Source organism: Nicotiana sylvestris, chromosome 4 (genome assembly GCF_000393655.2).
Source record: "Nicotiana sylvestris chromosome 4, ASM39365v2, whole genome shotgun sequence".
Taxonomy (NCBI): domain Eukaryota; kingdom Viridiplantae; phylum Streptophyta; class Magnoliopsida; order Solanales; family Solanaceae; genus Nicotiana; species Nicotiana sylvestris.
This window is the reverse complement of record NC_091060.1, coordinates 108,109,472-108,181,560: the sequence shown is the minus strand read 5'-3', so window position 1 is coordinate 108,181,560 and position 72,089 is coordinate 108,109,472. Positions and strand designations below refer to the sequence as shown.

The window sequence follows — 72,089 nt, the reverse complement described above, 5'->3', positions numbered from 1 at the left end:
TGATAATTGAGTTATGTTGTCCTTTACGTTTACTTACTGATTTTCTGTTCTTACTTGATTTTATTTCGATATTATAGATTCACTTACCCTATTTGCCTTGTGATTTGTTGCTTGGGTGAGAAAGAGTGTAAAATACGAAGGGTGATGCCATGTATTGTTTTGGTGAGGGAGTGTTAAAGCACGAAGGGTGACGTGGTGCACTTGTCTTTGATTCCTGATTTTTATTGATAACTGAATTACGGTTTCTCTACATTTAATTGCTGGTTTCCTGTTGATACTTGTTGTATCTCGCAACATGATTTCCCCTTCCTATTTTCAATTGAACTGTGGTGATCCTTATATTTATTTGTTATTCTTATGTTATTATTCGATATTTCCCCGCAACATGTTTCCTCCTCCCATACTTGACTGTATATTAATGTTCTTCTTATCCACTGTATATAGTTGAATTGCACAGGTTATGCGGTAGTCTAGTTCTAGCCTCGTCACTACTTCACCGAGGTTAGGCTATGCACTTACCAACACATGGGGTCGGCTGTGTTGATACTACACTCTGCACTATGTGCAGATCCCGGAGCAGCTTTTGGATCGTAGATTGGGTGGCTACCTTTAGTCCACGCGGAGATCCAAGGTAGACCTGCAGGCATCCGCAGGCCCTGGTGTCTCCCTCTATGCCTGTTTCATTTCCTTCATTCAGAAACAGTATATCGTTTATTTTTCAGACTTTGTATGTAGTAAATCATAGATCTTCTGTGACACTATGACACCAGTTCTGGGTGGTTAAGGCTTAAACAGTTGTATTAGTTACATGATCAGATATTTTATTGCTTTTCTTCCATTTATTTTAAATTTTCGCTGTTTACACGTTATTACTTTATAACTATTAAAGAGTATAAAAAAGGTTTAAAAGGTTACTTGTTCAATAATTTGCTTGCCTAGCTCACACTAGTAGGTGACATCACGACTCCCGAGGGTGGAAAATCCGGGTCGTGACAAGTTGGTATCAGAGCTCTAGGTTACATGGGTCTCACAGTTCATAGACAAACTTAGTAGGGTCTGGGGGATCGGTACAGAGACGTCTGTATTTATCCCCCATAGGCTACAGAGTTAGGAAAAATCTTCACATCTATTCTTTCCTATCGTGCGATTTTGTTCTCTCAATGCTAAATTGAAACCTCTACTCTTGTCCTTTCGCGAATGGCGAGGTCACGTATCACTTCTTCAGCCGAACATCAACACAGACCAGTGTTAGATCAGCTACATCTTCGGAGGCTTTGTGGAGGTTGGATAGGTTTTACCAAGCTCCTCGTTACCATTTTCAGCGGTGCATCTTCTGACGATCCCCAGGATTATCTAGACAGTTGTCATGAGGTTCTCAGGAAAATGGGGATAGTGGAGACCAATGGGGTCGACTTTGCTACTTTTCACTTGTCTGGATCTGCAAAGACTTGTTGGAGAGGTTATTATTTGGCTAGACCAGTTGCGTCACCAGCTTCGACTTAGGAGCAGTTTACTTAGCTATTTCTGGAGAAGTTTCTCCCTATCACTCAGAGAGAGATCTATCGGAGGCAGTTTAAGCATCTCTAGCAGGGTTCTATGACTGTTACTCAGTATGAGACCAGATTCGTCGACTTGGACCGTCATGCTCTTATCATACTTCCCACTTAGAGAGAGTGAGGAGGTTCATTGAGGGACTCGTTTAGCCTACTCAACTAGCTAGAGGTGGAGGCAGAGGTATTAGAGGCAGAGGTAGATGTGCTAGAGGTGGAGGTAGAGGTATTAGAGGTGGAGGTACAAGTATTGTTCTGGTTTGTAGCAGAGATGCTTCAGTTTTATTTGATCTAGGATCTACATACTCCTATGTGTCATGTTATTTTGCACTGTATCTGGTCATGCCTAGTGATTCTTTGAGTACTCATATTCATGTGTCTACACCGATGGGTGATTCTATTGTGGTAGATCGAGTCCATCGTTCTTGTGTAGTTGTGATTGGGGGTCTTAAGACTCGTGTAGATTTGCTGCTTCTAGACATGGTTGATTTCGATGTCATATTAGGGATGGATTGGTTATTACCTTATCACGCTATCTTGGACTTCCATGCCAAGACTGTGACCTTAGCCTTACCAGGTTTACCTTGTTTAGAGTGAAAAGGGACTCCTGGTCATTCTACCTGCAGTGTTATCTCTTATATGAAGGCTCGGAGTATGGTCGAGAAGGGGTGTTTGGCCTATTTGGCCTATGTTCATGATTCTAGTGTTAAGGTTCCTTCTATTGATTTTGTGCCTGTTGTTCGCGAGTTTCCTGAGGTATTTCCTTCGGACCTGCCGGGTATGCCGCCTGACAGGGATATTGACTTTTGCATTGATTTGGCTCTAGGTACTCAGCCCATTTCTATCCCGTCGTATCGTATGGCCCCGCTTGAGTTGAAAGAGTTGAAGGAGCAGTTGCAAGACTTGCTTGAGAAAGGTTTCATTAGACGTAGTGTTTCGCCTTGGAGTGTACCGGAGTTGTTTGTTAAGAAGAAGGACAGATCGATGAGAATGTGTATTGATTACCGGTAGTTGAACAAGGTTACAATCAAGAATAAGTATCCATTGCCGAGGATTGATGATTTGTTTGATCAGCTTCAGGGTGCCAAGGTCTTCTCGAAGATCAATTTGAGATCTGGCTACCATCAGTTGAGGATTAGGGCATCCGATGTTCCTAAGACGCTTTCCGCACTCGGTACGAGCATTATGAGTTCTTGGTGATGTCATTCGGGTTAATAAATGCCCCAACAACTTTTATGGAGTTGATGAAACAAGTATCAGGCCTTACTTGGATTTGTTCGTGATAGTCTTCATTGATGATATTTTGATATATTCTCGTAGCCGGGAGAAGCACGAGAAGCATCTTAGAGTGGTTCTTCAGACTTTGAGGGATAGTCAGTTATATGCTAAGTTTTTGAAGTGTGAGTTCTGGCTGAGTTCAGTTGCATTCCTGGGTCATGTTGTATCAGCAAAGGGTATTCAGATTGATCCGAAGAAGATTGAGGCAGTCAAGAACTGGCCTAGACCAGCATCAGCTACAGAGATTCGGAGTTTCTTAGGATTGGTAGGCTACTATCATCGGTTCGTGGAGGGGTTTTCATCTATTGCAGCCCCGATGACCAGGTTGACCCAGAAGGGTGCCCAGTTTAGATGGTCTGACGAGTGTGAGGCGAGCTTTCAGAAGCTCAAGACAGCTCTGACTACAACACGGATGTTGGTTTTGCCCACAAGTTCAGGGTCGTATACGGTTTATTGTGATGCATCTCGTATTGTACTTGGTGCGATTTTGATGCAGGATGGAAAGGTCATTGCCTATGCTTCACAGCAGTTGAAGATCCATGAGAAGAACTATCTAGTCCATGATTTGGAGTTAGCAGCCATTGTTCACGCATTGAAGATTTGGAGGCATTATCTGTATGGCGTGGCATGTAAGGTGTTCACGGATCACAAGAGTCTGCAATATTTGTTCAAGCAAAAGGAGCTAAATTTGTGGCAGAGAAGGTGGTTGGAGCTATTAAAGGACTATGATATCACCATCTTATATCATTCGGGAAATGCCAATGTGGTGGCCGATGCTTTAAGTAGGAAGTCAGCTAGTATGGGCAGTCTTGCTTATATTTCGGTCGGTGAGAGATCGCTTGCTTTTGATGTTCAGGCTTTGGCCAATCAGTTCGTGAGGCTGTATGTTTCGGAGCCCAGCCGTATGTTAGCTTGCACAGTCGTTCGTTCTTCTTTATTGGAGTGTATCCGAGATCGACAATATAATGATCCTCATTTATGTGTCCTTAGAGACACGGTGCAACATGGAGGTGCCAAGCAGGTTACCTTAGGAGATGATGGAGTTTTGAGATTGCAGACTCGAGTTTGTGTGTCTAATGTGGATGGGCTTCGAGAGTTAGTTTTAGAGGAGGTCCATAGTTCCCCGTACTCTATTTATCCGAGCGCCGCGAAAATATATCAGGATTTGTGGCAGCATTATTGGTGGAGAAGAATGAAGAAGGACATTGTTGCATATGCAGCTCAGTGTTTGAATTGTCATCAGGTTAAGTACGAGCATCAGAGACCTAGTGGTTTGTTCCAGAAGATTGAGATTCCTGAGTGGAAGTGGGAGCGTATCACTATGGATTTCGTTGTAGGACTCTCACGGACTCAGAGGAAGTTCGATGCAGTGTGGATTATTGTTGATAGGCTGACCAAATCAACACATTTCATTCCTATGGCAGTCTCCTACTCTTCCGAGAGGTTAGCTAAGATCTATATCCGGGAGATAGTTCACCTTCATAGTGTACCCGAGTCTATCATTTCGGACCGAGGTACGCAATTTACCTCCCATTTCTGGAGAGCAGTTCAGCGAGAGTTGGTCACACGGGTTGAGTTGAGCACAGCCTTTCATCCTCAGATGGACGGGCAGTCCGAGCGGACTATTTAGATTTTGGAGGATATGCTCCAAGCTTGTGTCATTGACTTTGGAAGCTCGTGGGATCAGTTTTTGCCTTTAGCGTAGTTTGCCTACAACAATAGCTACCAGTCGAGTATCCAGATGGCTCGGTATGAGGCTTTGTATGGTAGGCGGTGTTGGTCTCCGGTTGGATGGTTTCAGCCGGGGGAGGCTCGGTTGTTGGGTACAGATCTGGTTCAGGATGTCTTGGACAAGGTTAGGATTATTCTATAGGCTTCGTACAGCTCAGTCTAGGCAAAAGAGTTATGCCGATCGTAAGGTTCAAGATTTGGCATTCATGGTCGGTGAGCGGGTATTGCTTCGGGTGTCACCTATGAAGGGCGTGATGAGATTTGGGAAGAAGGGCAAGCTTAGCCCTAGGTTCATTGGCCCGTCTGAGATTCTTGATCGAGTGGGAGAGGTGGCTTACAGACTTGTGTTGCCGCCGAGCTTATCAGCCGTGCATCTAGTATTTCATGTGTCCATGCTTCAGAAATATCACGCCGATCCATCCCACATGTTAGATTTCAGCACTGTCCAGTTGGACAAGGACTTGTCTTATGAGGAGGAGCCGGTAGCTATTCTAGACCGGCAGGTTCGTCAGTTGAGATTGAAGAGTTTTCCTTATGTCCGTGTTCAGTGGAGAGGTCAGCCTACTGAGGCATCAACCTGGGAGTCCGAGTCCGATATGCGGAGCCGTTTTCAAAATCACCTCGATTTGTGTGCACAGTCCGGGCGCGTAGTCGAAAAGCTATTATGTGAAAATCTTTGGAAAATGATGAATTTTGACTTTAAAATGGATTTAATTTGACTTCGGCCAATATTTTGGGTAAACGGACCTGGACCCGGAGGTCCGTAGGAAAATATGGGACTTGGATGGATGCCCAGAACCGAATTCCGAGGTCCCAAGCCTGAGAAATAATTTTTTTAAAGAAAAGTATTTTCGGAAATTATTTATGAGATTTGGAAATGAATTGTGATTAGAACTTAATTTTATCGGGCTCGTATTTTGGTTCTGGCGCCTGATACACGTCTTATATGTGATTTAAAATAAGTCTGTGAAATTTGGTAAGAAACGGACTTGAAACGACGTGAATCGGATCATTTTTGATAAAATTAGAAATTTGAAGTTCTTAAGAAAATTTCATGATTTTGATGCTAAATTCATAGTTGTTGATGTTATTTTAGTGATTTGAATGCACGAGCGAGTCCGTATGATGTGTTTAGGTTGGTGGGCATGTTTGGTTTGGAGCCCGAGGGCTCAAGTGAGTTTTGGATAGGCAACGGGGTGAATTTTTGGACTTAAAGAATTGCAGGCTTCAGCCATTTCTGTGCAGGCCTGTGCGAAGCCTGGCTCGCATATGCGATATCGCAAATTTGAGGGCTTGGTCGCAATTGCAAAAGAAGCCCAGGCCAGCCTATCTTCGCAATTGCGAGGATTTTGATCGCAAATGCGATCCCCCAGCTTGAAGTCAGTCGCCGCAAATGCGACATATGGATCGCAATTCCCAGCTCGCAAATGCAAGCCCTTTTTTGCAAATGCGAACCTAGCAGAGGTCGGGGTTCGCAATTCCCATATCTGAAACCTGCAATTTTTATGCTTAGCCAAAAATCAACCATTTTTCACATCTTTTCAAAATATAAACTCCCTAGAGCGATTTTTCAAGAACAACTCTTCTTCCAAATCGATTGTAAGTCAATTTCAACTCGTTTCCTTCAATCAGTAAAATCTTTTAACATGATTTCAACTCAAAATCAATAATTTTCATGGGGGAAATTGGGTATTTTGGGTAGAACCTAGGTTTTTCAAAAATTGGGAATTTGGACCTCGATTTGAGGTCCGATTTCAAAACAAATTATATATTTGGGTTCGTGGGGGAATGGGTAATCGGGTTTTGGTTCGAACCTCGGGTTTTGACCATGTGGGCCCAGGGACAATTTTTGACTTTTTGGGTAAAACTTTGGAAAACTCATTTTCATGCATTGGAGTTGATTCATTTAGCATTTATTGATATAATTAAGTAACTTGTGGCTAGATTCGAGTGAATTGGTGGTGGAATCAAGAGGTAAAGCGATAGTTGAGACGTGAATTGTGTTCGTGGCATCGAGGTAAGTGTTTGGTCTAACCTTAGCTTGAGGGATTAGGAGTTGAGTCCTATTTTCTATGTGGTATTTGTCGAGTACGACGAATAGGCATGGTGTGAGTATCTATACGTTGTTGTCAAGCATGTCCGTGAGTCTTATATTGTGACTATTATGACCTCGTTGTATTATTTATGTTTTGATGATGATTTCTATTGTCGGGTAAAGTTTGTGGAAGTAATTGTGACATTTGAACATTGAGGAGTGTTGGCTCGAGTTGTACAATGAAATGTGAAAGTATATGTGGAAATTGAACCTTTTAGAGCATTGGCTCAAAGTGGTGAAGTGAGTTGTGAAGTAAAAGTGAAAAAGAAAAGAGAATAATTATATTATCTCCCTTGCCGGGATATTGTTGCTTTTAATGTTATCTCCCTTGCCGGGATGTTGATGTTTCTTTTGATGTTATTCCCTTGCCGGGACTTGATTGTTGAACTATTATTCCCTTGCGGGGATTCTTATCGTAATTTCATTTATTCCCTTTCCCTATTATTTGTGATTGTTGTTTGGGTGAGGAAGAGTGTAAAAGCACGAAGGGTGATGTCGTGTATTGTTTTGGTGAGGAAGAGTGATAAAGCACGAAGGGTGATGCCGTGTATGATTTTTGTGAAGAAGAGTGTAAAGCACGAAGGGTGATGGAGTTCCGTACGATGCACTATTCCGTGCCTATTATATTAAGTTTATGGTGAGGATGAGAGTAAAAGCACAAAGGGTGATGCCGTGCAGTTTATGTTGATTCTTATGGTGATGACGAGAGTAAAAACACAAAGGGTGATGCCGTGCACTTGTCTTTGATTTTCTTGATTCTTGCTGATAATTGAGTTATGTTGTCCTTTACGTTTACTTATTGATTTTCTGTTGTTACTTGATTTTATTTCGATGTTATAGATTCCGTTACCCTATTTGCCTTGTGATTTGTTGCTTGGGTGAGGAAGAGTGTAAAGCACGAAGGATGATGCCGTGTATTGTTTTGGTGAGGGAGTGCTAAAGCATGAAGGGTGATGTCATGCACTTGTCTTTGATTTCCTGATTTCTATTGATAACTGAGTTATGGTTTCTCTACATTTAATTGTTGATTTCCTGTTAATACTTGTTGTATCCCGCAGCATGATATCCCTTCCTATTTTCAATTGAACTGTGGTGATCCTTATATTTATTTGTTGTTCTTATGTTAATATTCGATATTTCCCTGCAACATATTTCCCCCTCCCATACTTGACTGTATATTAATGTTCTTCTTTTTCGCTGTATATAGTTGAATTGCACAGGTTATGTGGTAGTCTGGTCCTAGCCTCGTCACTACTTCGCCGAGGTTAGGCTAGCCACTTACCAGCACATGGGGTCGATTGTGCTGATACTACACTCTGCACTATGAGCAGATCCCGGAGCAGCTTTTGGATCGTAGATTGGTGGTTACCTTCAGTCTACGCGGAGATCCAAGGTAGATCTGCAGGCGTCCGCAGGCCCTGTCATCTCCCTCTATCCCTTTATCCCTGTTTCATTTCCTTCATTCAGAAACAGTGTATCGTTTATTTTTCGGACTTTGTATGTAGTAAATCTTAGATCGTCGGTGACACTGTGACACCAGTTCTGGGTGGTTAAGGCTTAAACAGTTGTATTAGTTACATGATCAGATATTTTATTACTTTTCTTCCGCTTATTTTAAATTTTCGTTGTTTACACGTTATTGCTTTATAACTGTTAAAGAGTATAAAAAGGTTAAAAAGGTTACTTGTTCAATAATTGGCTTGCCTAGCTCACACTAGTAAGCGCCATCACGACTACCGAGGGTGGAAAATCCGGGTCGTGACATTTATATTCTCTTAAATTGTAGATAAAATCCCAAAATTTCTCTTTTAAATCCCATAATCTAAGGGTAATAATTCAAGGAAAATAAGATATATAATTAATCCATGTAGAAATTACTTACCATCAAAGTAAATTGAAAATCTTCACAAAAATTGCCTCTTACCAAGTTTCGAAACTTAAAATAATAAAAATGAGTTAACCCTCGAAATATAGCCCTTCTGTCAGGCATTCCGCATATGCGGTCAGTTGGCTGCTTCTGCGACGTCGTATCTATGACATTATTCTCGCATCTACGAGATTCCCTTCCACAGCCAAAACTCGCACCTGCGATAAGTTCACCGCTTCTACGGATTGTAGGAGAACAAAACTTTCCGTAGGAGCGAATGCGCATCTGTTTGACAAAATTCGCATGTGCGACCTTACAAGCCAGGTCCGATACTTCACTCCTGCAATCAATCCTTCAAAGGTGCGACTTTGCACCTGCGCCCAACACTCCGCAGGTGCGATGCACCTGATCTACCAAAAATATCAAAATAATCTAAAATCAATTTGAAATACACCAGAGCCCCCATCTAAACATACAAATAAGTCCTAATACTTTATTCAAACTTATCCAAATGCTCAAAACACTACTTAGTAATTTTAAAATCAATAATTGAAGATCGAAAATCCATCTCTTAACTTTCAAATATTCAAATTTCATCAAACTCGTCCGAATCACACTTAGACATTCTGGATCACAACCAAACTTTGCACACAAGTTTTAATCCACTAAATAAACCAATGCAAAGTCCCAAAATACCAATCAGAACCAGATAATCCTAAAGTCAACTCTCCGTCAAACCTATAAATTCTCCAACCTTCAAATTGTCAACTTTCGGCAAATAGAGCGAAAATCTTTTAGGAAACTCCGAATCTAAATCTGAATATACGCCTTAGTCTGAAATCATCGTACAAACCTATTGGGATTATCACATCACCAATCCGAAACCGTCTACTCAAAAGTCAAACATTGGTCAACACTAGCAACTTAAGCTTCCAATATGAGACTAAGTATCCCAAATCCATCTCAAACATTTCCGAAGCCAAACTAATCAATCCTGCAAGTCACAAAATAAAAAACAAACATACGAGAAATATCTAATAGGGGAAGGGGGCTCAAATACATAAAACGGCCGGCCGGGTCATTACAAACACTCTATTGGGTGGACTATTTCTTCTATTCAATGTTGTTAATTTCTTTAGACTTCTAGGAATATTTTTTGAGTTGCCTAGTTCCGATCGTTCGACTGAGTAATTAATACTCTGATCTTCATATAGAACTTATTTTCCATGACAGTGAAAGAATAATACTGAGAAACTGTAATAGAACCTATTTGATAAAATTAAGTAATGACCACAAACTAGACGTAGAACCATTAGGATTTAGGAGTGGATCCAAAACCTATACATGATCAACATTTATTAGTTTAGGAAGCTAAGTTTTTGTTAATTTTGTTTTATAACTCAATTATGAAATTTTATATTATTTAAATTATCTTTAAGAATTATATTTTCATTGATATGAATACACACAACAAGCATATCCTAAGGCTAATATAAAAAATACAAAATAATTATAGGTCATTAATATTGGCCAGTAATTCATTCTTTAGCAACGCAGAGTGTCGTCCAATCAGGATATCTTTCCTTTGAAAAAAATTCTCATTTTATTAAATGACTTAATGATTATAAGTTGATACAAAAAGCTTCACTTAACCATTATAAGGTGATACACAAAGCCTCCAATTTCACTCACTATGCACATATTTAGTCAACACGAAAATACCCTACAAAAAAATTCCTTGCAGTATGCCAAGCCAATTTGTTTCATATTGTACTGCAAAGTTCGGATGTCACGACCCGGACTTTCCACCCTCGGGAGTCGTGATGGCGCCTACTTGTAAAAGCTAGGCAAGCCAACCATTACAATTATTTATTTATTTTTACCATTTTTAATCCTTTAGCAGTTGTGAATTAACATTTCATAATCAACGGAAATAATAAAGCGGAAGAATAAAACGTAACAATTTAACATTAATACCGATACAAATCCATAAACCAAAAACTACCCAGATCTGGTATCACAATTTCACAGACTGTATAAGAATACTACAAATAGGGGCCTGAAAGATAAATACAAGTTGTTTCAGAAATACATAGAAGAAACAGTATAGGAAGATAGAAGGAGACGCAAGGCCTGCGGACGCCTGCAGGACTACCACGGATCGCCTGATGGACTGAAGCAGCAATCTCACTATGGTCCAAAAGCTTCAGCACCAGGATCTGCACATAGTGCAGAGTGTAGTATCATCACAACCGACCCCATGTGCTGGTAAGTGCCTAGCCTAACCTCGACGAAGTAGTAACGTGGCTGGGACAAGACTACCAAATAAACCTGTGCAGTTAAATCATATACATCGAAAAATAAAGGCAGAAATGTGCAATTAAGGATAGGAAGGGGAAGCATACTGCGGGGAATATTAAGTAACAACAGGAAACAATAGATACATGTAAAGAACGCCATAACTCAATTATCAGCAACAATCAGGAAATCAAAGACAAGTGCACGACATCACCATTCGTGCTTTTACTCTCGTCCTCACCATAAGAATCAATATAATCGGCACGGCATCACCCTTCGTGCTTTTACCTCACATAATCATGGCACGAAATGATCCTTCGTGCATTATCACTCATATCATGGCACGACATTGTACATTGTGCGACACGGCATCACCCTTCGTGCTTTTAACTCACAATATTGGCACGACATCACCCTTCGTGCACTAACACTCTCAAAATCATGCACGGTCTTACCCTTCGTGTTTTACACTCTTTCTCACCCAAGCAACAATTTGGGCAAGGGAATCGATAATATTGCAATAAAATCCTGGCAAGGGAAAAAAGCATAACAACAATATCCCGGCAAGGAAAACAATATCATGAATAATAACATCCCGACAAGAGAGATAATATCAAAGGCAACAACACCCCGGCAAGGGAGACAATATCATAAACCTCTTCTCTTTTTCACATTTATTTCACAACTCAATTCTCAACTTGAGCCAACGCTCTACAATGTCCAATTACAATAATACTTTCACAAGCCTTGTTCAACAATAGAAATCATCATATAAAGCATGAACAATACGAAACAGAGTCACATTAATCAAAGGATAAGACTAACGGGCATGCTTGACACCAACGTATAGATACTCGTCACCATGCCTATACATCGTATTCAACACTTAACACATAGCAAATAAGACACAACTCCTAATCCCTCAAGCTAAGATTAGACCAAACACTTACTTCAATGCCACGAACAAAATTCAAGCCTCCACTATCGCTTTACCTCTTGTTCCCACCACCAATTCGCTTGTATCTAGCCACAATTTTACTTAACGATATTAATAAATGCTAAATGAATCAATTCTAATGCATGAAAATAAATTTTCCAATGATTTTCCCGAAAAGTCAAAAATTGACCCCGGGCCCGCTTGGTCCAAACCCGAAATCGGACCAAAACCCGATTACCCATTCACCCCCGAGCCTGGATATATAATTGGTTTTGGAATCCGACCTCAATTTGAGGTCGAAATCCCCAAATTTCAATATTCTTAGGTTTTACCCAAAATTCCCAATTCCACCATGAAAACCCTAGATTCTAGGATAAAATCTTGTAAAAAGGAAGTCAAGGAGTGAAAGAAATAAGTTAAAAATCACTTACTAGTGTTTAGGGAAGAAGGAGTGTTTAAAAAAATCGCCTTATATGTTTTAGGGTTTTAAAATTTGAAACATAGCTGAAGAGTCCCGTTTATATACTCCTCTCAAACCCTCATCACGGACCGCATAAAAAGGACCGCGGCCGCAGAGTTCCACTGCGGACCGCGAAATATCGAGTGCGGCCGCGAAGACTTAGCCTTCTTCACCGCTGACCGCATAAATCCCACCGCGGTCGTGAAACTCCTACCACGGTCGCGAAGACCCCACCGCGGACTGCAGAGCTTGGTTTCAGAGACCTGCAGTTTTCTCTGAACCTACAACTGTCATGTTCTAAGTCTAAATGCACTCTGTGGCCTATCCAAAACTCACCCGAGCCCTCGGGACTCCAAACCAAACATGCACCCTAACCTAAAAACTTCATACGGACTTGCTTGTACGATCAAATTATCAAAATAATATCAACAACTATGAATTAAGCCTCAAATTCATGAAATCACTTAAGAACATCAAAATTTCCAATTTTCTCAAATAAAGGTTCGATTTATATTAAACGGACTCCAATTATTACCAAACTTCACAGATTCAACGTAATTATTATTTCAAGCTTATACCGGGCTCCGGAACCAAAATATAGGCCTGATACCATCAATTCAAACATCTTTTCATTTACAAAAACTCTTATATTTTCCAAAAAAATGATTTTCTTTAAAAAAATTCATTTCTCGGGCTTGGGACCTCGTAATTCGATTCCAGCATACGCCCAAGTCCCAAATTTTACTACGGACCCTACGAGACCGTCGGATCACGGGTCCTGGTCCGTTTAACAAGAATGTTGACCAAAGTCAACTTTATTCAATTTTTAAAAGCCAATTTCCTTATTTGACTTAGTTTTCACATAAAAGCTTTCCGGAAACTCGCCCGGACTATGCACACAAATCAAGATAAGACAAAAAGAAGTTTTTAAGGTCTCGAAATACTAAATTTACTTTCAAAACGAGTGATGACATTTTGGGTCATCACATAGGAGGAGCAAATGGGTGCACACTATTAAGTTAAAGGTTTTGGCTAATGAGTTGATTTTAGAGTTTTGCTTGGTTCTCGAAATAAATTTGATGGGAATTGACACAATATTGACATTTGTTTTTATCTTGATTATTCGAATGCTATTGAGTGGTGTTGAAGAAAATAGGCAAAAACCATGCTAAGAAAATTTTTGATGGATTTTGAAGAAAAAATAAAATTAACAGGTTCATCCCTTTCGCGCCCTCATGTGAAATCCTTTATGTGACCGGGCTTCTCCATTAGATGGGTGACACAAAACACCACACCATGTTGCCTTCTATTTTCATAATGTTGTTTCATATGAAAAGTGGAGCTTATCATACATACTAGATGGCCGGTGCCCGTGTTGTACATGGGCAAATGCCCGATGTCATGACCCAAATTCCACTAAGAATCGTGACGGGGCTAAATACCACTGTCAGGCAAGCCAACACCAAATAACTAGTAATTTCTCTTCTTCTTCTTTATTATTTTTGAAGTCGTTTCTTTTAAACATTAAATAATAAATGATAAACTTCACTGAATGAATAATAATGTCTTTACAAAAATTTATCTACTAAATAATTCCGTGATCATCCCAGAACCCGGTATCACAAGTGCTTGAGCAATTTCTAGGAAAAACTAGATGTAATACAATAACTGTCCGGAATGCAAATTGGACAGAAGGGAAAATACAATACAATATTGTGAAGGAGACTCTGCTGGCTGCGGGTCGTCTCGAGAGGTGCAACTCATCTAAGTCTCTGTATCAACCATGTCGTCGCGCCCAACTAGGCCACTAGACATACATGTGCCTGTGCAACAAAAATGCACAACAAGTGTAGTATGAGTACGAAAACAACATGTACTCAGTAAGTATCTCGTCTAACCTCGAAGAAGTAGAGACGAGAAGTCGACTTCGACACTTACTAGTGGTCCAATGATAATATATTAATAAGATGAATAATCATGGATTTATTAGAAACTGCAGTAAACTCAAGTAAATCAAGAAACAAGTAAACAATCTTTTTCATATTTAGAAGTTTCCAAATTCGTAATTTGTTTGTCAATTTATCTTGGACCAGGGAGGCAATATTAATTTGTAAGTCTCAAGCAGGTTACAAGCATGCGCAAATCATGCCGAGGTGGTACGGTCCAATCCAACATAAAAATAAAATGTGCACTGCCAGAGGGTCGAATGGTGCGAACCATAGATGCATCTATTACCCCGCTCGAGATCACACATGCGACGCGGGCACACACAGATACACACATTCAAACAACCAATTAAGAATTTATCAGGGAACATTTATCCAAGGAAAAGCAAATTCTCTTTTAATAATTTAAGAAATTGAAGTTTAATTTTTTTGGAAATTTATTTACTAATTCGATATGATTTAAGCAATTCAAACTGTCAATAAGATTACAAATATTCCAAGTACAACATGTTTTTGGGTCCTAGACTACCCGGACTTAAACATAATAGTAGTTACGCACGGACTCGTGTTACCTCGTGCGTACGTATCTCCCACAAATAAAAGCACACAACCAATTATTTTACCTATGAGGACAATTCCCTCTTACAAGGTTAGAAAGGAGACTTACCTCGTTTCGAAGTTCCAAAACCGGCTTCCAAGCCTTTCCGACGACTCAAATCGATGCCCCAATGCTCCAAAACTAACCAAATAACGGGCAAACCAATGAAAATATACCCTAATACTCATAAAATTCAATTTATAATAATTCCTAACCCCGATCGAAAGGTTAACAAAATTGGCCTCAGGCCCACGTGCCCAAGTTTCCGAAATTTTTCAAAGATATACTTTACCCATAACCTTACGAACTCAAATATATAATTTACTCTCAATTCTATACCCAAAATCGTGATCAAAATCCAAAAATACTAACCCTAGGTCTTTCCACCAAAACCTCAAGTTTCTACCAATTTTCATGCTCAAATTCGTAATAATATCATGTATTTAACTCACAAAGGGGTGGAATTAACTTACCTCATGTTTGATGATGACATCCCTCTCTTGAAGCTCTCCAAAAATCGCCCAAACAAGAGTAGAATGGAAGAGAATGGGCCAAACCCCCATTTTAAAGAAACTTTTCTGCCTCCAGCATTTTCGCACCTGCGGTGCATAGACCGCTTCTGCGGTCCCAGGCTCAAGTCCAAAATCCGCTTATGCGGTTCCCTCAGCGCAGATGTGCACCCGCATCTGCGGGTATATCTCCGCACTGCGGTCGCTGCCCTTCTTCGCCCAAACCGCACCTGCGACCATTCCCTCGCTTCTGCGATCATGCACCTGCGGTCAAACTTGCGCAGGTGCGATTACACCAGAACTGGTGCACTTCAGCCATCCCTTATTTTCCATTTTCGATCCGTTGACCATCCGGAATCCACCCGAGGCCCCCATGACCCCGTCCAATCACACCAACCAGTCCCATAACATAACACGGACCTGTTCGAGGCCTCAAATCACGTCAAACAATGCTAAAACCATGAATCACACTCCAATTCAAGCTTAATGAACTTTGGAATTTCAAACTTTAAGATTCGATGCCAAAACCTACCAAATCACGTCCGATTGACCTCAAATTTTGCACACAAGTCATATTTGACATTACGGACCTACTCCAACTTTCGGAATCAGAATCCGACCCCGATATCAAAAATTCCACCTCCAGTCAAACTCATCAAAACCTTCAAATTTCCATCTTTAGCCAAATGACTCCAAAATGACTCACGGACCTCCAAACTCACTTCCGATCGTGCTGGCAATACCAGAATTACCATATGGAGCTATTCCCAGACTCGAAATCCCAAACGGTCATTGATAACACTGAAATTCACTTTAACCCAAACTCATGAAACTATTCTAAAAATGCTACTTCCAAAATAGGTGCTGAAACGTTCCCGGGTCTTCCAAAACACTATCCGGACATACGCCCAAGTCTGAAATCATCATACGAACCTGCTGGAACCTTCGAATCCCGATTCCGAGGCCATTTACTTAAAAATCCAATCTTCGTCACTTCTTTCAACTTAAAGCTTCCGAAATGAGAATTCTCTTTCCAAATCGACTCTAAACTTTTCGAAATTCAATTCCGACCACGCGTACAAGTCATAATACCTGAAATGAAGCTGCTCATGGCCTCAAACGCTGAACGATGCGCTAGAGCTCAAAACAAACGATCGGGATAGCTGTTTACTCTAGTCTAGTTGTTTCTGCAACTTTTTTACAAGGTTATCAATGTCATACAATATCTTTATGGGACAAAAGCACGAATTTGAATCCCAAATGGTACCCAAATAACTCAAACACATGAATAGTCACATCATATACATTACCATTATTTTTGCAGCAATAGATGACAAAAAGCAAGCACCTCAAAGCGCAATATAATAATTTCTCTCATTTAGAAACATTTGCAATTATAGTCGGCGAAAGCGCTTAACGTAGCATCATAAAGCCTTTCCCTCAGCAAACACCTAAAAAAGAAATTCCACCTACAACTACCTCAGTCACCTAGTACAAAATAACAAAAGTGAATTAATTGTTTTAGCATGGAAACAAAGCAAAGGCAGTTTTAACAATCCGTCAACTCTGCGAGTGCAACTTGACAGCTTAGAAGATACGTCCAAGTTTCAGAATATAGGTTTTGCGAAAGCGTTTTAACTCTTATGATGTCGGTTGGTACATTAGAATATTATGTTGTCAGGAGTAAAAAAATTTGTATAAGATCTTGGTTGCTACATCTGAATATTATGTTAGGAGTAAAAAACTTGTATAAGATGTTTGGTTACTTTGACATGATGTGGTTGCTAAGTGAGTTTTGGCAATTGGTTATTGATGGAGTACTATACATGGGTTTTGTTATTCTATTCTGAAAATAATGGTACTTTTCTTGAATAATTATGAATTTCTTTCAACTTGGCATAGTTAATAATTTATGTTCGTTTCGAATTTTGTGAAAATCTGTGTAAATTATAATTTTATTATTTAATGCTTGATGAATCAGGGGTTTTAGGCGTTGTTAATCATTCTGAAAAACAACAGTACTTCCTTGAATAATTATAAATTTCTTTCAACTTTTCATTTTAGATTTATTAGTTATACTAGCTTGCGTAGAATATTGAATTTACTATTTTAGATACTTGACGAGCTATTTGCTTAGTCGTGGAAATTATAATTTCTTTTACGAATTTCTTCCACGTTGTGTGTATTTGTCTGAAAGTTCCTTGAATTTTCATAACTCACATATATATTCATGAGTGGGGCCAGTGACCCGTTAAAGTTTTATTATTCCTATGGGATCGGGCTGAACGCCTCAATATTACTACTATGGGATCGAGCCGTTTGCCTCGGCAATATTATGAGATGCATCCATGGATTGAGTCGTACGACCTCGACAATGTACACTATTATTATGGGATCGGGTCGTATGCCACGACAGGATATCGTGCCATTACTATTATGGGATCAGGTCGTTCGTCTCGGCAGAATCATGTGTAATATTCGATAAGAAGTCAGCCTATCTATGATTCTATCCGACTTGAGACGTGATACTTATGGGTTAGTGACCTGACATATATTCCATTCAAGGTAGCATTCGATATTCGAGGCTTTGTATTTACTCTTCTATTGAGGATCGTGTATGTACATATATCCGTTTGTCACTGATTTTACTTGCCACGCTTCATACCTGTCTACCTTTATTGTACTTTGATTACTGGATAACTAGTAAGAGTCTATGTCGACTCCTCATTACTACTTCTTCGACGTTAAATTAGATCCTACTGGGTACACGTTGATTTATGTAATACTACACTTCTGCACTAATAGCGCAATCACTGCGACAGGTATATTCGGTGGTCATCTAGACGAGTAGGCGCAACTGCTGAGGAGAATTTTGTCGTGAGCTGCATTCCATATTATGATCTGCAGCACACAGAATCCCCTTCCTATTCATTTATTGCATTCTGTCTATTTTCATTCTAGACAGTTATCGTAGGAATAATGTATATTCTAGTAGAGTTTCATGCATTTATGACACTGGGTTTTGAGAATTTTGACTATTAATCTTGGGTGTATTTCTGTTACTATAATTGGTAATGTCTTTTGATCATATTCTAATCTTGAAAATGCTATTTGTATTTACTACAAATAAAAGAGAATTTTCGCTTAATTATTTCACCATTGTGCTAAAAGGGTTATGAACCGCCGACCTTCGTATTGTTTAATTGTTGGATTGCCTAACGAAAGCGTTGGGCTCCATCACGATCTATGTTTAATTGTTGGATTGCCTAACGAAAGCGTTGGGCTCCATCACGATCTATGGTGGGATTTGGATCGTGACACTTGAATAGCTGAAAAAGAAAAGATAAATTGGAATGAAAAGTATGATCAATTGAAGCGCAATGATAGAATTATAACATTGCCCTTTCCCCTTTGGATTAGAGTTCATGAATTTCTTAATAATATTTCAAGGTATGTAATAATTGGTTTTTAGTAATAGGACCATTAACGAGGAATACGAACAAAATGATCAGGTGAGCTTTTACAATAAGGAATAGAATATGAAAGGTTAGCAAGTCTCCTTGACTATGACTATATGGAAGATCACTATTGTCACGATCCGAATTTTCCACCCTCGGGAGTCGTGATGGCGTCTACTTGAAGAAGCTAGGCAAGCCACGAAATACAGAAATTCTAACTCTTTCATATTAATCCTTTTAACAACTTGAATTAATAAGAAATCAACAATTTAAAGATTAATGATAACAGAATAAACGGACGACTTAAACAGCTAAAAAGGATCAAAATCAGTACTACAATACCAATATACTCCTCTACCGGGAACCTGTTGTCACAATATTCACGGACTGTCTATGAATACTACATACAAAAGTCTGAAAAAAAGAAATAAGGTCTGTCTCGGATACAAGTGAAGACAGAACATATAAATAGATAGAAGAGAAAGCCGGGCGTGCAAACGCCTGCAAGACTACCTCAGAATCTCTGGGTGGACTGAAGGCTGACTCCCTAAGTGCTACTGTCCAAATGTTGCTCCGGTATCTGCACATTCTGCAGAGTGTAGCATCATCACAACCGACCTCATGTGCTGGTAAGTGCCTGGCCTAACCCCGGTGAGGTAGTGACGAGGCTAGGACCAGACTCCAGATAAACCTGTGCAATTATATAATGTACGGTAGAAAATAAACAGGAATAAGCAGTTTAAATGGGAGGGGGTACATGCTTTGGGGAACACATCAAATCCAGCAGGAATAAAGAGAAATATGAGAGAAACAATTCAAAATCTACGACAAAGCAATAATAACACTGTTGCGACGCGTAACCCGATCCATTTATAACATTATTGCGGCGTGCAACCCGATCCAATAGAATATTGTTGCGGCGTGCAACCCGATCCATTATAACATTGTTGCGGCGTGCAACCCGATCCAATATAATATTGTTGCGGCATGCAACTCGATCCAATATATATATATCATTGTTGTGGCGTGCAACCCGATCCAATATAACATTGTTGTGGCGTGCAATCCGATCCAGTATATTTATATACCTTAAACTCAACCATACCACGAGTCCCGACAAGGGATCAACAATAAACTACACTATCCCGGCAAGAAAATTCAACAATAAAAGTATATACGTCCCGGCAAGGGAGAATCGGCTATAATCAATCTTAACTCAACTCCTACTCGTCTCAGCTAACACCAATACTCAATCATAAGTAACTTCCACGAAAATAAACTAAATCCTTGCTCAATATCTAGAATCACCAATTAAAGAATTTGTAGTATCATTTAAGAACACAACAATTATCAATTTAAGACTCACGGTCATGCTCGACACCACGTATAGATACTCGTCACCATACTTATACATCGTACTCAACAAGAAACAAATAGCAAATAGGACACAACTCCTAATCCCTCAAGCTAAGGTTAGACCGAACACTTACCTCGAACTTCCACGACCAACTCAATCCTCAAACACCGCCTTTCCTTTCGAATTTGGCTCCAAATCAATTGTATCTAGACATAATCGACTTAATAACATCAATAAATGCTAAACAACCTAATTCCAATATTTAATTATAGCTTTCTAATCATTCTTCCCAAAAAGTCAAAAATCGACCCCGGGCCCGCTTGGTCAAAACACGAGGTTCGGACCAAAAGCCGATCACTCATTCACCCATGAGCCCGAATATATAATTTGTTTCGAAATCCGACCCCAAAATAAGGTCTAAATTCCAATTATTCAAAAAGCCCCAACTCTACCCAAATTCCTAATTTCCTCCATGAAAATCATTGATTTTGAGTTGAAATCATGTTAAAAGATGTTAAGGAGTGAAGAAAATGAGTTAGAAATCACTTACCAACGTTTTGGAGAAGAAAGGTTGTTTGAAAAATCGCCTCTTATGTTTTTGGGATTTTGAAAATAAAAAATAACTGAAAATCCCGTTTAAATATACTACTCTCAGATGTCCTGTGCGGACCGCACAAAATCAACTGCGGCCGAACAACAATCTATGTGGATTGCAGTGATATGCTTTAGTATTTTGGACATAACTTTCTCTAAAAATATCTAAATTGTGATTTCTTTACCTTTCTGGAAACTAGACACAAAGGGCTACAACTTTCATTTTTGAATCATCTCAAAATTCCTTGTAAATTAAAGGATATAGGCTTCTGACGTCGGACAGTGAAATATTTCTTCACCGCGGACCACACAAAAACCCAGTGCGGCCGCAGAGCCCTCACCGCGGTCCGCACAGAATCCAGTACGGCCGCACATGCCCCTCCGCGGTAGCACTCTATTTTGTGCGGACCGCACTGGTTTGTTCAGAGGCCTCCCACTTTCTAAACCTGCAACAACTATGTTTTTAAGTCTAAGACATCCCAGAACCTACCCGAAACTTACCCGAGCCCTCGGAACTCCAAACCAAGTAAGCATACTAACTCAAAGATATCATATGGAACTACTCGTGTACTGAAATCACCAAAATAACATCAAGAACATCGAATTAGACCTCAAGATCAATGAAATTTCTTAAAACTCCTTTAAACATCAAATTTGCATTTAAGGTCCGAATCAAGTCAAACGAATTCCGTTTCTTACCAAACTTCACAGAATTACCTCAAATCATATATAAGACCTGTACCGGGCACCGAAACTAAAATACGGGCCCGATACCAATATGTTCTAATCAAAATCCATTTCCAAAACCTTTAAACAATTTCAGAAAATAATTTTCTTTAAAAAAATTCATTTCTCGTGCTTGGGACCTCGGAATTCGATTCGGGGCATACGCTCAAGTCCAATATTTTTCTACGGACCCTTCAGAACAGTCAAATTACGGGTCCGTATCCGTTTACCCAAAACGTTGACCGAAGTCAAATTAATTCATTTTATAGTCAAAATTTATTATTTTTCACATATTTTCACATTTAGGCTTTCCGGCTATGCGTCCGAACTGCGCACGTAAATCGAGGTGATGCCAAGAAAGGTTTTTAAGGCTTCAGAACATGAAATTTAATATAAAAGCAAGTGATGACCTTTTGGGTCATCACAACTGTAATCTCAAAGAAGAGTTACTTTGCGATTTTAATCACTAACATCTACTCATAAATAACATATTGTGAATGTGATTTTATTTTATCTAGTATTTTTTAAATAAGATATTTTTACTCCTTTTGATTTAGGGAAAAATAGCCAACTATTATTTTATGGAATTTTTCGTAATATTTTATTCACTTTAGATTTGTGAATATCCTTGTTGTAAGGCACATCAATGGATGAAACTAAGACAAAGTGTAGGATTTGATTAGGTAGCATTTGATTAGGTTATCATCTAGTTTTGATATAAGTCCTCTTTAACATTGTATGTTTTGTGCATCCTCTGAAATTTAGATTATGATCTAGGTTAAACTGGTTTTTAATAATCACTCGTATTTAAAAAAAACAGAAAATATGCTAAGTAAAATGAAACAGACCACGTGTAAGTGTTCTAAATATGTACATATGATTACCAGTTATGCAAAGTTCACAAAACACGTTGAGGAGCACAAGGTAATAGCAAGAGCAGCTTTACAAGCTGAGGCTGATGCTGCTCTTGCTCAAGGTGGTGGAAACTGAATATGGATGGCAATGGATGAGCAGTCTAATTTTTGTAAACCAACAAAAAACTCTTATGATGTTGGTTGGTATATCAGAATATTATATTGTCAGGAATAAAAGACTAGTGTAAGATTTTGGTTGCTACATCTGAATATTATATTGTTAGGAGTAAAAAACTTGTATAAGATATTTGATTTCTATGACATGATGTGGTTGCTAAGTGAGTTTAGCAGTTGATTATTGCTAGAGTACTATACAGGGGTTTTAAGTGTTGATATGCAATTGGTCTACTCTCTTCCTATTGCATTCGAAAATTTTATGTTTTTCAGCATGTTGTTTTCAAAATCCAATTAGTTTGATTGAATCGGTTAAAAGGATTGGCTAGGAGATGTTTTAAATCTGAGTTACCATATCAGAAGTTTTTGTCTGATACTGTTTGTCCTTTTAATTTTTCTCTTTCAGCCAAAAGAGTTGTAAAATGTGAGTTTAATAAAAGTATAATTAAGCATATTTAAACATATTAGATTAGGCATTACATTATATTACATAAGCATATTATAGTAGGCATACCTGAGGTAGAAGTACTATTTGGAAGCAGAAAGACTCCCTTCTCCATCATTGCTTTAACAGTCTTAGTTTTGCGAGTGCAACTTGACAGCTTAGAAGATACGCCCAAGTTCAGAATATAGGTTTTGCGAAAGCATTTCAACTGGCAGCAGATCTATTACTTGTGGAAATTCATGAACTGAGCGGGTTATTAGCGAGTATCAGTGATAATTCTTGACTATATTACCTCGCCGAGGTTAGTTATGATAATTACTGAGTATATGGGGGTCGGTTGTACTCATATTGTACTCTGCACTTAATTGTGCAGATCCAAGTATTGGATGGAGTTGTGAGTTGCTGTGATTCTAACTATGAGTTTGTTGAGAGACGTGGTAGAGCTGCATTTCGATCGCAAACTTTGGTGTCTCTTTCCATTTAAGTTGCTATTGATATTACTTTCAAACAATATTTCATTTTTGTATTTTCCGACTTGTACTTTTATTTAGAGTTCATGACTCTGTATTACTAGTTCTGGAGGATTGTTATGTATCGACGCAATTATTTATGTTATTGAATTAAGACTTGTATTATATTTGTTAATTCTGTTATCTTATTTAGCTTTTATTATGTCTGGCTTGTCTAGCAAGTGAGTTGGAGCTATCACGATCGATTGGTGATTTTTGGGTCGTGACATTGGTTCTTCTACTAACACAAGTATGCTATATTATGTGAAACTGCGCTATTCTCATTCTCTTCGTATTATCTGATTTTGCTCTTTTAAGTTGTATATCTGAATGCAACAGAAGAAAAGGTATAATTACTAACACAATTACTGAATACCTCTTCATGAGCCTTGACTCTGAGGATTTCCTTTACTATCAAAATCTTAATTTCACTTTGATGTGCTCTAAGTGCTCGATCTTTCTGTAAAGAAATTCACATCAAGAATTGAAATTCAATCAAAATTTTGCCCTTATATCCATATACAACATATTATACGCTTGTATCCATGCTTCATAAAAGAAAATTACAAAAAAGGAAATGAGGATAGTTCATCAAAAGAGCAACAGAGGCTTCATGGTTACAACGGAGACTTCATGGTTTTGTAACACATTTGGAAGCCATAGAATAAATTAATATAAAAAAAATACTATACTTTTCAATTAATTTCTAAAGTAATTCTCAGCAACATAGAATTTCAGTGCACTTTTAATAACTTTCAATGCATTTCTAATATGTCAAATCACCCAAACCAGTAAAAAGTAAGAGGTATTTTCTCCCATCAGCTCTAAATATTTTCCATTTTATTGTTCTTTAATATGCATGTTTCTTTCTTTATATCACGAAATTGATGGATTGATTACCATCAAGAGGGAACGTAGAAATCTTTTTATAGGAATCAGATGAAGGACCACCAAATCATTTGCAAGTAAAAGCAAGAAAGCATAAAATTAGTCAAGCAACGAAAGAACATGCAGAAACTAATAATATTAGTCACGCTATATCAGAATAAAAGGCATTAAAATGTGTCATGCATCATCCTAGCGAGTAGCTCATGTCTCTTGATAATGAAAGTTCAAGAAAAAAAGCTTCAATAATAGATGCATTATCCTCACTTATGCAATTTTCCAAACCTTTTTTTACAATATTTATGTTGTTGAAATCACTTTCAAACTTCAAATCACAAAAACTTTAAACTCTTATAAGCAAAAATCGTCGGCTTTCTAAAGCTTTACTAAAATGAGACTAAATATTCAGTAGAAACTTCAAAGCATTATCAACTTAAAAGTCAATTGAAGTCTTTCAACCACACTCGCTATGGCTTCTTTCAAGCTAATCAGAGGCGGATCCAGGATTTAAATCCTATGGGTTCAATTTTAAGGTTTTTAGTATTGAACCCATTATATTTTTAAAATTATGGGTTCAAATCTACTTTTTTGTAATTTTATTAAATTTTTATATATAAATTTTTACTCCGGTCGAAATCTACGGGTTCAATTGAACCCGTAGATACAACACTGCATCCGCCCCTGAAGTTAATGTAAAGTAAAATGCAACTATTAAGGCCCGAAGTTGTCGGCTGGATTCACGCTTGATAAGTTTTAAATGTTCTTGCCTTATGTTTTGATGATCTAACAAATTTACTGTTAAGAACCAGATAGGGAACCTGACCTACTCTGACTATACTGCAAGCTTAACGAATTCCAGCTAAAGAGGAACTGCTTCAGCTTCAGGAGCTACGAATCCAAACAAGGACCTGATACCCTTGTGGTTCCCTCATCACAGCACAAGTTAATTGGTCACAGCTGGAAATGAAGTGACTGACTGCACTGTTTCTGCCGCACTGCACTGTCTCTAGTGCCTACTCATTCTCAGACCAACTAAAGTGCTCACGTCATTTCAAGTGATGTGATCAAGGTGTACCTACAATGAGTTTATACAAAACATCACTTGAAGGTTTCAGTTTCTCATTCAAGCTTCTTGCAAAAAATAGATAAATCAATCCTCACAAGCTTGAAGAACAAAGTTGAACACAACTATGGATCAGTTCCTAAAAGATAGCTTGTTGTTGTCCTAGTTGAGTTGTAACTTTGTGATTGTACTTATTGTATCTCCTAAACTGCTTAGCTAGAAGCATTTGATTAGGAATCATCTTGTAAATCTGTAAACTCCTTGAGTTTATGTTGTGACTAGGTATAGTCATAAGCAAAAGTCTTTGTAATAGTAGAGTTACAAAGTGGCTTGTGTGAGAGCATCACAAGTTAGTAAAAGCCTTTGGAACTAGGAAGTCACAAAGTGGCTTGTGGTAAGAGTACCACAAGTTAGTTGAGTAAATTCTTTGTAATGGAGTCATTGCAAAGTGGTTTGTAATATGTTTTTACAAGTTAGTAAAGCTTAAAGCCTATAGGTGCGTGATTTTTTTATCCCCTTGTGTGAGATTTTTTCACGTAAAAATCATCTGCCTTATTTACGTACTACTTTATTCGCATTCTCAGCAGAATCTCGTAGAGGACCAGGTATTCTACTGTTTGGTGGACTCACACAAACTAACAATTGGTATCAGAGCAGGTTCCTCCTATCAGGCTAACACCTAGGAAGGATCCTCATGGATGCTCCACCAAATTTTGAAGAAGGTCAATCTGCATACCGACTACCCAAGTTCAATGGAAAATACTATGGGTGGTGGCAAACAAGAATGCACGATTTTATCATGGCTGAGGATTGTGAGTTATAGGATATCATATGCGATGGTCCTTATGTTCCAGCCAAGGTACTGGAGGAACTTCCATTTTCAATGGTAAAAACCAACAAAGAGTACACTGAAGCAGACAAGAAAGCTGTGAAGAAGAATTTTCATACCAAGAAAATTCTGGTATGTGGAAGATGTGGAATAGGACCTGAAGAGTACAATAGAATCTCCACCTGCGGGACACTGCCAAGGAGATATGGGAAGCTTTGTAAACAACGCATGAGGGAACTACACAAGTAAAACGTTCTAAGATTGATATGCTCACTACTGAGTATGAACTCTTCAAAATAAGGGATGATGAATCCATTCAAGATATGCACATAAGATTCATTTCCATCATAAATGAGTTACACTTACTTGGTGAAACTATTCCCAGAAGCAGGCTAGTAAGGAAAATCCTTAGTTTTCTGCCTAGTTCTTGGGAAAGCAAAGTGAATGTTATCACTGAATCAAAGGACTTACAGGAGCTGGCCATAGAAGAGTTGATCGGAAACTTGAAGACCTATGAGTTGAAGAGAAAGATAGACAATGAAAGAAGAGAACCAAAGAAGGAAAAGAACCTGGTACTCAAAGCTGATAACAATGATTCAAGTGAGGAAGACAGTGACATGGCTTACTTAACCAAAAGATTTCAGAAGATGGTCAGAAGAAATGGAGAAATGCTAAAAAGGGACAGCTCCAACAGACCAAAAAACTGTGATCTTTGCTACAAGTGTGGAAAGCCTGGACACTTCATGAAAGACTATCCTCTCTTGAAGCAAGAATTCTCCCAGAACTACCATGAGAAAATAGCTAAGACAAACTCGGTTCCTTTCAAGGACTTCAAGAGAAAAAGATCTGTTGACAATATGATGAGACAGGCTCTTGCAACATGGAGGGATTCCTCTAGTGAGTCTGAAGATGAACCTGATACTGGTGATAGTTCCATGATGGCAGTTGAAGGCGAGGAGATTGGTTATGACTCAACTTTTGCTTTGATGGCTCAATCAGATGATAATGAAGACAATGGCAACAAAAAGGTAACTTTCAGGGATGTTCAGAGAAATCTGAAATCTTATTCTCCCAAAAAAACTCATGTCTTTAGTTAATGTATTAATCACTGCTTTTCATAGTCTTGTGGAGGATAGGAATTCCTTGACCTTAGAATTAGGAGAATCTAAACAAACTAAAGACGACTTAGTGGTTGTAGTTACTGACGATAAGAAAACCATTGAAAAATCCTTAGAAAAGAAAAGGATGATCTATTGGCAGAAATTACAAACCTAAGGGAAACAACAGTGAAACCATGAACTAAGACGAAACCTGAAAATTCTGGAAAGGGAAAGGAGATAGCTAGTAAGGAACACATTAGGCTTGAAAATAAGGTGAAAGCTATGAGATCTAAGATGTGTGCTGAAATTGAGAAAAATGAGCAACTCCAAACTGATCTGGAAAGAGTAAAGAATGATCTTGAAAAGTCCCTAAAGTGGACCTGGTCCTCAGAAGCTACCACTGCCTTGCATATTAAGGATTGTGAAAACAGACGGGGAATAGGGTCCCAGAGGGAGAAAACTCCTCACAACCCTCACAGCAAGTACGTCACTGTCTCTGATAACTGGCCTTGTACCCAATGTGGGAGCGCTGGGCACTTCAAGAAAGATGTCCAGGCCAAGAATCAATCGATTCAGAAAAACAAAGTGTTTGCTGAAAAGGTGACTACAAAAGAGGGACCAGGTACCATTCACAAAAAACGTACATTACTTGCATGGACTAAGAGAACTCTTATTCATCCTCTTGCCTACTAGAAGGGACCCAAACTTGTTTGGGTTCCTAAAACTAACTCTTAATCTCTTGTGCAGGGAACAGTGAAAGGAAGTGGTCAACAATGGTTTATGGATAGTAGGTGTTCAAAGCACATGACTGGGAACACTACGAATTTTCTTTCACTAAAAGCCCTGCAGGGAGGGAGTGTATCCTTTGGCAATGGAAAAAGGGGTACATTCTTGGAGTTGGAAAAGCTGGGAAGTCACTCACTCATTCTATTGAAAATGTGTACTATATCAATGGACTTAAGTACAGTCTCTTGAGTGTCTCTCAAATCTATGACAAAGGAAACAAGGTGGAATTCTTGTCCAAAATATGTACAATCACTGATCTTGTGACCGGTGAAATAGTACTTATGGCCAAAATATACAAGAACATCTATTTTACTGATTTCGAGTCCTTACAGAGTGGTGATCTGAGGTGTCTGAAAGTTGTTGATGATTATGTTGAACTATGGCACAGAAGACTGGGCCATGCAAGTTTTTCTTTTCAGAACAAACTAATTCAGAAGGACCTGGTCCATGGTCTTCCTATGTCACAATTCAAGATGCAAAAAGTCTATGATGCCTGTGCTAGAGGAAAACATGTGAAGTCCTATTTTAAGTCTAAAAATGATGTGAGCACCTCAAAGCCCCTAGAGCTTCTGCATATGGATATGTGTAGACCTATGAGAGTGCAAAGTAGAGGAGGAAAAAGATACATTTTTTGTGATAGTAGATGACTACTCTATATTCACATGGACTCTATTTCTCAGAACCAAAGATGAAACTGTTGAGGTATTTGTGGCCTTTGTGAAGAAAATTCAGGTGAAGATGGAGTCTAGAGTTGCATGCATTAGATCAGATCATGGGACAGAATTCGGCAATGTCAAATTTGATGAATTCTGCAATGAAAATGGCATCATTCACAACTTCTCAACTCTCATAACTCCCCAGCAAAATGGAGTAGTAGAAAGGAAGAACAGAACTCTGGAAGAAATGGCAAGAACAATGCTGATCGATACTGGAATTGCAAAGAACTTTTGGGCTGAAGCTGTCAACACTGCCTGCTACTTGGTGAACAGGTACATGATCAGATCACTTCTGAACAAAACCCCATATGAATTGTTAAATGGAAGGAAACCCAAGCTGACTCATTTAAGAACATTTGGGTGCAAATGCTATCTTCTCAACAATGGAAAGGATCAGGTTGGTAATTTCGATGCCAAGAGTGATGAAGGAATATTTCTGGGATACTCTTCTCAAAGCAAGGCTTACGAGATATATAATAAGCGGATTCAATGTATTGAGGAAAGTGTCCATGTTATTTTTGATGAGTATTATCCATCATGTGAAAAGAGTGCTGAGGAAGATCAAGATGGAGAACCCTTACTAGTCCCTGGTGAAGTCATTAACATGACAAACGGACATGCAGATATGATGAGTCAATAAAGGAGCTAAATGAAGACAATGTTGCCTCATCTTTAATAGAACCAAGCACCTCAATTACAACCACGGAAGCTGAAGAAAGGGTGGTTGATGCAGTTTAGGGCACTCCACTAGCACCTGAAAGAAGGACAGAAGAAAATCAGCCAAACATATTGTCACACCTCTTTTTTACTACCACCGGAAGCGGTATAAGGGAGTTTTTTCCAATTTAAGTGACAATCAAAATGAGATTTATTTATTTATGATTCAGAGTCGCCACTTGGGATAATTTATGGTGTCCCAAGTCACCGGTTTAGAATCCCGAATCAAAGAAAATTTAACTCTAATTATGGTCTGCGAACACATAAATTCGGGTAAGGAATTCTGTTAACCTGGGAGAAGGTGTTAGGAATTCCCGGGTTTCATGGTTTTAGCACGGTCGCTCAACTATTATTATTGGTCTAATTATCTGATTTTTTACAAGTTTTAAACCTATTGTGCATTTTTAACTTTTTAGCTGATTTTAATACTTCTAGGACAATTCAAAGTTATTTAAAACATATTGTAAGCCACGCTACAATGCACCTGCGGTTCACGACACGCTTTATTTAACCTTTTTGTAAATTAGAATCAGGTCACATGATTGAGCCCCTTTAATCTAATTTGACGTAGTTCAGTGGATGAATAGCAACCAAATTTCTATACTGTGATAAAATCATGTTTAGCTATAACCAGTTCGAGTAAACACGAGCATATAACTAAGCGAACAAATTCAAAGTTATGAAAAATAACTACACAAACAACGGGATCATATCACCAAACAAACAATTAACATTAAGGTAGAATAAAATGAGTAGATGAAGGAAGAATTGGACCTTAATTGATATTGTTAAACACAAAAACCAATAGAATGGACGATCTTAGACCGGATTCTTGCACGACATTCAAATCGAAACTAACAGAGGGCAACCTCGACTGGGCAACAATTGAACTCCAACATTGAGACCACCAACAGTAACCAATCTCAAATTTCAACTAAACTCTAATTGAGGACCACAAATGAAAACTGAAATGTTTTTGTATTTTTTTTATTTTGAAGTCAAATTGAAATCAAATTGGACAGATTTTCTTATTTCTGTATCAAAGATCTAAATGAAAAGTCAAAGAAAAGAATTATGGTATTGTGGGAAAAGGAGCATACGAGCTGGAAACAATGGATGGCAAGATATTACCTTCACATTGGAATGTCGTTCACCTGAAGAGATACTATTTCTAAGAAATACCCACGGTTAGGTATCCCCATTTTAAAATTCTATTTTTGAATTGTTAAAATTTTACTAACGATTTTAGATGACAGGCATAAAGCTATCCCATACTAAATGATGAATCACGACCTGCAAGGCTCATGGAATAGATTAAAATTCTCGGTCTAGGGTTACACCTATTCTGATAGAAATTTATACGGGTTAAGCAGTCTTCATTTAAAATTGTACTTCTGAGTCCCGTGTGTTTTATTCCTTTACAGGAAAAGGACCAAATAAGAGGCGATTCTTTGATTCGCATTGGAAATTATGATAGGGAAGTCATGACTCCAATGACAGTCTTTACGAATTAAAGAAATCAGACCTTCAGTGATTTGAGTTGGGTAGATATCAGCACGATCCAAAGAGGATACTTGGTTTCTAAGGGACTCTCTATCATTGTAGAAAGATAGTTCCGCATGAACTATTTCCTCTAATGAAGGTTCACGAAGAGGTTCAGAGGGTTCCTTACCTCTAGAAGAAGACCTTTGAGAAAGAGAACCTCTGGTTCTAGAAGAAGGACTGGAACTAGATTAAGAAAGAGAAGAAGCACGTATGGATGAAGACCCTAAATTATGTAGTCTACCTCCTCTTCTGCTCCGACTAGGGGCAAGAGGAAAGTTATCAACTATGGGGACTCTACTAGGGTTAGGGTTTGATGAAGACATGATAGTACGAGGAAGACAAAGGTTAGGGTTCTCTGAATGGAATATTCAGAGAACTTTATGTGAGAAAGACAAAGGTGAAAATTATATTTATACTAAGAAGCAACCGCCAAAGGAAAAGGTGCAACGATGGAAAGGTCATAATGAGAACTATCGCTTCGTAATTAGTGAAGCCGTAAAAAGCGATGCAAAGTCGCAGAACCAATAAAAAGATGCCACGCAATTAATTGGAAGTGACAATTGAAGCGTCGATTCTATAATAGCGTTAATGGCGGCAAATATTCGCGCTTTAATAAAATCCACTTCCCAAGTGAATATTTTGTTGCTATCATTAAGTGAACATTTGTTTTCTCTAAGAAAAATAACAATAAATTGCTTCATATCGTAATGTGGAGTCCAAAACACTTTTGATATTTTTTTGGACAAAAACCACTTTTATACTGCTTAAAAAAAAGTTACATAAATGAGTAAAATGCAGTACTATACTGCGAACTACGTTAACGAAAATTAGTCTGTTAAAGTAAAACGCAGTACCATACTGTGTTTTACTTTAATTTTTTTTTTTTGTAATTCGCAGTACCATACTGCGTTTTACTTTAAATTTTCTTTTTGTAATTCGCAGTATAATACTGTGTTTTATAAAGTTGTTCGCAGTATTATACTGCATTTTACTTAAAACGCAGTATAATACTGCGAATAGCTTTATAAAAATAAACCCCCTTCTTCTTCCTTGGACCACTGAACCGACGCCCCCCTCCTTTAAAAATTTCGATTCTGCTGGTCCCCCCCCCTCCCCCACCCCGCGACAAACTTAAAAAAAAACCGGCCCCACCCGTCACCTAAAGAGCAAGGAGTGTAGGTCCCACATACAAGACAAGCTTTGGATTCCTTCTTTCGGGTGCAAAAATTCGATTTCAATCAAATTCAAGAAACTTAAATCAAGGTATTTCGATTTTGTTTATGTCGAAACTCGTATAGTACATGCATAGTTGTATTGTTTAATGTGTTTTCATGTTAATTTGTGTTATGTTTGTGTTTAAATTTGTATCTTATTTATACCCGGATTGATTTATTAGCTTTGGTACAAAAAATTGTTAAAATTTGATAAATTATTTGTATTGTTAAAAAATTAATATTATTTATTTTGTTTGTTGTTCATATTTGTATTTTATGTTAGTTGTTTTTATATGTAATATTGACCTTTTTAGCGTAGTAAAATATAGAGCCTTTTAGTGTAGTAAAATATAGAGCCTTTTAGCGTAGTAAAATGTAGAGCCTTTTAGCGTAGAGTCTATGTAGTTTAAGTATGTAGTAGCTGCAAAATCTATCCAATTACACTTTATAAAATTAATTATTTAATTTATAACAATAAACTTACAAAAGTAACAAATTAATATATGTTGTAAAATTAACTCAAATATCGAGTCTGGAACTCATACATAATTAATCAATCCAATTTTAAACATAATTAATTATTTGATTTATTAAGCTAACAGACACAATTCTAAAAATGTTGAAATTAACACGCATAATAATTAAGGATAACTCGGTGCTACCGGGCCTCAAATATCGAGCCTGGAACCCACACATAATTAATCAATCCAATTTTAAACATAATTAATTATTTAATTTATTAAGCTAACAGACACAATTCTAAAAATGTTGAAATTAACACGCATAATAATTAAGAATAATTCGGTGCTACCGGGCCTCAAATATCGAGCCTGGAACCCATACATAACTATTCAGTCCAATTTTAAACATAATTAATTATTTAATTTATTAAGATAACACACACAATTCTAAAAATATTGAAATTAACACGCATAATAATTAAGGATAACTCGGTGCTATCGGGCCTCAAATATCGAGCTTGGAACCCGTACATAATTATTTAGTCCAATTTTAAACATAATTAATTATTTAATTTATTAAGCTAACACACACAATTCTAAAAATGTTGAAATTAACACACATAATAATTAAGGATAACTCGGTGCTACCGGGCCTCAAATATCGAGCCTGGAACCTATACATAATTATTCAGTCCAATTTTAAAAATAATTAATTATTTAATTTATTAAGCTAACACACACAATTAATTTTGTTTAAATTATAGTAGACGACATGGACTTTCCTCCACCTGCGCATCCCGGACCTGCCGAGGATCAGCTACTAGTGTTGCAGGGCGACCATAGGTCCTCATTTGTATGGGAGGGATAACTATCGATGCAGCCTCTCCGCCCCAGGAGACCTGACGATTTGTGGGAGTTCATCGGGGAGCATCCTTTCCATGCTCGCGTAGTCGCGCGCCTACAGGCTACGGGCTTCTATACAATTTTTGAGCTTGAACGGATGCAGCTTGATTGGTCTCTCATCACGGCCTTGGTAGAGCGGTGGCGACCGGAGACGCATACTTTTCACTTGCCCACTGGAGAGGCTACCATCACGCTGGAGGATGTTCAGGTTTTGTACGGGCTGCGCGTAGATGGACGGGTCGTAGCACTGCCCCAGTACATTAGATCCATGACGCGTGCGCAATTTTTGGATATGATGATGCATTTTACTGGTTATAGACCTCAGGGGACGCTGGGGGTAGTCGCGTTGCTTTGTCAGCCATTAGAGATCATATGGCGTTTTTGCACCCAGACATTACCGGCGAGATGGAGGATCTCCATATTGAGAGGTACACGTGGTTGGCGCTGCTCCTGCTTTTCGGGTGTGTCTTGTTCCCGAACACTTCGGGGAGTAAAGTGAGTATGCGCTTTCTCCATCATCTTCAAGAGTTGGATGGTTTACCCTAGTACAGTTGGGGTGTTGTTGTTCTCGCATACCTGTATAGGAGCATGTGTCGGGAGAGCATGGGCGCAGCGGTGGACATATGTGGTTTTCTGCCCCTCCTACAGGTGACAACATTTTTGAATACTCTGTTCATTTCTCCGAATTCTATATGGTCGAAATGACTCATAAATTTTACATCAACCTTTTATCTTAGGTTTGGGCCTGGCAGCGGATCATGCCGTTGCAGCCACCTCTACCAGCACTTGCGCCTGGTGAGGCTTATCCGTTTCTCCCTCTAGCTTCTAGGTGGATTCTCCGGCGTGGGAACTACCAAGGGACCGATGCTCATCATAATCTCCCCCTTATCAGGGATGTGCTAGATATGCTGGTGGACAGACAGGTGGATATGTACCTACACTTACTTGTTTAAATTGAGTTGTGTTGCGCATCCTCGATTTTATGTTATTATTTGGCAGTTCATCTGGACGCCATACAACGACGAGTTGGTAGCTCAGCTGCCCTTTTATGGATCAGTCGCTCGAATGCTTTGGAGCACCTCCGTCCCGATGATCTTCTTCGATATGGTTGAGTATCATGCCACAGAGCGTGTGCTTCGCCAGTTTCACTGTCCCCAGCCTATACCGAGGGATCCTGTATGGGTGGCTATACACTATCAGCGGGATGACTGTGCCAGACTGGACGATATATATATGGGATGGCTAGAGCAGCAGGTCCTTATTTGAGAGGAGCACCGAGCTGACCGTATTCCGCCAGCACCTACATTTACCCAGGAGGCCACTATTCATATGTATGCGTCATGGTACCGCCGTCACACCCGACTGATTATCGGGAACCTCATTCATGTACTTGGCGAGCGCTACAGACCATACGCCGGGAGACACGAGGCACTGATATATTTTTTGGCTTATTAATATCGTATAATTGTGATATAGCGTTATTTAATTAATATTTTAAATATTTCACAGGCTATTGGCCATCATCACCTCTACCAGTTGGGACAGGAAATATAGCAGTATACCGACATCCCTGCAGTCGTTGACTATGGCCGGCGGGTGGCACAGTTGGCTCGTCGGACCCTGTTTCAGGCGAGAGATGCCGCAAGGTTGGACCACGAGGTTCAGTATGCGGCGCCAGAGGACTACCATCGGGGTAGGGGTATCCCACGAGGCAGGGGTAGGGCACGAGGGAGGGGTGCCCCACGGGGTCGCGGGGGTTGCGGGGGATGGCGAGGAGGTGGTCCCTAGCAAGGGGCGTGGAGGCACCTGTCGACCCACCTGTTGAGGGACATGATGAGGACTTTGGAGTTTTGGCGCTTGGAGATAATCAACCGGGCTATATACCTCGGGAAGATGAGCTTTCCAGCAGCATGTCTTCGTACAGCCTTCATCTATCTCTGCCAGCATCGCAGGTCACCCCGTCAGGAGCATTGTCGATCACGGGTACATTCGACGGGGATGTATACCAGTACTTTGCATGCCCATCTACCGCAGCTGAGGATCGGCCCACCCGGGACATGGATGGCGGGCGCAGGTTGAGTTATGCCTCATCCCCGGCGGTTGATGCAGATCTACCACAGGCGCAGGTATGTTTGTATTACTTTAAAATTTCAATTTGTTTTCTTTTCCTTAATGAGCTGCCATTAATTAATTTTTAAGGTTTTTATGAAGGCTTCGTCCCAACCCATCTTTGAGGCCACTACATGCTTTGATGAGGACACCACGGATGCATATATTCAAGAGGACTACGAGACCACGATGGGAATATATTTTTTGACTTAACACGTACAATACAAATATACTTTGTCACCTGCTAAGTTTAGTACTTGTTTTGTAGGTTGCTGACGGCCCGACGGCCTATTCTTCTGATCCTGCCAGTTGTGGTGTCGATGCTGCTGCACATCCTCACATAAAGAGGCGGCTTGATGACGATGATCCAGATAGTGTACCCGGGCGACAGGGGATGCGACTCAGGTCAGCAGCAGCACTGAAGCACACAGGCTGCGGGACTCACTGATTTACTTAGGTTTTTAGTTTGTGTAAATAGTTCATTATGTAATTAATGATAACAATTATCTTTTAACAACATTTTTATTTTAATTGCGTTTGAACAGCAGTTTTACTTAAACAGTACACAAGAAACACAAACATTGCAAACGTAACACAAAAAGAAACAGTAGAACTAAAACCATCACTGCACAAAGGATAACTAAAACCAGTTTTTTTCACATGATTTTCATCTTTTTCAGAACGACAAGACAACTCCAAAAAATGCAGTACTATACCACTCTTTATGTATTAAATTTTTTTGCAATAAACCAGCTTTTTTACATAGTTTTTATCTTTTTCAGAACGACAAGACAACTCCATAAAATGCAGTACTATACCACGCTTTATGTATTAAATTTTTCTGCAATAAACCAGCTTTTTTCACATGGTTTTCATCTTTTTCAGAACGACAAGACAACTCTATAAAACGCAGTACTATACCACGCTTTATGTATTTTGTCTCGCCTATAAATAACGGCATTATTGTAGTTATTTTGTGTGCTCAAAAATTAGTAAAAGCAAATATTTCATTAAAAGTAAGGTTTTTTTACTAAAAGCAAATATTTCATTAAATGGCTCAACCTCTTCGTCCACCAAAGTGCAACTGTGGAAAAGAATGCTCGATGCAAAATTGTTGGGACGGTGGTGAAGTTGGACGCCGCTACTGGTGCTGTATGAACCAGTTATCCAAGGTTCCCCGCGAACCTATTTGTGATTTTGAGGAATGGGTTGATGAACCATGTTATCAGGAATGCTACAGAGAACAACTGCAGTTTCTTCATAATATGTGTTTATGCCAACGGGAAACACAAAGAGAAAGCGATAGAATTATTGTAGAAATGAGGGCGAAACTGAAGGAGGTGGGAGAAGAAAAATGGAAAGCACAATGGAATTGTGAAACACAAAAGGAACGAAAAAAAAAATATAAAGGGGAACTTGCGGAGGTGAAGGCGAAACTGAAAGAGGTAGAAGAAGAAAAAGAACGAATGAAAGAACGATTTAAGTGGTTGGAGCGGAGAATAAATGGCAACCGGGACTAAACATTGGCATGTATGTGTTTAGTGTATTTTTCATATTTCATGTATTTTTATTATGTTGGCCTGTTATGTTTGTGTTTGTGCTGTAGTAATGTTTTATTTACATTTTCCTACAATTAAACAGCTTTTTCTTCACTTATTCCAAATTGTGGAACATAATTTTATTTGATATATATTGCAACATACACAAGTACAAACACGTATTACAAAAAATAATACCAAAATAAAAGACTAGGGGTATCCTTGATAGTTGGGTACATTCGACGAACTTGCACCAGGAGCCGGATTACCACCGCCACGCACACCACCTGAAGGACATTTACGACGGTCGTGTCCTATTTGCGAGAATATACCACATTTACGCGCATAAACGGTGTCACCAACATCCATTTGGTTCCGTATACGCGTTCTCTTTTGCACTTGCAGCTTGCGCAAATAATCCTTGTTACATACCATCTTAAAAGGTTCCGACGGCCAATAATGCTCAGCACCTAATGGTTGCAACTTCCCATTATACGTGTCTACGTATGCAGCAACATTGTATTGCCTATCAATATAGTTTGTTGCCCCATATCCAACTTGTTGAAAGTACTTCAACGCATGTGCGCACGATATGTGGTAGATGGTCCATTTCCCACATGAACATAACCTTCTATTTTCATTCACTGTATGTAGATTATTCCCACGGTGTCCGCGGATAGCGGTCTTAACTTCAAAAACACCCCGTTTATGATCATACTGAATAAATGAATGTCACTGTGCTCGCCTCCTGGACCTTTCAAATCTTCTCATGGGTATTGACATAAATTGAACACTCATGTCCATCAATGCTGATGCAGCTGCATGCCTTTCAACAAACCTCTCTGCACTCTGTTTGAATGTCATGCGGACCATGGCAGTGACAGGTAGTCCACGGGCAGACTTCAACAAGCCGTTGAATGACTCCGACACGTTTGTAGTGAGGGCTCCCCATCGTCTTCCGCCATCAGCATGTAATGTCCACATGTGAAGCTCATGCCCCATCAACCAAGTATAGGCTCGTGGTTCTAATTGCCGGATCGCTTCCATGCGCCTCGTGAATTTGCACTGCTGGTGCTCAGTTGCAGCCATCCACATTAAGTCATGCAATGCCTTGTCAAGATATTTCTTCTGGAAATTGGCCTTCAGGTGACGCACACAGTAACGGTGGTATACATATGGTTCCTATCATTCAGGCAAGTGACGTACAGAACTTAAAATACCACCATGCCGATCTGATATTAGACAAATACCTGAACGCTGTTTGACAACGTGCTACTTCAAGTAGTTCAAAAAAAGCGTCCATGTCTCTTCACTTTCGTTGGCACATATGGAAAAAGCTAGTGGAAATATTTGCCCGTTGGCATCTACTGCAACTGCAATCAAAAGCTTAATATCATACTTTCCATAGACATGAGTACCGTCTATGGAAATAATAGAAAGAAAATGCACAAAACCATCAATTGTTGGTTTAAATGACCAGAACACATAGTTGAAAATATATTACGGTCTGTCCGGACTCCGCTCACGCCTCCATTCAACAACAGTCCCGGGGTTAAAGTGTTGCAGTGCGGCCATGTACCTGGGCAGATTTGAAAAGACTTATCCCAATCGCCATAAATAAGTTCAAAGGCACGTTTGCGACCGAGATATGTCTTTCTTTTGGTTATAGTACAACCATACTCCTGGTGGACTGCTGTAATACACTCTTTAATCTTGAACCTAATGAACACTTTCAAATATGGAATCAAGACAAGAGAAATCAAGTCCACATCCAAGTTGAAGTGATTCTCATTATATGTGTCCATTTCACATTTGTGCTCACTAATAAATTTACCCACTTTCCACAAACCTGATTTCTTCTTGGTGGCACGCAACATCCAGTGACAACCCATAAAGTCTCTACGACATACAACCTTGTATTTCTCCGTAGTTGACTCACTTACCGTCATCTCACGGCACTCTCTTATACTGTAGATTTTTATAGCCCTAATTAAGCGAGCTTTATCAGGGAAATACATGCCCTTTATCAGAACAGCTGGTCTAGACTCATCCCACTTCGCTGACCGAAATTCATCATCATCCCTTGTGAGGGCATCCACGTTCGGCATGCTTGGAAAATTATCAAGGTAGGGAATATTCCGCTCATGAAATGGTACGTGGGACTCGTACACTCTTGGTCTAGCGGGAGGTGGAGAAACATGCTCCTTCGTCAGCTCAGGTTCAACATTCACTTCCTCCTCATCATGGAAGGGTGTGTCATCTCTAGACTCATCCGCATTGTTGCCATAATCACTATCATCTTCCTGACTCTGCACATCTGCCAAATCACGAGTAAATACGCCATCTATGGGCAACTGTGTGAGGTTAGGAGCTTCAAGAATTTCGTTTTCACTGCACAAAAATAACAAAATGATAATATACCCAACTAGATAAATACTTTAGATATAGCTATATCACTTTACTTACAAGTCGTACTGTCTTGACGTTTCATGATGGATATTTGCTTGTTGGTGATGACTCCCGGATGGACCACCGTGGTCCAATACTCCAGAACTACACATATTCCAACTAGGGGCGGGGTCATAACTTGTAAAATTCGTATCCGGACGGTACCCCCTATGAAAAATATGAGTGTTAATACAAATCCAATTAAAACATAAAATAAACATCGCTAAAGCACCCACGGAATTGAAGTTTACCAGTCGTCTTGTTGATTATATAAAGTCGAAAAATTATTTTGCGGCTGCTCATTCGCTGGTGGTGACAAGTTTAAATCAAGGCAAGCTCTTTCATCAGCAATCTGTCCGGCAAAAACTGCTCCAGAATAACCACCCGATGACTGGGGGTTATCCTTACTATGCACACCCTCATTATTGGGAACGTCTTCCACCTTGACGTACATTTCCAATAATTTTATTACAATAAATTCCCTATATTCATCCGGAATCCGCAAAAAATCTCTAAGAGTTTCATCATCCTCGATGTTAAACTCAGAATAATAAGCAAACCCCTGCGGAGTCACTGAATACGGAAATCTACCGGTTATTTTAAGGTTAACCGAACGCCGCCTCTCATTCATTTTTTTACGTAACAACGATACCAATTTATCGTACTCCATAGTAAGCGGCAATTTAACATGACATTGTGGAGGTGAGTTATACCTCACAGAGTTATTCTCCAACACAACCTCACCCCCCCCCCCCCAATATAGTGAAACCCTTATTTTTGCCACTTCAGACATTGTAAAAAAATGATTGATAAGAAGAAGAGAGAAGTATGAACGTAAGTTTGAAGATTGAATGAATTTTCATAAAATTGAAACGCCTTTAAATAAGGCAAGTCCGAATGTAAAACGCAGTACAATACTACGTTTTATGTATTGAATTATTGTTATGTCAGTTCATTATTGGTGGGCCAAAAGCAGAGTAAAACGTAGTATAACCCTGCGAACAACCTTATAAAACGCAGTATTATACTGCGAATTACAAAAAAAATAAAATAAAGTAAAATGCAGTATGGTACTGCGAATTACAAAAAAAAAAAATTAAAGTAAAACGCAGTACCATACTGCGTTTTACTTTAACGGACTAATTTCCGTTAACGTAGTTCGCAGTATAGTACTGCATTTTACTCATTTATGTAACTTTTTTTAAGCAGTATAAAAGTAATTTTTGTCCAAAAAAAAAAAAAAAAAAAAAAAACAGCAAAAGCATTTTGGACTCTCGTAATGTGCTGTCGGGACCGTGCTATGCACGGGCTTGCGTCATCTAGTATATATATATATATATAAACAGCAGCATCTGTGAAAATCTCCCGGCACAGAGCTGTTCTATAATTTGGCAGAGGCGCCTGCCAATAATCATGTACTACAGGTAGTGAAGGTATGAATTCGTTTGGTCATTTCCAGCTTCTTCTGTTTTAGTCAGCCTTTTAACAAATATTTGCTTATAGTGTTTAGGAGATTTCATTGTGTTTATGGTTTTTACAGTACGAATTAGTTCAATACTTTAAACAAAAGTGTTGACTGATCCCCATGTGAATCTTTGGGTGGATAAACTAGGGTTCCTAATTAACAAATTTGATCCTAAACCTTTGGACTGCTTTCTTTTGTCAATCTCTACCAATTTTATCATCCTGTTTATTCATAAAGATTAAGCATTTTATTCTGTATCAAACATTTGAAAACTGTGACATTTCCCCACCTATTCTGGAACAAGTTCTGATTTACTCATTTAAATTTGTTTTTTCTTCTTAATTATGATATAATAGTGGTTTTAAGAGAGAACTTCTAATAAGCTAGGAGTATTAATTAGCAGAAGGTTGAGGTGCAAAATGTATGCTCTCTCAAATTTTCAGCTTCTTTCTCTTAGAAAACTGTAATGATGTAAAGGTTTAGCTTGATTTTTTTTTTCGAAATGTGTTGCCAATAGGGTTCAACCCCTTGCCACCAAGGAGGAAAGTTCCACCTTTTGCCACTGGCACCTTAGCGTCTTTTTAAGTTTAGCTTGATTATTTTTTTGTTGAATATGCTTTCTTTGATCATGTTCTTTTGAAAATCATCCAACAGTTGCCATTGAATATGTTTTTTCTTGAAAAATATTTATCAAAGGAGAATATGTTTTTCTTGAAAAGTGAAAACCATCTAGGAGTTTACTTGTATTTCTGTTCACTTAATCACTTTTATGTTTTTGAGTTTCTTAGCTTATTTCATATGTAAACTAACAAAATTTCTCCACTGATGCAGTGAGCTTGCATGTATGATTTAATTGATTAAGTGGTACAATATTACTTCTCTAAGAATATTAGCTAATTAGATGATTGAAATCTTTCTTTATGTTTGTGTGCTTTCCACCAATTTGGATTACAGGTCCATTTTTTTAATCTTGAAAATGTTTTTACCTTTGCTGATGGGACATGTGGTGTTTACAATGCTTGAAAACTTTAGTATGCAGTAGAAATTATGTACTTAATGTTCTTGGCGGCAACTTTTGTCAAATTCCAGTTTGAAATCAAGAAGCTAGGTGGTCAATGGAATCGTGAGCAGCAGAGGAAGTAACTGAGATCAGCATCAGAGTTGTTCTTCATTTCTTGATTTGTTCTCGAAGTAAGAATGAGGATAGTCGGATTGACTGGAGGAATTGCTTCAGGGAAGAGCACTGTCTCCAATCTTTTCAAAGCTCATGGTATTCCTGTTGTCGATGCTGATATTGTAGCTCGTGTAACTACTTTTTCCTCTTGATTTATCTGTTCTTTTACTGGGTTTATTTAGTACATCAAGTATAAATAGTCTCAAAATATTACGTTTAATTAACTGTTGAATTTGGGCTCTACCTTCACAACTAGGGGTAAGGTCTGCGTACACGTCATCCTCCCCAGGCCCCACTTGAAGGATTACACTGGGTTTGTTATTGTTAACTGTTGAATTTCGGCATACCACTAAAATTTGTGTAAATTTTTGGATAAAGCTCTTTACTGAAAATATTAAATTATGTAGAACCTTTTGAAGAAAGGAACTGGTGGTTGGAAAAAAGTTGTGTCTGCATTTGGTGAGGACATCTTACTGGACAATGGAGAAGTTGATCGTGCAAAGTTAGGTCAAATAGTATTCTCTGATCCAGGAAAGCGTCAGCTTCTTAATAGGTAAAGTTTGTTATGAAAATGATCCACGTATGATTAGTTTTGTATTCAGTATTTCAATTGGATACCATAGTCAATCCAAAAGAAGTGGAAAGTAGTACTTCCCCCTATTTTTCTTATTTTCATTAGAGTAACACAGTGTTGTCAAAGGCGCACTTAAGCCTGAAGCGAGGCTCAAAACATGTTGAGCGCTTCGCCTCGCTTTGTGGGTGCTTTAGTGTCGCATCAAGGCTCTAAGGCATACTTTTCCTTGCCAATGAGTGTAATCCTGAAAATGCAACATTAAACATTTGATATCTCACTTTATCGTAATTTTTTTTCAATTTCATTGTCCATATATTTGTTATTCATGCTTATATTATTAGTCTTGGACTATATATGCATATTTTTACTTTTTTTCCAGTTGCGCCTTTTTTCATTAAAGCCCACGCTTTATTTGCGCTTTGCGCTTAAAGCCCCAAAGGACCTTAGAGCTTTTTTGCGCTTTTCGCCTTTGATAACACCAGTAACATTAATAAAAAAGGATTCAGGGCCATTCCTTTAAAACAATCAAAACTTACAAAGAAAGACTATGCATCTGAAAAACTTCTTCCTATAGCTGATTCTGGTTTGCTATGCTGTGATGAATTTGGAGTTTCCTTGAGAACTTGGTTTCTCTTTCCGCACTAACGAGACATTTTTTTCTGTATCTTGAGATTCCTCATCAACCAATTTTGGGAGTGACATTAAGGATGAACTTGGAGAAATAGAAACTACAAGTAAACACTAAATTATCAAACTTTTGTCTTTCAGAATATTAAACTAAATGTTTCTAACAGCTGTTATCAATGACATTTATTCGACTTTGGTCAGTAAAAAGTAATCCTCTTTTTTGGATTGGCCGATTTAGTAGCTCTTTGAAAAATGAAGGCCAATAAATCCCTCGTGCTTGAAGCTATCTCCATTCATAAAGGCATGTGAAGATAATTGCAAGATTGCTGCTTTCTTGTTAGACGAGATTCACTTTAAGTTGTGCTAACAGAACTACATTTGCTGTAAGAAAGGATAATTTATTATCTGCACTCAATCTTGAAGAGAAAGCGCTCTGCAGAAATGCCATTAAGACCAAATATGACACTACCAAAAAAACCCTCTTCTCACCATGGTCATGGAGTTTGGAAGCACATCAGCTCTATGGAACAAGTTTCACCCTCTTGCTAGCTTTCAAGTTGGGGATGGAGTAAGATAAGCTTCTGGAAATACATAAGGCTAGGTTATTCTCCCAAAAGCAATTCCCTCAACTCTTTAACATCTCCTCCAGTTCCAAGGCAGTGATTGCAGACATTAAATCTTACCAGGGCTGGAAATAACTATTAGGTGTGGACTTGGAGGGTGCTCCCTCTTCTAGAGCTCCTCAACAGTTGTATCGCCTTTCAACCAGGCAGGCAGACACCCTGCTTTGGAAGGGAAAATCCACTTGTCTCTTCTCCGTAAAGTTTAGCTGCAGCACTTTGACCAAACCCCCTTCATCCTTCTAATTGTGACCTTGGAAGAAAATCTGGAGAAATAAAGCTACCTATAAAGTAGAATGCTTTACATGGCTAGTAGCAAAGGAGGCCTACCTTCTCATTGTGCCGTTTTCGGAATTTTACAATGTCAGCACCAATTTTGCCTTTGTTGAGTACACTATAGCTTGCGAGGTCAATCCAATGGCAATGTAGCAATAGTTTTCAATTCTGCTGAAGTTGACACTCAAAAAGATCTTGGCTTCTTGAGATACAAGATAAGGAGCAGCAAAATGTACTTCAATGACAAAATATGTTAAGCTACTAATTTATTTCTTTTTTTTTTTTTGTCTAAATAATATTTTTGCCTAATTTTTCAGATTGCCCAAGAGTTGAATTGGTGCAATATGACATAAAAGATTTTTGTTCCAATATAAGGTTTTGAACTCGGAATTGTGTTTGCACAGGTTGCTAGCACCATTTATCTCACGTGGTATTTTAATGGAAGTTTTGAAGCTATGGATGAAGGGTTGCTCCATTATTGTTCTTGATGTTCCTCTTTTGTTTGAGGCCAAGATGGATAAGTGGACTAAACCCATTGTTGTCGTTTGGGTTGATCCTGAGACGCAGCTGCAGCGGCTCATGACGAGAGATGGTTCGACGGAGGAGGAAGCCAAGAGCAGGATAAATGCACAGATGCCACTGGATCTTAAGAGATCAAAGGCAGATATTGTGATTGATAACACTGGCACACTTGCGGCTTTGCATGAAGAATTCCAGAAAGTGTTAATTCAGATTACAAAGCCCTTGACCTGGACCGAGTTGATGCTCTCAAGAAAGGGAGCTTTTTTGGCGTTGTTCTCTATTTTTGTCGGTGTTGCTATTTGCCAGAAAAGTTCATGAAGGTAATATCTCACATAATTTGATCCAACACTATGCATGCATCTCTGGATGACAGAAGAGTTGGTCCTTAATCGAGTACTACTGTGTATGTACTGTTTATTTTTAAAAAAACTGTATGTACTTCCAACATGAGTGTTTGTGCTTTATTAGATGCTAGTTCAAGATGTTAAAGTGAAGTACGATAATTTGATTTTACAGTTGGACTGTTTCATTAAAAGCAGGGATTATGATACATTTTGGAATTTCTTTGGAGCACCTGGATCTGATGCTTATTGAAATAAACCCCCAGATACGGTTGGCACATGTTCATGTTCTTTTAACAAGATGTTGCATTCTGAGAAGTCAAATTTACTGAATCTGGCAACGTGACACTAGCTTGATCAAATTTTTTTTTTCTGTTGAAAACCAGTTCTCCTTCCATCAGTACGCCCAATAAAAATCATTTTCCCAATAGGATATAGTCATGTGCTGTACAAAATAAAGAAGACCCCAGTTGATGCTTGGTTTATGATAGCATCAAAATTTGCTGTTCCAATGTTGTCTTGCTTCCTGTTTCTCAGTGACTCCTCAATTTTAGCTAGAGGCATGTAATGTCTCCCAGGTTTTGCTTGCTTATTAATGTTATTCTGGTTAATTTGTTAAAGCCTGATGTGTTTTTCAGTAAAAACATCTTGGAGAACTAAAGATTCCCCTAATTGCTCAATCGTGGAATTTTCCTGAATGCCCTAAAGCTAATTTTAGAAATTACTTTGGTTTAGAGTCCAACAGAGTTTATTGGCTTATACCAATGACTGACTTCTATTGAACTAAAAAGGTTGGGAAGAAAAATGCTGCTGGGGGTTAAGGAAATCTTGCTTGCATTATTGCTGGCTGCTATACTAGTTTGTACCATTTCGTATTGCAAAATTCCTGATTCTTTGTGTGAGATCTGTAGTTTGCAAATCTTCAAGAACAAATGAGGGGCGTAGTGTCCATAGTTTTAAGTCTAGGTTTTTACCTAGTTCCTTCATTATGCGAGCTACACCTACGTGGAATAGCTCTTGGATTTGAAGAAGTATAAGGAGTGGGGGTGGGGGGACTTGTCAGTTAGAGGTTCGGCGACTGAATGATGGTAGTAGTAGTAGTAGTAGTAATGTCTCATCAAGAAAATGAAACCATTGACGTGTTATTTGATCTGTATTTTCTGTTCATCTTCTGAGACATTAATTCTTCTAAGAGGTGGCCTAACCTCCATCGTAATTCGTATAGTACTCTTATGTTCCAAATATAATGGAATGTGGTCGTAAATCTGATAATCGCGTGCCCTGCCGGAAAAAAAAAGGCGGAACTTAGAATAACTTCTTGAGTTGTCTACCTTTAAGTTGTGACTAATTTGGGAAGCTAGGAACTAATCTTTCTGTGTTAATGGTAATTTGATTGATCTCAAAATTACTGCAGTAAAAGCACAGTTAGAATGGAATGAGTTTTATTTTGTCAATTCTGCGATATTCATGTCATTCCTGTTGTCCCTGCTTCCTATTCTGGTCTTAATGATACCTATCCTAGAGGTTATTGTTTTTTTTCGTTTTTTTACGATGCCCTGTTTCAACCGCGGCTGAGCTAGTCTGACAAATTTTGGCAGATATCTCTGATTGCTAAAGCATAGCTGTTTGTGATGCTTTTTTTAGGGCTGAACATTCGATTGTAATGCTCTGCATCTCCTATGAATGACATACTGAATATCAAGATGGAGGCCTAATAGCAGCGATCCTGCAATGTATAGTTTCAAATATCCTGCATGATGGTGACAGTTAGATAGCATGATATGATCTAGTTCATTAAGAACCAAATGAGTTTTAGATTTGGTAAATTCTAGAAATGATCATAGCCGATCGATGTACGCAATATATTCATTTCTAGACAAGCTCAGGCCTTTGCACATCAGTTTATTAATTGAACTCTACTACTATACATAAGAACATGGACAAGCCGGGCTACCAACAAAATCATCATTGATTTAATCAACAAGGTCTAGAGGACAGACAGCCCACAAGGTTCACTTTTACCTTGTCATCATTTGGGCATTATATACTAGTAAAATTTTAGGTAGCTTAGACAAAAATTTGGGCATTACCATTAATCTTTCCAAAATTTGGATGAATCAGGAAAAGAGAATTCCGACTCCATCAGATAAGATACCATATCATTTGTCAAGGCTAATGCAACTTTAATTTGGTGCTATTGCCTTTTATGGAAAAGCTTAGGACAGCTAAGACTATGTCTCTGCCTTCACAAATGCAGTTTATCTCTGCCTGAGTGGGAATTAGTACACATTTTATATTTATTTATTTTGACTATGGAAGTCAAGGAAAAAATAAATGTTTTCCTCGTAAACTCATTTTCCTCCAATTAGAGGAAAAGTATTTTCCCTGTCAAGTAGGGATGTACATGGACCGGGTTGGTTCGGTTTTTACCAAAACCAACTATATCGGTTTGGATTGGTTCGATTTTGTCGGGGTTTTCGGGTTTTCGGGTTTTTTTATTACATGAATATTACTTCAATCTTACTTTGTTAAAATTATAGATAAAGCTTTGATAAGTGAATATGTTTAGTAAATATGGAAAAAATTGACAAACATATGATCTATTAAAATATTCTAATAGGAGAATTTTTTTAGTAACACATGATAGTTATTTTCTTAGTCATCTAACAATAATTTTTCGTTAATTTATGCTTTCAGGGTTAATACATGAGAGGATCCCAAATATTTCTACATTTTCTAAAGAAAAATCACTATAAACTCTTAAACATATAAACAAAATTTATATATTTATATGTCGGTTTGGTTCGGGTTTTTTTATTCAATACCAAACCAAGTCAAACCAAATCTAGTCGGGTTTTTTAATCGGCTTGATTTGGTTTTTCGATTTGGTACGGTTTTCCGGTTCGGTTTGAACACCCCTACTGTCAAGAAAAGGAAAACATTTTCCAAAACTCCTTCTCAACCTTCCTCATCCCCACACCCCACCCACCCCATCCCTGCCCTAAATAAAAATATTATTAATAGTACTTTCTTTCATGATATAGATAGTTTTTTTTTCATTTCAACAAATGAATATTTTTTTTTCATGATATAAAAAAGTATTTTTTTTCATTTAAACAAAAAAATACTTTCTTTTCATTTAGAAAAAGTATTTTTTTCATGTAAAAAAAAAATACTTTCTTTTCATGATATAAAAAAAAATTATTTCAACAAAGTGAGTATTTTCTTTTCATGATGTAGAAAAAATATATTTTTTTATTTTAATAAATTGGGTACTTTATTTTCATGTCTTAGAAAGAGTACTTTTTTTTCGACCAAAAAAGGAGTATTTCTTTTTAGTTATGGAATACAAATTTCAATATTATTTTTGCGTAAAAAAAATAAAGCAGCACATTAGTAGTTCCTTTGGATTTTTTATGAATGTTTAGAGACTTGGGAGATGGGAGAAGGGGGAGGGGGCAAGGAGAGTAGCATAAAAAAATATTTTGCGGAAAATGTTTTCCACTCACCAACCAAACAAGGAGAAATAACTAATAAAACCACTCATTTTTTATGAAAACATTTTCTAGAAAAATAATTTCCATGGAAAAGGTACCAAACACAACCAAAGTTTAGGTCTGAGGTTCACGACTCATGAGGTATACTGATCCGATCCATTGGTTGTAGGAGATTTTGATACTACTGAATTATAGTGGGTGCATTATGATTAGGACTATATTCCCTGTAACTTATATTTATTTTAAGTCGGACTACAGGAGGGACTTGGTTTAAGTGACAATAACATCCTAAAATGCATAATACATTTTGTTATAATTAACTGGCGTGTATCACATAGAAGCTGTGGTCCTCACTCCTCAGAACAATATTCTGGACATATTCAATAAGTAATAAAACAAATCAGTAGAGAAAGAGAGATGCAAAAAGGTAAACACAACCCTTTATTTCAAGGGATAAATTTAGAAACTAATTTAGCCAACTTATAATAATAAATAACGCCGAGGGAGAAATTTATATTCAGAGTGGAAGCAGCTGTGACAAGTGTTTCCTTTTGAGTAGACAATTTGAAAGTTCCAAGGGGAACTTTTTTTGGTAATTAAGTTCCAAGGGGATTTATAAGTGCATTTTGAAAGTAAAAAAGGCATGTATCACTAGTGAAATTTGGAAATGGTAAAACGTATTCAAACCTGGAAACGAAATATTGGTTAACGTAGATAGCATGCGAAATTTGTTAAAACTCCATCAAAAAGCATCTACCATCCATAGCAAATTCTAACTTTGCATCTAAAAGGCTAACTGGACATTAGGTTATTTACGTATTAACAGGAACATATAGAATACAATCTCATGTACTGGCATCATTATCAAGCAAACACATATTTACTTGACATCTCTAACATTTTAGACTAAAGCCTGCACTAGTTCTGAATCTCCACGGGAAAGCAAAAATCCACAATGGAACCACTGCTGGAATCCGCTCCTTCCTTGGATACCTGCAAAGAATTACAAGAGATTAAAGAAAGGCTACTGCAAGCACAACGTTATGAAGAATCACCAAGCTGAAATTAAGTCCATAATCAAACTGTAATCGAAAACTTCAACTAAGGGAAGACAGACACGTCCCAACTCCAAAATATCCAATTGTTTGTTAAATCGTTAGTAAGATAGCAATTACAACTACTGAAAGTGTTGCCTAACGTGAAATCACGACAAATTCAAAACCTACTAGTTCATGACACACAGCAGAAAATGAATATAAGTAACTTTTTTGCTGCACCAGGACACAAACCAAGCTACAACACGAGAGAATTTCAAACTCCAAAATCTTAATTTCATGAAGTTACTTACACTCCTCTGAGCACTAACCAGAATATCCCAAACTGCTGATTATGCCAACCCTTCAAGAGCAAAAGATGGAAATTCTCTTTAGTTCTAATCATCAAGACAAGAATGATAGTAAGTGTAGCAAACAGTGATCCGTTTCCACTGGCCTACCAGGTCGTCTCAGTTAAGAGCAATTTAAACATTAAGATTAGTACTTGAAAATCTCACTTCTTCAGATTTAAAATAAAAAGAACCAGAAATTACCATTATAACATAACATTATCTCAATTTCATGAGTTTCTTAAAACCCTCTTAGCAATAACCTTAATATCCCAAACTTCTAATCATGCCCACCATCCAAAAGTGAAAAATGGGAGTTCCCTTAATTTCTTAACACAAGAATAATAGGTAATTGTAGCAACTGGTGATCCATTTCCACCTGCTATCAGGCAGGCTAGAAAAGAAATTTTGAAGGATCACTCTTAATATTAGTACTCGAAAATCTCATATCTTCAGATATAAATAAAATGAACCAGAAATGAATATCTGATATATAGTAGAAAGTGTAAAGATATCAATCTGCAAGTTCTAGTAGCTCTTTCTGTTCTGTCAAGGCATAGTCCAGTCAAGTAGTACTTTACCTGTACAGCTTTCTGATTGATGGTAATTACGGATCATAGCTATCTCATAAGGAACATGCTTCGACAGCTGAGGCTCTTTGGTGTTGGACATCAAGACTGTCAAACAGCTCGATATAAGGTTTACTCAGAGAAATGTTAGACTTGACTGCACCATCTATCTCTTTAAACACTTCAATGCTATCATTTTCAGAGCAACCAAAACCATCAAAACCTCCTTCAACAGGTTCAACATGGATGACCTTACCAAATAGCTGGAAAGAATTGACACGAACTTTTGTCAAGGAGCTGGAACCCGGTTTTGTAACCAGCTCATTGTCCCAAAAATGTACACTGCTCTGACTATCCGGAGAGAAGTTGTCTGAATATGAACTGCCAATGTTCAGCTTGGTGGATACACTCTCAAGCTTTGGCTTGAATTCTTCATCTAAGCTATTGTCAGTGCCCAACCCAAGGTTGTTATTGCTTTTAACATTGGATAAACTTGATACACAAATTTGATTTTGCCTGGCTCCCTGCATGCCCGCAGGAAAAGATGTATAATTGCCCAATGATGGGCTACAAAGTCCAATCAAAGGATTACTCAGCCCTGTCATAGGGAAGAAGAATTTTTCCTCTCCATCAGGTAATAACCCATTTGGCAGTTTTATCTTCTTTGATGGAGGAAATCCGGAATGAAGCTGCGGGGTTGGAAGAATACACTCAACTTGCCAAGGATTCACCCTCTTAGCATACTGAAGAACTTCTGGTTCATCCCAAGTGATCTGCAATGGAAATCATAATAATATCAGATTGACCTGAAAATGCGGCTTGGAAGCAAACCATAGCCAAGGAGAAAATAATAGCTCTATTAATTACATAAAGAGAGAAACCAAATGGGCAATGCTTCTGGACTTGGCAACTTATAGTAGTTGAGTCATACCAGTTCACAATGACTGGTGAGGTTGCTCCAATGCCAACAGCACTTCCAACCAAGAGGTTGGGAGTTCAAGCCAAGCAAGAGATTAAAGTGGGAAATGGCCACAGTTGATTTCTAGGCAGAACGGGGATGGGGGAGGGTGGGGGTGTAGATTTACCATATTAAAAAGATAGTTATCCTAGTTCTTAATTATTAGGGAAATCCATAAAAGGACGCACTGCAAATTTGGTACGCACTTCTAAATATGAGATCCATAGACTGGGGGCTGATTAGAGCAAAAAGAACCTCAATAAATGTAGAGATAAAATGCAAAGATTAGCTTGAAAGATATTGAGACAGCATAACAGGCTCTATTAATTGTGCAATTAAAGAGCCTAGTACATGCACTACTTACCCTTAAGACAACTCAGAACTTATTAAAAACAATTGTGACGCACTAATAAGTGAGAGATGTAAGCACCACCTAATGTGAAAACAGAACCCACACCATCTGCTGACTTTTACTCTAAATGCTAATAGCAAGAGTTTCTTTTTCCTTTCTTTCTCATCTTTCTATTCTTGTTGTTACCCAACTCCCAACTTTTTCTTTATTCTCTTCTTCTCCTCCTCTCCTTTGGCATCTTCATTCCCTCAACCACTACCAAGCTCCCATTTGAACTTTATGGTAATTCGTAGCCTTGAATACGGACTGAACATTGTCCTAACTCCTAACTTCTCTCTTTCTATAGATTGCGAGGACACTCATATTGGTTTAGCAAGACTCAATAAAATTTACAGTTCAAAGGGCAAAATCTGAAGAAAAAATAATCCTGAATATCAGTTTAACATTGGCTCGCGACCAAGTAAGAAAAGAAAAGGCAAATAATTGTAGAAGTACAATCATAGTGCTGAAAAGACATGGCAAGCATGTAGTATCATAAGAGGTTACTGCTCAATAAGCATACCCCTCATCATTGTTCCATCAATGACAAATCAATTATCAATGTATTATCATCATTCCTTTATTTTTCCTCCAAGATATTAATTATAATTCTTTTGCCTTTCCATAACAGATATGGACCTTCCATAGATATAATACTTCTATGCTCAATGTCCTTTGCATTAATAAGATGTTAAAATCAGTATGGTAAGCAAAGATATTAGTAGTTGAGATTTTCTCTCCAGCTACCAATCTAGTTGCAATTAGCTGAAATTCTCTTATTTAATATCATATACTTATTCCGCATGCATAAAAATGAATCATTTCCCTCAGATTTACAGTTCTTCGTCATCAGAATTCATAGATATTAGATTGTTAGCATTCTCTCACATTTTCCTCTACCTTTCTAAGTTATGAGATCCACCAGAAACACAATTAGGTCCTCCAGGTTTTAAAAGTATTGCCCTTAATACTTTGTTGTAAAATTAATTGGGAAGAAAAAGACTCGCGCAAGATGAACTGCTGGTGAGGACTGGGTAGTGGGAAAGAGACGTGAAAAACTGTGGCAGCTATAAACCTTTCAAAAAGTGAGACATCATAGTGGCAGGAAGCACATAAAGAGAGAAGAAAAATAGAGAAGGTCGGGTGAGGATTCATGTAAGCAAAGAGGAAGGCAAAAAAAATGAATATCATGTGATAGAAAACCAACAAAAGAATATTTTGTCAATTGATAGCAAACCAAATGGATAGGGAGCTTGGAGGAGTAAAAAGCCTCAGGAAGCAGTTTGGTGGGTGAAGCATGAGTATGAGGTATAAACAGTTAGAGAACGAACAGCGCACTTTATCCCCAAAAGTTTGATGACAGGGAAAGTGCATTAGAGCAGCGCTGTCAACCGACCAAGTGGGGAACAGATACAGAAATTATCTTGATGAAGCAAATACAGAAATTATTAACAAAACAGGACAAAAGTCAGTGGTGCAAAACCAACTTATAAGTATCATTTACTTAAGATTTGGTGTTTCAGTTGAAGAATTTAGAGCATTAATCAAAGATTGTGTGCATTTTCAGATTTTATGTGATCCGGCGAAAGTTTCGAATGGAACAAGAAATAACAAGCCAAAAGAAGAAACCGGAAGAATCCGAGTGTTGCTGTGATCACAGGGCATGCGTCGGATCACGGCATATAGGGAAATGGTCAAATTTGGAAAAAGAAGCATAGCTGATCACAGGCGTTTAACCGTGATCGCAGCACAAAGAGACTTGGTCTAAATCGGGAATATGCCTATTGCTGCAATCACAGCCTATGGCCCGAGATTGCAGCACTAAAGTGGACGGAGGGGTACTTTTGGTGGAATTTTGTAGGTCATTAACAATCATATAAATACTCATCTTAGGGGAAAGCTATCTTTGGATATAGCTGGGACTCAGAGCTTGGGAGCAAAATTCAAGTGTGTTGTGTTAGTATCTTACATCGGTGGTGGATGTGGTAATTTGTCTTCTTATATGATCTTTGGGCAATCCTCCCTCATGAGCTAGCATTTGGGGTTGAATTGGGCCCAAGATCCTTTTCTTATCATGGTATCAGAGCCAACCCCATCTCTATACTTGGTTTACCCGATATTGGACCTCATATTGTGTTGTCCAAGCTCCAGTTTCCAAGTCTGGATGTGAGAGGGGTTAGTATCTCACATCAGTGGTGGATGTGACAATTAGTCTTCTTATATGATCTTTGAGCAATCCTCACATAATGAGCTAACTTTTGGGGTTAAGTTAGGCGCAAGATCTGTTTTCTTATCATCCTGCCCCTTGGATTGAATATGGCGCAATGCTTAGACTTTTTCTAATCTTTCTTTCTCTTTATCTTTCGTATCATAGTTGTTATTCTCATATTTGGAAGATGTGTATGGATTGGAAGATGGATTGTTATATTAACTCCACAACTAGTGTAGTAAACAAACTTCTTGTTTATTTTACATTTTAATTTAATTCTTACCTAGTGTGTTTGGGTTAATAGTTATTTGATTAATCTTGCATTGTATGGATTCTTTGAGCGAATAAATTCTTGAAACCTCATTTACTTTGGTTTGAAATCGGAAGAAAAAAATTTAAAATTGGGTCTAGATTAATCAACAAGGCTATAATTACTCAAAGGATTAATATAATCTAAACTACTTTGATTGACACAACGGAGAAGACCTTTCACTATGTAGCCATAATTGGATGAACTTAATGCTTCTTGGTTGAACTCGGGAGAGTTAACTAGGATAAACCCGTTAATTATCGGAGATATTAATGGGTAATTAAAAATCTAATCTAATTATAGAGAATTCAAGGCTGATGAGATTGACTCAAGCATAATTGGTGAGAGATTAGGTAATAAATTGAATTACACTTAATGTGAGCTTGCAATCCTAAATTCTAAATCCCTTGCTCTCCCAAATCTTGTGAACGTCGCTGATCATTTTAGTTACTATCCTAGATAATTTACGTTTACCTTAGGTAGTAACTCCAATTTTTTATTTAGCATAAAGTTGATAACTCCACTACCAATCCGATTCTCCCTAGTACTAGTATTGCTCCATGTGAGATTTGACGCCGACTCACATTGAGTATTACAGTTGTATGACCACTTACACTATTAGAGAGTGTTCCAAAGAGAGAACACTAACACCGAGGTGGATAATGTCAACAAAACTGGGTTCAGGAATGGCCAGAAGAAGCACAAGGGCTAATTAAGGTAAAATATACGTGCCCCCGTGCAGGAATGGGTTAATTATATCTTTTAATGTTCAACAACTGCGAAAGGCCAAAACTATGTGATTGAAAAAATCCTCCTTATGTTTTCATTCCTATCCAGCCAAAACAATGTCCATTACATATCACAAAAGTAGATTACAAGTTCGCCGGATGACCAATTGTAATCACAATGACATCAAGGAACTTTGACGAGACTACCTAAATAGAATTATTAATCAATCCAGTCGCGGATGATATATGTATATTTCCTATTGGCTTTTTATGTTCTAACCTAAGGACCTTTATGAGCTGTCTAATTGAAGGACAAGGAAAGTTCCGGGATAAAATGTGGGATTTTTTCGAGGCATGTGGTTGAAATAAGGATAACAATATAAAACAATCAAATAAAAATACCCTTCTCCAAAGTCTCCCAAAGTCCTTTAAGAAAGCGAGATTTAAAATTGGAAATAACAGATTATCTAAATTCATCTAAAGTAAAACCAAACTCATGTTTTATATTACACCTTGCATGTCCCCTTTTAATCTAATGAACCAAACATCTAAAAAAATGTATATATCCATTATATAGTCCCGCAATTATTTCCTGTATTATAATCCCAACATTATAATGCAAAAAATAAAATGTTTGCAAACCACACGACACCTTAGAGTTCTGCAAGATCAAACCCTCAAGACTTTCCTTTATTTAACCCCATTAACAAACACTTCTTTAATATAGACCCAACGAAAAGACACTTCAAGGTGGAGTAGAGCATATTTTCTTTCTCTCACATTCATCCTGCTATTAGCAGTCTTAGGTTAGCATGAGTGCAGTTTTCTCGAGAAAGTGCTTGGGCTTCACCCTCTGGATCATGCAACTTTGCTCCCAATTAGCTACACGGACCTCCTCATAAGGGCTTTTTGGTTTTAACTATTTAGAGCTAGATTAGGAGGTCAGCGCCTTCTCCCTGTCCTAAACTTGGAGGGTTTATGGAGGAGCTTCATTATGGTGGACTCTTCTCGACAAATTTTTTGATCTTGTTTGCAATATAATTCCATCCCAAGTCATTCTCTAGATAATGATTGAATTTCTTCTGCTACCTTTCTGAGCTACAATTCAAACACGTCAGCCATTAGTGTTAAATATCTTCAAGACAAAGCTGGAGCGAACTTGATCTCTTCTATCTTCCGCAAATATTCTTTGTACCTTCTAAAGCTAATCGTAGAATCTTGCAGACTCCCAGTATGTTATGCCAATCAATGGTGATTTGTTTCTCTTTCTTTCTTTTTTTGCTTTTCCTTTGGGGGGACAAGGGGTTGTTGGTTCCATAATGGATTCAATCTTCTTTCCTAGTTTTTGTTACTCCGTAGACTAAATTTATCACTTACTATAATTTGATTGAACATTTGGCTGGAGCAGATCTATTTGGTCTGGCTGAGTTTTATTGAGAAACAAAAAGGGAATCTCTCACTGTCTCTGAAGTCCTGTCGTATTTTTGCTCCAATAATTTGGTATTACCGTCTTCACTTGTTTCAATATTTTTGCAATCCTAATATCGTTTCACCCCATTTTTACTCTTCTCTAGAAATGGTCTTCGCTTGTTTCTATATCTTTTTAATCCTAATATCTTTTCTTCCCATTCTTACTCTTCTTTAGAGAGGTTCTGTTAAATAGGGAAAACATCTCCATGTCCAAAAGATAAACAGCATGAAGAATGGACAGATCACAGCAGATAGATTGCCTTGCACACGTTGTGTGTATACCTAACAGATGTCCATGTTAGCCATGCCACCCATTTGAGTGTTCAGCTTCAAAAATATAAGTAAAAACTTAATAACTGATAACCACTTAGCAGGAGATCTAATTGATTTAGAACAATTAATATATAGGCTATATGAACAAAACAATATTCTGCGAGCAACATACCTGACAATTACAAGTTGTAACAGTTGGTAAATTAGAAGATATACAGGGATAGAAGAGGTAACATTAAAGAAGTTTATTCTACATAAAATGAGAAACATCAAATACAAATAAATGAAGCTACACTCGGAAACCAAAAACACGTCAGTTGATCTCTGTAAGCACTTTTTTATCTTTTTAATTTTGATAGGTTCCAAGATGAGCTCCTCTCACTAAAAAGTAGCTGATCTCTGAGCTTTCCTTTGTCCTTCTATAATATACACTGTTACCAATCAAAAAAGAAAAGGACCAGAGTATTCCACTTAAGCTACCGAATATAACCTTCCTTTTTTTCTTTTTTTTTTTTGCGAAATGTAAATATTTCAAGCAGAATATGAACTCATTTCCTCAAAAAAGATAAAACATATATTCAGTTGACTTATGTCATTTGTTTTAGGCATAGAACACTTCTTCGGAAAGAAAATGGAGTTCCAGTGCTCACTAAGAGAGATGGTAAATACAACAAGCTCATTTATTCTAATGAACAACATTAAGCCCAAGCACGAAACTAGGCCGAACCAGGAAATTTTCAAACCAATCATTGGATGAAGTAAATGCATAAGTAGGAATAACCAGAACTAATGTAACCGGGAAATTTTTTTTTACTTCCTCCTGTAAATGAGGTTGAAAAGACGATTACAATTATTGAAAGAAAGTTAGCCTTATTATCACGGATCACCTAAAAGTCCCAAGGACTCTGCAGTTTACACTCCATTAACAGCATAACCGATTGAGATTCACCATTATGCTAGCTGCATAAATTATCAACTCCATAAACTTTCAATTGCATTGAATGACATGACTATTCAGACACAATCGTAGCAATTAATTGCTGCATCCTCAACAAAATTTAATTGCGTAAGTGCTTAAGGACTAGAATCTCTTCCTTTAGAAATTTTGTATCAAGTCATTGCAAACGGATAGAGAAAACACTCAAAACGAGCCCTTAAGTTTGGTTTACTCAAAATAGTTCTTGTAAGATGAACAAGACTCTGTTTACTTGAACTGTAATGCTGATGAACAGACTGTTACCATTTTCAAACACAAAAAAAAGTTTGGTTTACTCAAACTAAACCTGATTATCATGTGACGTACTAAAAATCCTCCACGTATGCAACACCAATGCACTTTTCCCATGTCCAAAACTAATATAACCCGCTTAAAAGCTCACCTGAACAATAAACTGCTCATTCCCAGAAAGCAACAACTATGTGTGAAATGATAACAACGTCCCTTGACGTCAGATACGATAACAACAGCTTTGATCAGAAAAGGACACCAATGCAGTACCATAAACAGTTCCATGCTCAAATGACAATAATTATAACTAGTCTGCAATTCATACTATAATTTATAGACATAATCGGAAATAAATCAACAGATAGCAACAGAATCATAACTTACCTGAAGCATTCGCCATGGAGAACCACGCCATGGGCCACTTCGAGGCAAATTGACAGACGAAACAGTCCCTTGAAAGCAAGCCGTTCTAGATGAATCCTCCGTCTCCACAGCCATCTTAACCCTCGTACCGATGGTCCAAAACACAGTTGACGACGCCTCTACTGCTTCTGCTCTCACCACAAAATCTGCCCAGCCTGCCCGAGGATAACACGACACCTCAAACGCCATTCCCCGTGCTGCCATTTCTGCTGCCTCCACAATCGCCTCCGTCGCCACACGCCCTTGCCCAGTCCTCCAACGAACTTCCCCACCGCTACTGGTTTGTTCAGTACTTCTCAAAACAGTAGAATTCCACCTCTCGCAAATGTCGTTTCCTCGTGTGGCTCGTCGGACTCCGACGTAAAGTTCTCCGGTGTTAATTTTCCGTACGAAAACCGCGGAATCACCGGCGACGAGCTTTTTACTGTTGACGAACTTGCTCCAGCCGGTAGTTAGCAAATGCCGGCGGGGCGTGCCACGATAAATGTGCCGAAACTCCCATATACAACCATGAATATCGCGAATAGACAAATTCTGAACCGGCGGTTCAGCCACGAAATTGAGCCTAGGGAATATCGAATCAGCGCAGAACCGTGGCACAGAAAAACCTCCCCCATTGTTGGCATCCGAAGGTGTTAAAATCTTAACGAATGAAACGACTTCGTTTTCTGCATCCTCCTCGTCACCATTCATATTCACAGCAACGTTGTTATTATCCTCACTCTGGTTAATAGGAAGCAGGAAAATTTTAGCATAAGCCTCGTCGGTAACGGAATCAGCGAGAAAACGGACGGAGAGTACGCGACAGAGAATAAACGGAGGGATAAGAGAGGAGAGGAAAATAGGGGACCCACAGTTGGCGTGTTCGGCGTGTCCTTGCGGGAAGTAGTAAACCCTGGTACCGACGGTTGGGATTTGGACAGAGTTGCCGGCGATTGCTTTCCAGACTGTAGGGTCCACATCATTACTTACGGCGGGGACGGCGGTGGTTGAAGGCGGCATTGGTGGACGACGGAGTGCAGAGAAAATGTGGTGTGCGTGTGTGTATACTGTGTGTGAGAGAGAGAGAGAGATTCAGAAAGAGTTTTGGTAGATATATAGGTGTATTGAGAGTGGAGTGGTCGGATTGCCGTTCAGGGGTCGGAAAGAGGAGAAGGAGTATATTTTACCCTTGATTTTTGGTACTATTTACGAAACGAGGCACCACAATTTAAATGTAAATTTTGTACTTGCATTTCGGGGTGAGGGTGAGGAGGTTGTATTGACGCGAGATGGAGTTGCGTGGGGTTCACCTCCTTTGGGAATATCTAGGATAAATTTGTTTATGCAAAAGATTTGGAAAAGTTAAAAGTTACTAATTGACTCCCTGCCTGAAAAAATAACTAATTCCCTTTGTGTTGTACACAGTACTATTGCTATTGAAAGTCAAATAGGTTTTTTTTTTCTTTTACTATGAGTTTTTCATAATTTTTTAGCTATAATGAATATTTTTTTCATTGTACTATTGCTATGTAGTTTTTTAGGGAAGCCCAGATGCTCCGGTAAGGAGGTGCGAATGGTTGGTTGTGGAGGGCACGAGAAGAGGTAGAGGGCGGCCTAAAAAGTATTGGAGGAGGTAATCAGACAGGATATGGCGAGGCTTCAGATTTTCAAAGACATGGCACTTGATAGGAACATGTGGAGGTCGAATATTAAGGTTGTAGGTTAGGAGCTAGCTGAATCTTGCCTTGTGCCATAATTTTGTGGGATTAGTTTGGTAGGGATACTATTTTACTTTTGCTTTGTATTTTTCTTCTGGATTTCATGTTGTTCATATTTTTTCTATTATTTCTGTGGTGTTACTGATTTTGTCTCCTTTTGTCTTTTTTGTCCTCTTGAGCCGAGGGTCTTTCGGAAACAACTTCTCTATTCCTTCGGGGTAGGGGTAAGGTCTGCGTCCACATTATCCTCCTCATGCCTCACTAGTGGAATTTTAATGGGTCATTGTTGTTGTTGTTGTTGTTGCTATGTAGTTTGATTCGATATACAATTGTCATCTTAAAAGCTTAAAAAGATAATAGATTTTGTGGGACTCAATTTATGTGGTTATGAAAAAAAATAATTAAGAATAAAATGAATAAAATAAAATATTTAAAATTAAATTATTTTAAAATATAAATATTTATTATTTTGAACAGACTAATAAGAAAAAGTGTGTCACATATAAAATAAAATGAAAGAACTGATATCAAAATTTACCCGGAAGTTTAAATGTGTTAATCAACATAATACAGACTTTTACTTCATTGTGGAATAGACGAAATATTTTTTAACGGACAAACTAAAAGTTGCTATATAACTATTTAAATTTCTGGATAATTATTAGTTTATTACCAACTAAGCTGTTTGGGTGGTATGGTTTAATACTTTTGTAGAAGAGGTAATACTTAGTTGATTGAATCTTTCGCCCCTTATTTTTGATGTCGTAGTAGGAAATAAGACAATTGCTTACTGTGAGAGGTTTGTTCATGTTTCACCTACTAGATTAGGGGTTGGGGGGGGGGGTATAACATGATAATTTAACTTTTGATGAAAAAGAGAAATACAAGATTTAAATATCGTGTACTGTTGGGGCTTGCAGGATACACAGAGTGATCTCGCGTGTGGCTAATCGGATTACCATAGTGAATAGTTTAAAAGAATATCCTTATACCAACGTCGAGTATCTTTTGTGTAACTATTTAAATCATCTTTTTCCAATTCTCTTATCCATAAATTTAAACAATTTTCATCTTGTTCAAAGAAAATGTTTTTTATTACAACATTGGCCGCTCTGTAAAAATATACAGGCAAATTAGTTTTTCTAATCCATAATTTTATATATGCCTATTTCGTCTTATTTCATACTAATGTTTTTCTTAAAAGGTTTTACTAATCGTATATTTTCATTTTAATTATTTTGGCTCCTAGTATCTTCGTATCATTTTTTTAAGATAAATGTAAATTTACTAATTTTAATTAACTGCCCAGAATTTTTTTTTTAAAAAACTAAAATGATTCAATTTCTGACAATATTTTGTAAATAAATTTTTTTATTATCTATTCTATTTCTATCTTACCCGAAAATATTGCTTATGTATATCTCTTCCTTTTTCCTTGGCGTCATTGTATGGGTCCAAATTTGAGAACCAAGACAATAACCGAGTAGGACCGAGGACGAGGTTATCATGACGCAATGTCTAATGGTCGTCGTGATAAAGGACGACGACCAAGAACGGTTGGTCGAAATGAGGTTTTAACGGTAATGTAAACTTAGGGGGAGACAGTAAGAAAATATTTTTCAAATATCATTTATGTTGTACTTTTTAGCGTTTCTTGGGGGACTGTCCCTTATAAAGAAGAAGAGTTAGTAAAGAGAAGGGGGATCGAAAAGAGACAGAGGAACACTTTGTAAAAGATTTATCTGAAAAAATATACTAGAAACGCCTTATTCATTGATTGCATTACAAAAAGATACATTGTTGTTCTACATTGAAGAGGCCAAAAGATTCCTCAAACATTTCGTATCTCTCTTCTTTCCACACTGTTATTATCATGATCCAGGCTTTCCACCCTTGAGAGTCGTGATGGCGCCTGTCACACCTCAAAAATCACGTGCTTACAGCGCCTACTAGTGAAAGCTAGGCAAGCCAACCGTTTGAACAATTTACCTTTTTCCCATTTTTAATCCTTTAATAATTGTGAACCAACAGTTATAAACAGCGGAATTTAAACAAGCGGAAGAAACAATAAAACCATTTAAATATTTCCAATACAATTTCTTAGACAAAGACTGCCCAGGACTGGTGTCAAACCTTCACAGACGGTCTAGGAATACTACAAACAAGTCCGAAAAATAAATGCAACACTGTTTCTGAAATACATAAATGAAACAGGATCAAAAGATAGAGGGAGACGCTAGGGCCTGCGGACGCTTGCAGGACTACCTTGAATCTCCGAATGGACTGAAGGTAGCCACCCAAAGCTACGGTCCGACAGCTGCTGCTCCAGGATCTACACACAATGCAAAGTGTAGTGTCAGCACAATCGACCCCATGTGCTGGTAAGTGCCTAATCTGACCTCGACGAAGTAGTAACGAGGCTAGGACCATACTACCAAATAAACCTGTGCAGTTATATCATATACAACGGAAAATAAAAAGCAAGAATGTACAATTAAGAATGGGAGGGGGAAACATGCTGCGGGGATACATCAAATGATAACAGAAGGACATCAGGTAAATATAAGGAACATCATAACTCAATTATCAACAAGAATCAGAAATCAAACAAGTGCACGGCATCACCCTTCGTGTTTTTACTCTCGTCCTCACCATAAGAATCAATATAATCTGCACGGCATCACCCTTCGTGCTTTTACTCTCGTCCTCACCATAAAATCAATATAATCGGCACGGAATTGTACATCGTGCGGCACGACATCACCCTTCGTTCTTTACACTCTTCCTCATAAAATCATACACGGCATCACCCTTCGTGCTTTAATACCCTCTCACCAAAATAATACACGGCATCACCCTTCGTGCTTTAACACTCTTCCTCACCCAAACAACAATCACAAGCAATAGGGCAAGGAATTAAATAAAATTACAATAAAGTCCCGGCAAGGGAACAATAGTTCAATAATCAAATCTCGGCAAGGGAACAATATCAAAAGCACCCGGCAAGGGAGATAGCATTAAAAGCAACAACACCCCGGCAAGGGAGACAATATAATAATTCTCTTCTCTTTTTCACTTTTACTTTACAACTCACTTCACAACTTGAGTCAATGCTCTATAAGGTTCAATTGCCAATTATACCTCCACAATTCATTATACAACTTGAGCCAACGCTCCTCAATGTTCAAATATCACTATTACTTCCACAAGTTTTGCTCAACAATAGAAATCATCACATAAGGCATGAACAATACAAACGGAGTCACATTGGTCATAGAATAAGACTCACAGACATGCTTGACATCAACGTATAGATACCCGTCACCATGCCTATACATTGTACTCAACAAATAACACATAGCAAATAGGACACAATTCCTAATCCCTATGCCACGAACACAATTCAAGTCTCAACTATCGCTTTACCTATTGATTCCACTACCAATTCGCTCGTATCTAGCCACAAGTTACTAAACTATATCAATAAATGCTAAATGAATCAATTCCAATGCATGAAAATAGGTTTTCTAAAGTTTTTCCCAAAAAGTCAAAAATCGCCCCTGGGCCCACATGGTCACAACCCTAGGTTCGAACCAAAACCCGATTACCCACTCCCACACGAACCTAAATATGTAATTTATTTTGAAATCGGACCTCAATCGAGGTCCAAATCCCCAAAATTTGAAAAACCTAGGTTCTACCTAAAACACTCAATTTTCCCCATGAAAACCTTTGATTTTGAGTTGAAATCATGAGAAAAGATGTTAAAGATTGATGAAAATAAGTTAGAAATGACTTACAATCGATTTGGAAGAGTACTTGTCTTTGAAAAATCGCCCAAGAGTGTTTTGGTTTTGAAATGGTTTGAAAATAGTCGAAATGCGTCTAAGTTATGATTTTGCAGGTTGTAGGTGTCGCAATTGCGAACCCCTCAGACTGCTACTCTCGCATTTGCAATTAATGTTCGCAATTGCGAACTTGCTTTTGCGATGGAATTGTCGCATTTGCAACGACTGGGGAGTTCAGGGCATCTTCGCATTTGTGAAGGGACATTCGCATTTGCGATAAACTCGTCGCATTTGCGACCCAAGGCAGCACATGTTGTCTTCACATTTGCGATGAAACTTCGCATTTGCAGGCTTGCATTTGCGAGCTCGCATTTGCGAGCCAAGCTTCGCATTTGCGAATCCTGCAGACCTGCAATATACCAGCTAAAAACCTGCAACATCCTAAGTTAAATTCCACTCCATGGCCTATCCAAAACTCACCCGAGCCCTCGGGGCTCCAAACTAAACATGCACACCAACCTAAAAATATCATACGGACTTGCTCGTGCAATCAAATCATGAAATTAACATGTAAAACTATGAATTAAACCCCAAAACTTATCATTTCCATCAAGAACACTTTAAAGTTCATAACACTTTGACTAGAGGTCCAAATCACGTCAAATAAACTCCATTTTCACCAAATTTCACAGTTATCATTTAAATACTTTAACAAGTTTGTACCGGGCTCCAGAACCAAAATACGGGCCCGATACCAATGGTTTCAAATATTAATTCTTTTCTTTATTTCATAAATAACTCAGCAAAATAATTTCTTTCAAAAATTGATTTCTAAGGCTTGGGACCTCGAAATTCATTTCCGGGCATACGCCCAAGTCCCATATTTTACTGCGGACCTCCCGGGATCGTCGGAACACAGATCCGGATCCGTTTGCTTAAAATATTGACCAAAGTCAACCATAATCAAATTTTAACTCTAAAAATTTCTATTTATCATATTTTCACAAAAAAAGGCTTTTCGGATATATGTTCGGACCCATGCACGTAAATTGAGGTGAGGTAAAAAGGAGGTTTTAAGACCTCGTAACACAGGATTTATTTCTAAAATAAGTGATGACCTTTCGGGTCATCACAATTATCAAGGAAAGAATCTCTTCGAAAGATCTCGATAATTGGGTAGCAACTTCCTATGATTACGTCGATCGTATCTGTTTTAATTGGTTGTGCATTTATGTTGTTGCATTTATGAGCATTTAACCGACTCAAACACATTAACTAACGCCTTTCATTTTGTCTATTCTACCTGTCATTTGGTCTAGATTTATTATCCTTAATTAAGATTCACTTCTCTTCTCATCATTAATTGATTTAACCAAAAGGTTTAATCCTTTTTTGGTCAAACAGCCATAGTGAAAAGAACGAATGGGAGATTCAGAAACAACAACAACAATAACAATAATATACCCACTGTAATCTCAAATGGGAAATTCATCGCTCAAAAATTCTTTTCCTTTTTCTTTTTTCCTTCTTCTTTTTTCTTTTTGAATTTTTTCTGATGGTGGATAACCGTGAAAAGACATGAAGTACAGAAAGAATTCATGTATAGTACATATAAGGTGTACTTAAAATAGGATTAGCTCTTGTTGTGTGCTTCTGTTATTTCCTCTTGGTTTAGTATTGACTATTGAATAAAACCGGATACTTTTATAAGCTTAAAATGAAATAAAAGTCGTAAGAGCTAAAATGTGAAGATAGAAAATATAGGAATTTTTACCTCCTATAGCAAATGTTAACAATTTATTTATTTTAAATAAATACTATTTTAAAAAATTATATTCTATAGATACCTTTTAATGCTTATAGCAAAATATCTAATTTTGGTTACCTCCTACCCCTAAGCCACTAAATACGCTATTCAGTTACACTATTTTCTTTCTCTCTCTACTTTGATACATGTCATTCTCTTCCCCCATTCTCTGAAAACACGATGCTCAATCTCAAAATTCCTTTCACCCACATCACCGGCCATTAGTCAAAAAACCCACGCTATCTCCTCTCTCTAGGGTGACATGGTGTAGTATAGGCTGCCATGGATGCGCAACCCTCTCCATCAAGTTAACATCAGAAGGGTTAAGGTTGAATCTCAAGAGCATTTATTTGGATCTCGTTTTCGAATCTGCCGCCTATGTTGTTCGCAAAGAAATCACTACTGTATATTGCCTCAGCAACAGATAAGCCCATTGCTATTGATAAGGCCACGCAAGAAAGGTCTAGACCTAGCACAACTAGGATTAAGGTTGGATTTGATCTTCAAGGAAAGCTACCGCAATATACGAGGATTCAGTTTGTTGATGATAAAACTAGGAAGGTTATCAAGCATGTCCAGAAATTCAATTTGGGGTTGAGCAACTTGGTTTTTTGTTAATATATTTCAATGTATCACACTGTATTTTCATGTATTTTATTGTATTCATTGTCTATTTTTTCATTGTAATTCAATGTATCTCGCTGTATTCCATGTATTTTATTGTATTCACTGTCTTTTTATTTATTTATTGTGTTTCAATGTATCCCGCTGTATTCTATGTATTTCATTGTATTCACTGTCTCGCTATATACCATGAATGTATTCATATGTTTTTTTTAATTAATATAATTTATGTATTCAGATGTATTATATAATTTCTCTGAAGATTGCTATGTTTTTGGGGTATTTTTCGGTTGAGAATCTTTTTTATAACTGAAAATACAAAATTTGTGTGTTGTAATTGAGTTTGTTGAGTTATATTAGGAGTCGATTATGTTAATTGATTCACTTTTCGTTTAAAATTAGTGTAATCCCTTGTTTCTCGCCGTGAATACAGTCTAATACAATAATCTGTCAATCTGTAATCCATGTTTCATGCCATGAATACAGTCGAATATACTCGAATACAAAAATCTTTCTAGCTGTAATCCCCTATTTTACGCCTAGAAATGTTATTGTATTCATGAATACAATAGCTTAAATACATCAAATACATCTTATAACAACAAAAAAACGTATCTACAATCCGTAATATAGCAAATGATATCTATAAATAACTAATTATCACTAAAAGATAGTGCTTTATGAAAATTTCTCAAAATTATATTATCACTTGATTTACATCATAATCAAGATTTTGAATTGGCCTCAGCGTATTCATTTACAATTATATGCTCACTCTGCTTGTTTGATGAAAAATGACATAAGAAAATTACAAAACTGTTATTACAATTTGTTTGAGAGTTAATTAAATCTTATTGAATTCCTTAATCTTGCTAAGTAAGAATATAAAATTCAAAGTAATTTTTTCTACGGAAAAGAAATGTAATAGAGTATATTAAAAGACCGAACTAATGCAGTTACAAGAGCGTGACTACCACACGCCCTACTATCGTATGTCCGTTCAAAGCTGAAATGCGTAACAGAACGGTGCTGTGGGGTAGTACATGCAAAACAAAAGAACCAGACATTCACACAACCTTGCCAAATGACCATATTGCCCTCCAGCTACATTCCGAAAGTCCTTTGCCATTCGGCCGGCGGAGACAACAACTGAATCTAGCACTCATCAAGCCATTGACACGTAAAATATTTCAACTATGTGACGGCCACGATTCACTAGCAATTTTTCTTTTTCTTTTTTAATTTTCGTAACTAGCATGTTTTTTTCTGAACCTTTTATTTTTAATAATTTTATACCTTTCAAATTTTAGTTTTTACTAATTTTTAGGGGTCTTGTATCTATATTGGGGTCCCAATTAATTTGAATTTGTGCTATATAAGACTCATCTAAGGAGGAAGCATTTTGTATTAGGATGTTTTCCATATCCATATATCGCTCCCGGAACCTCTTATTAAGGGCAAGAGCGGCCAAAAGGTCAAGCAACTAAAGCAAGTGTTTTATGCCCAAAATATTTGGGGCCTCCAAATTTGACTTTTTGTTTTCTACTAGTGTTTGGTATTTGTGTTGAAACTCCGATTAATCTAGATTCATAATGTGTAAGCACTAGTAAAAGGAAGAACATATTTTAACAGGATTTTTTTTCATTTAAAGAGCTCGAACCCCATACGTCTAATTAAGGTAAGTTGAATTATATTCATCTCACCACAATCTTTAGAGGTAGGGCCAAATTATATTGAGTACTTCAAAGTAAAAAAAGTGAAATATTTTATAAAAAGTAATGATAACTTTTAGTTTAGTATTGATGTAACCGTTTAAACATAATTTGGAGAAAACAAATCACTCCCCCTAAACCCTTACCGTGAATATAATTTTTTTTCTTATTTAAATTTTTCGATTGGTATCATTAGCGAGGTACCTATATTATTCTTCTTCTTATTTTTACATTTCTCACTAAAAATGTATAATAAACTTTTAGAGTCCATTTTTGATATCTTCATAGTCTATTCTTATTTTTTTATCTTTCTCATCAAAAAATATTTATTATATTCTTATATTCTCTTTCTTGATTTCTGCAAAAAGAAAAAAATAACTTACGTTTTCGATAAGTTATAGTTTTGTCTCGTAAAAAGAAAAGAGTTTTATTTTTCTATAAAAAATAAGAGTTGAAGATTACCTATTGAATAAAATCATGTTGCACATTCTTTTCTTTTCTTTGTTTGCATGATTCAAGCGTTTCAACAAGTATATTAGAACATCAAAAAATTATTTCAATATCAAGTTATCAACTTCTTGAATCTAGTTCTATTACCTAAGTTCAACAATATCTTAGGAGAGATTAAAGCATTTATTAGAAAAAATTACTAATATATCTCAAAAAGATTAAAAAAATAGACTTCAAACAAAAATACACATGAATTGTTTTTTTCTAAAAGGCCCTAAATAAAATATTGATTTTAGGCCACTAATCTTCCTGAATCGCCCCTGATTAAGGGTGGACTAATCATACAGTATATCTTACCACAATCTTTTGTGTTATACTTTTCAAAAATTTTAAGCATGTTCATCCACATTCGTATTTTGAAAAATATATACTCCTTACTTTTCAAATTTTCAAGTTAGGCATTCGGCCGGAAGGTTATGTCTTAGTTTACGAACACGGTCGGTAAGGTAAATTCTAATAAACGTGTTTACCAAAGAATTATGGGCTCGTTTGGTACGAGGAATAAATAATAACTAATCCTGAGACTAAATTTAAGAAGAGTTTATTCCATGTTTGATTGAAGAAAATTATGATATAATTAATTCCGAGATTAATTATCCCGGAATTGTAGTATTTTTTATCTTCATAAAAAAATAGAATAACTAATTCCAGGATAACTAATCCTAGGATAATTAATCCTGGGATAGGTTCTCTCCAACCAAATGACCCCTCAAGGGAACTATTATCATAGATAAAACTCCAGTAGACCTGAGTCATAGGTAACAGTGTCAAATAGGCCGGGTCAACCCGTTTTTGGACCGGCCCAGGCCGGTTCAAACCCGGGCCGGCTCGGCCTGGTACTTAGGGGGCCGGGTGGGCTGAGTTACTGGGGTTGGGGGGTTAGTCTGCTCATGTTTATTCAATCGGTTAACCTGACCGGTCAAACCTAGTCAACCAAAATCCATGTAGAACCGGTTAACCGGCCCTGCCTGGACCGGTTTAATAGCTAGAATTCAATTTTTTTTAATGTTTCTGACCATTGGCAACGGTCACCTGACTTTTGGCCGTTGCCCAACGACTGTTTTGCACAAATAGCCCTCTTTTGGTCATTTTTTTTAAAAAATAACACTTATGTAATTACTAATTTAACCCTTTAAACTATAAATACACTCCCTTTCTCTTTTTCTTTTCTTCACTCATCTCTCATTTCTCAAACTCATATTCTCAATTATCATTCTCTCATTCTTCACCTAAAGTGCAATCAAGTATTTGGCTCTCATTTTTTTTAGAATTTAAATTATCGTATTATTTATTATTTGAAGTTTGAACAATTGAACTTCAAACTTTGAACAATTGACGTTTCTTCGGGGTAACATTGGAGTTGCAAAATCATCAAGAGTTTAATTTATTGCCGAATTCGATGCACTCCCTCCAACCCTTTCTCTTATTTATTATTTTATTTGCATATTTAATTTTTGCTAGTAGTTAAATTTTTACATTATGTTTAATGCTGCAAAAAGAGTTTGTAATAAGGTTACTAATCGGGGTAATCGAAAAAATAGAAAAAGATGTACTACTTCAGCTTCTGGTAGTAATTTAAATGACTCTACACATATTTCTGAAACATTACCTGATAATAATATAGATTACGAACAATTACAGGAAGATTTCAGTATAGAAGATAATGAAATAGAAATTGAAGATGAGACACCACTTACACCTAGTAGTGTTGGAGTTGGTAGCAGGGGTGGTGGTCGTGGTGCTAGTAGTATACCACCTGGGGCCCCGACTACTAATCGGAGAAAAAGAAGTAATGTTTGAAATTTTTTTGACGAAATAGTAGGTACTGATATTGGCCATGCTGTTAATGGAAATGATTATTTGACAATTACATGTCACTGGATAGATGATAATTATTATATGCAAAAACGTATTATCGCTTTTAAATATGATGAAGATCAAAGTCATACTGTTATGTTTATAAGTACTACTATTTGCGAAGTTGTTGAATTTTATAATCTTAAGAAAAAAGTATTGTGTATGTCTTTTGATAATGCTTTTAACAATAATGCCGTAATTTCAATATTAAAACTACAATTGCAACCACCACATGACGAAATTGGTGTTATTTTAAATCCTTCTATTAAGATGTTTGATTGTCACCAATTAATCAATATTTTATATACTTATATGGAGATTGGACCAACTAAAACCCCATATATATATGTTTGTATGAACAAGCTAAATAATTATTTACAATACTTATATAATTATTATGTAAATATATTTAATGATGATGCTCTTAATGTGGGCAATGTCAATCTCACTATCTATTGTACCACTTCTACTACTATGGATGATGATGAAGGCCTTGATAATTTTAATATTTTTTCTACATTTTCTAATACTCAAACCAGTAGCAGGAACATTGATGAACTTCAATTCTACTTGCAAAAGCAAAAAGAGCCTCACACAAAGGAATTTTCATCGTTGGGATGGTGGCATGAGAATGGAAAGCAATTTCCTATTCTTTCCGCTATGGCTCGGGACGTGCTGAATGTGCCAATTTCAACTGTTGCATCAGATAGTGCATTTAGCCAAGCAAGACAACAACTTGGAGATACCCGTCACTCATCGGGAAACAATGCTTTGGAAGTTTTAGTATGTTTCAGAGATTGGATTAGACCAGAACGAAGAAATCAGGGACATGAAGATGTTGATAGCCCAGAAGACGAGGAACTTGGAGATATATTAACACGTGGTAACCTATCTGAATTTAACACTCTAGAAGATGGCCAAGAAGTTCATATTGGTTATGAAGAACTTACTAAGGCAATGCAAAATCTTTGAATTTATTCTTTTTTCGTTAATTTACTTGTTGTTAAATGTAAACCTTTCAATTTGTAAGTTTGAATTTTAAAATAAATGTAGCACTTGCAATTTATAAGTGCAATTTTTTTCCCATCTTTATTGTATTCTTTATATTTTTACTTTATATTAATATAAATTACAATAGTTATACAAAATACAAAAAAAAAAAATTAACACTAACCCGGCCCGACCCTTTGGACCCGTAACCTTTACGGTTCATTTTTTTATCCGAATGGACCCGGACCCGTTAAGCCCGATAAACCCTAACCCGTAACCGGCCCAAATTAAAACTTGAACGGTTTCATTTTTTCCCAACCCAGACCGGCCCGGCACACCCGTTTAACACCCTTAAATTCATA

The 72,089-nt window shown here is 37.6% G+C and overlaps 3 protein-coding genes across 9 annotated transcripts; 2 read left to right on the top strand and 1 right to left on the bottom strand.

Annotated features, from left to right (window-relative positions):
- The first annotated feature begins 33,576 nt into the window (after positions 1-33,576).
- On the top strand, positions 33,577-34,558 carry LOC138889970 (serine/threonine-protein phosphatase 7 long form homolog). Its single transcript, XM_070173318.1, has 4 exons — positions 33,577-33,813; positions 33,924-34,033; positions 34,157-34,253; positions 34,358-34,558. The coding sequence occupies exons 1-4, from the start codon at positions 33,577-33,579 to the stop codon at positions 34,556-34,558; spliced, it is 645 nt and encodes a 214-aa protein (XP_070029419.1).
- A 6,496-nt stretch (positions 34,559-41,054) lies between these two features.
- On the top strand, positions 41,055-47,227 carry LOC104238451 (dephospho-CoA kinase). Of its 6 annotated transcripts, none has more exons than XM_070172165.1 (5): positions 41,055-41,133; positions 42,255-42,470; positions 42,747-42,892; positions 44,841-45,278; positions 46,944-47,227. In XM_070172165.1, exons 2-4 carry the CDS (start codon positions 42,363-42,365, stop codon positions 45,274-45,276), a joined length of 690 nt encoding a protein of 229 aa, XP_070028266.1. In that variant the 5' UTR covers positions 41,055-41,133; positions 42,255-42,362; the 3' UTR covers positions 45,277-45,278; positions 46,944-47,227. The 6 variants fall into 6 exon arrangements, with proteins under 6 accessions (XP_070028266.1, XP_070028265.1, XP_009791107.1 ...); XM_070172164.1 differs by lacking the exon at positions 46,944-47,227 and adding an exon at positions 45,498-45,579; XM_070172167.1 differs by lacking the exon at positions 46,944-47,227 and adding an exon at positions 45,498-45,579 and having other exon boundaries at positions 41,068-41,133; positions 42,255-42,435.
- Positions 47,228-49,486: 2,259 nt separating this feature from the next.
- LOC104238450 (auxin response factor 17) lies at positions 49,487-59,833 on the bottom strand. Of its 2 annotated transcripts, XR_713877.2 has the most exons (4): positions 58,701-59,833; positions 50,762-51,522; positions 50,145-50,194; positions 49,487-49,789 (listed from the first exon to the last, which is right to left on the bottom strand). XR_713877.2 is itself a non-coding variant. In XM_009792804.2 (3 exons), exons 1-2 carry the CDS (start codon positions 59,739-59,741, stop codon positions 50,806-50,808), a joined length of 1,758 nt encoding a protein of 585 aa, XP_009791106.1. In that variant the 5' UTR covers positions 59,742-59,833; the 3' UTR covers positions 49,487-49,789; positions 50,762-50,805. The 2 variants fall into 2 exon arrangements, 1 of the variants encoding a protein (XP_009791106.1); XM_009792804.2 differs by lacking the exon at positions 50,145-50,194.
- Between the last annotated feature and the right edge of the window lie 12,256 nt (positions 59,834-72,089).

What these genes read in the sequence shown, in the direction of transcription:
- LOC104238450 (XM_009792804.2), bottom strand. Translation starts at nt 59,741, where the DNA reads ATGCCGCCTTCAACCACCGCCGTCCCCGCCGTAAGTAATGATGTGGAC. An exon ending in CTCCATGGCGAATGCTTCAG is followed by an intron (nt 51,523 to 58,700) that starts GTAAGTTATGAT and finishes TTTCCATTGCAG; the next exon opens with ATCACTTGGGATGAACCAGA.
- LOC138889970 (XM_070173318.1), top strand. Translation starts at nt 33,577, where the DNA reads ATGCAGCCTCTCCGCCCCAGGAGACCTGACGATTTGTGGGAGTTCATC. An exon ending in GAGGATCTCCATATTGAGAG is followed by an intron (nt 34,034 to 34,156) that starts GTACACGTGGTT and finishes ACCCTAGTACAG; the next exon opens with TTGGGGTGTTGTTGTTCTCG. An exon ending in GTTTTCTGCCCCTCCTACAG is followed by an intron (nt 34,254 to 34,357) that starts GTGACAACATTT and finishes TGGGCCTGGCAG; the next exon opens with CGGATCATGCCGTTGCAGCC.
- LOC104238451 (XM_070172165.1), top strand. Translation starts at nt 42,363, where the DNA reads ATGAGGATAGTCGGATTGACTGGAGGAATTGCTTCAGGGAAGAGCACT. An exon ending in ATGCTGATATTGTAGCTCGT is followed by an intron (nt 42,471 to 42,746) that starts GTAACTACTTTT and finishes TAAATTATGTAG; the next exon opens with AACCTTTTGAAGAAAGGAAC. An exon ending in AAGCGTCAGCTTCTTAATAG is followed by an intron (nt 42,893 to 44,840) that starts GTAAAGTTTGTT and finishes GTGTTTGCACAG; the next exon opens with GTTGCTAGCACCATTTATCT.